This window comes from Diadema setosum, chromosome 13, assembly GCF_964275005.1.
Source record: "Diadema setosum chromosome 13, eeDiaSeto1, whole genome shotgun sequence".
Classification (NCBI taxonomy): domain Eukaryota; kingdom Metazoa; phylum Echinodermata; class Echinoidea; order Diadematoida; family Diadematidae; genus Diadema; species Diadema setosum.
The window spans coordinates 25,097,521-25,169,609 of NC_092697.1; the positions used below are offsets into that span (position 1 = coordinate 25,097,521).

At 38.1% G+C, this 72,089-nt stretch overlaps 2 protein-coding genes and 1 long non-coding RNA gene across 3 annotated transcripts; 2 read left to right on the forward strand and 1 right to left on the reverse strand.

The window, feature by feature from the left end:
• Nucleotides 1-702: 702 nt before the first annotated feature.
• LOC140236413 (uncharacterized) lies at nt 703-15,077 on the forward strand. Its single transcript, XR_011901774.1, has 3 exons — nt 703-1,245; nt 7,777-7,846; nt 15,039-15,077. It is a non-coding gene; the product is annotated as an uncharacterized lncRNA (long non-coding RNA).
• A 583-nt stretch (nt 15,078-15,660) lies between these two features.
• LOC140236510 (ATP-dependent RNA helicase DDX4-like) lies at nt 15,661-39,532 on the forward strand. The gene is made up of 16 exons (XM_072316432.1): nt 15,661-15,669; nt 16,092-16,395; nt 17,692-17,739; nt 20,518-20,613; nt 21,084-21,173; nt 22,148-22,204; nt 24,367-24,459; nt 26,694-26,708; nt 27,585-27,707; nt 28,624-28,802; nt 29,272-29,556; nt 31,861-32,173; nt 34,353-34,452; nt 35,157-35,427; nt 36,922-37,026; nt 37,782-39,532. Exons 1-16 carry the CDS (start codon nt 15,661-15,663, stop codon nt 37,950-37,952), a joined length of 2,259 nt encoding a protein of 752 aa, XP_072172533.1. The 3' UTR covers nt 37,953-39,532.
• Nucleotides 39,533-54,905: 15,373 nt separating this feature from the next.
• LOC140236741 (dynein light chain LC6, flagellar outer arm-like) lies at nt 54,906-55,181 on the reverse strand. Its single transcript, XM_072316668.1, has one exon. It carries the CDS (start codon nt 55,179-55,181, stop codon nt 54,906-54,908), a length of 276 nt encoding a protein of 91 aa, XP_072172769.1.
• Nucleotides 55,182-72,089: the final 16,908 nt, after the last annotated feature.

Here is a 72,089-nt window from a genome sequence, read left to right on the forward strand (position 1 = left end):
AGTAGTACATGAGGCCTACTTGAAAGGAGAAGTAAAGTACACTTGTACATTGTTCTACAGGAGAGACGCCCCTGCCTCCTCAGGCCATCCCCCTTGTACCCTGCAGCGGAGGCTGGTGGTGCGGTGGGGTACGTGGGGTATTAGGGCACTGACCTGACAAGAGTCGAGTGGATCGATAGCGGCAGCGAACACGTGGGATACTAAATGACGTCTGCGAGCGCTGGACTGGCTGCGCGCAGAGAGGTCATGTTGAATTTTTCTTCCTTTGAGCACATGTATACATGACAACAGGCGGTCGGATCAGGGAGGTGGAAGCCTGGTCGGATCATGCGTGCATACCGCTCCTTGGCGGGTACGAGATGAGATTACAGAGCGCGGTGACAGGATTCGATCCGTGCACTGCATGCACCGACTGTACCGTATACAGTAGTACCCTCCCCCCCTACCCTGCCATCACCCTCCTCGCGGCCGTATGCGTCTACGATAGCGTACTTCTAGTAATCCATGTTCATAATCTTACAGGCCGCGCCGGGTACGGGTCCGCCGGGTGGGTGTTCCGTGTAAATTATAAACACGTGTATTGCTTTACAGATTTTCAGTGTTTGCCTTTTACTTCTTTATGCAAACGTCGTCATTTTGTGCGCACAGACACACAGTGGACATCTTCCGTGATGTACAGTGTACTAGCTAGTTGTAGTCCATAGCCAGCTTTAGACTCTTTCCTGCAGTCGTCGGAAAATTGGTGAAGTCTATCGCAGGAGACTCAATCAGGTGGTGGACGTAACGAGGCGAGGAGGCTTTCTGTAACATCCACAACGTTTTTAGGAGGAATCTACAGGGCCGTAGGCCATAGGGGAGGCACAGCAGTGCGTGCTGACTGTACTGGACGTCCGTCACCCCTCGCGACGTTTTGCGACCGCATCGCAGTTTCCAATTCTGAAGCGCAAAGCTGCTGCCACACATGCACGTGTTCAACCAAGTTTGAATGGATGCCATCAAATTGTACTGTAGACCTCAACTCTCAAATTAAGATTTTTAGCTCTCATTGACATTGACAGTGATCGAGGGCTGACTTCGTGGGTCTTTAGTAGTTACATAATATATAGATCTACTAGTACTGTAGGCCTACGTTAGGTCTTGTCGTTTGTTTTTCTTGTGTAGACAGGGTAGAGCCAGAGTTTGTCCATCACGATGTCGGAGAATTGGGACGAGGACGATGGAGGCACCACAAGAGCACCATCAACAGTGAGTGGAGAATATCTCGGCATGATTTGTGATAAGAAAACACAATCATTTTGAATAAATAGCACACATTAATTTGCATGCTTATGAAGGGACAGTATTGTCTAGCTAGTTTTGGTGGAGATGAGGGATTCAGATTTTATAAAATTTGGAAACCACCTTATTACAGAGAATAAATTTACAATTGTTGGGCCTAACGTTAAAAGGTAAACATATAGAACTATGGTAAATTTATTCGAAGTTTAATTGAAAGTTGATTTTGAAATGGCCAGGATATTATAGGCCTATCCCCAAACAAAGTGATTTGTAGAATGAGGTGGTCCTAATAAAAGATGGGGCCCACCTTTTATTTGGACCCCTTTGTTTCTGGTTATATCGGCCATTTCAATACCAATTCTCAAATCTCATCTATCCTTGAAGAATTGTATGCTGTTTCATGTATAACGTTAATAGGTAACGAACATTACAGGTTTCTCATTATTTCACAAAAAAAAAAAGTTAAAAACCTGAAACCCAATCTCAACCAAAACTATACCATCCCTCACATTGGAATATTGCCAAACAAACTTGGTCATGTTGGTTCGATCAAGTGATGGTGTTGCAGCTTTTTCAGGAAAATCGCTGAAATGAAATTAAGTGCTTTGCATCACTAAACAGTCACTCTCTGTGGACTTCGAATCATGGGATTGTAGGGAGAAACAATGAAAAGTATGGCTTCAAAACTTTTTAAATTTTTGTCATTGTTTCAAAATGCTACCCTGACTTTGATTATTCACTTGCTTGCCCCAGGCAATCGGGCAAGTGCTTATGTGGCACCTTGCCCATGACGTTATATTCAGAGTGATGGATTCTGTCGAGTTCCAATTGGCATGTAATGTTTTGATGGTCAAGAGTATCATTTAATATTTGATGATAAGGTTACAATGAGTAATACAAAGTGATAATACCTCCTTTACGTCTACAGCTGTACTTTGTTTGACCGACAAGTCTGTCTAATTCCGCGAAAAACTTCTCATTTATAATGATGACATTTGCTGGGTCAGTTTTTCGCTTCATATAGACAGCCACCATTGATACATACGCTATTGCGACGGTTTGAACCGTTTCGATTCAATGCAACTTCGACCCAGTTCCCCCCGCATAAAAATGGTTATTATTTTTTCCAGCTTGGTTTTCAAACCAATCTGAAAAAAATTATAATATACAGGATTAATCAGTAAACATTTTGACTCACTTCTTCCACTGTTTCCTCCTGTTTTCTGGTTGTTTCCTCCACTTCTTTGCAGCGCTCCCCAATTCATAGCCGCCTTCGTTTGAAAAATTACCGCACGAACGACTACGGCAATATTACGAAGTTAAATTCAGCGCTCGAACAACTTACTAGTACTTAAGTCAATAAACGTATAAGTTGTACGATAGAGTGATTGTATGGAGCATTTGGCTTGCCGTAGTCGTTCGTGTGGTAATTTTTCAAACGAAGGCGGCGATGAATTGGGGAGCGCTGCAAAGAAGTGGAGGAAACAACCAGAAAACAGGAGGAAACAGTGGAAGAAGTGAGTCAAAATGTTTACTGATTAATCCTGTATATATTTTTTCCACATTGGTTTGAAAACCAAGCTGGAAAAAATAATAATAACCATTTTTATGCGGGGGGGGGGGGGGGGGGGGGGGGAACTGGGTCGAAGTTGCGTTGAATCGAAACGATTCAAACCATCACAATAGTGTACAAATGTATGTATCAATGGTGTCTGTCTATATGAAGCGAAAAACTGACCCAGCAAATGTCACCATTATAAATGAGAAGTTTTTCGCGGAATTAGAATTAGACAGACTTGTCGGTCAACAGCTGTACTTGGATGTGACCCCGGTGCATTTGCACCCCCCCCCCCCCAAAAAAAAAAGCAAACAAACAACATTAATGAACCAAAACAAACCACCCATGATTAACAATTGGATATTGATCTCATCAGTTTACGTCACATTCCATTGCAGGGGGCAGATCCAAGAATTCAGTGTTGAGGGGGCACCTTTACAAAAGAAATTTAAAAGGGGGGGCGCAAACCCCCCATATTTTCTTTTGTTTTTACGTAAAATAATGGGGGGAGGGGCGATCCGCCACTGCATTGTGAATATCTCTAATTCTAATTCTAACTTGGGCATTTTCTTAACCTGGACAGACTGGAGCACATTATAAACATTTTTTTTTACAATGGGGGGGGGGGGGGGACCCCAGGATATCAGTAGTTGTAGGCCCTATAGTCATGAATGCAAACTAGCCATTCATGCCAGCTTGTTAACTGCATGATATTATGAAAGAAGAATGTTTTGTTTTGCTTTGCTCTGCTCTGTAGTACAAGTATTTGCATTGTCAATGAAAAGTGATAAACAGATGCTGCAGTATTGTTCAGTTACCAGTGCATGTCACTGACCTGTGCAGATTGTAACCAGAAGTTTATGACTCTTACCTTTTATAAATCCAAGGTCATGCATAAGTTCATATTAAGATGAGCCATTGGGGAGGGTGGAGTATTTGTGTACCTTGTATGGTTTTACTCAAAGCAATCGCACAAAGTTCTGCGAGTCCATTAGGCTGCGTTCACATAGAAGTATTCGGTATTCGGTATTCGGTATTCGCTCTTCGGTATTCGCTATTCGGGCCCCGAATACACCATCACCCGCACCGTCAACTCACCATCCCATGCAGTGAGGATTTCTTCCTCCTACATTATAGCAAATCTTATTAACAATTTCTAAACTGCATCAGATTGTCAGTCTACATGCTTATTTTTGCTAAAGGGCAAATCCAGACCAAAATTGTCATTATTTCATAAACGAGAGACGGTATACGCTGCAAGAAAATCGAACATGTTCGATTCCCACTTTGCTATACTTTTCGCAGCTATTCGGTACTTTCGAATAGTGCCCTCCTATGTGAACCGGTGTGAGGAAATCCTATCGTTCGATTCAAGCTATTCGCGTGCCCTGGAAAAACGAGCCCGAATACCCGAATAGTATACTTCTATGTGAAAGCAGCCTTAGAGGGACAAGCAATCGTGTGGTTATGCATTGCTCAAGCAGCACCCATTGGCTCTTTCGGGGCTCCATGTATAATGAATTACAATTCATTGCAGTTCATTTACTTCGATTCTGGTATTTGTGTAGAATGTCACATGCACCTGTTTGGGCAAGGAGGTACATTTTAATACTAGGCGAAGCTTCACCTAGTACCTCCTTGGTTTGGGGAATGCTTGCTGTGTGGAGTGTTGCATGTTATTTTTCATGTGGGGTTACATGTAGTTATTGCAAAACCTGATGACACATACGCATGACGATTAGCCAACTTGCATCTGGTCACCCCTGGATTGGGGCAGTATTGTCTCATCACGAAATCCAGGGTTACACGGACTGTACACTGCTGCCATGTATGCAGAATATGCTGTGTACAATGTTGCATGAATGAACACGCACCCCCTCCATGAATGCACAGTATGGAATGTTAAATGTCATTTTTCATGTTGTGCATCAGGTTTGTTTTTTTCAAAAGCTAGTGGCACATACACTTGATGATTAGCCAACTTGCATCTGGTCACCCCTGGATCGGGGAAGTGTTACCTCATGACAAGAAACCCAGGGACACAGTGTGTCTGTACCATGGGTTTTTTTTTTTTTTTATAAATGGGGCTACAACACAATACAATGTACATATGTTACTTGTACTCTCTCCATGAGTCCATGGTCTGTACACTGCCACACATGCAGAATGCACACTGTTTACAATACACGTCTGTCATACATGGATGTAGGTACAGTATCACTGCACCACACAGTGTACAGTGTATGGCTTGAGAGGCCTTATTCTTGCCCTCCATAGAAGAATAAAGATGGTGAAGGGCTTTACTTAGAGTGCTCCAGGAGTGCTCCTGAGCCAAAATTTGTGTATCACTCAGAGACTTTTACTTTCATTACAATTTCTGCCTGCTGATATCTATTTTTGGTCGTTATTGTAATCCTAATCTGTTTATGTTCAGACATTTTTTATTGTCTTGATTATGTGGCAGAGATTTAAAAATATAAAAATCTAACATTTCTTTCATTATCTTTATACATTGTATAAATTTCATGCTCACATACCCTGCAGAGATAGCATGGAATAGCATTGCTACTCCATGACTACCATTGTAATGGTTTATCTTAATTCAAGACAGTAGAAAACCAGAGAAGATTCATACAGGGAAAGAGTTTTAGAGCCCATTAAAGATAATCCTGAGAAAAGAGCACAAACATTCTTAAAGGCTTTTTTCCCCACCAGAATAGTGTCAAGTGTTAGAAGCTGGTTTGTGGGATGAGACTAATGGTTAACAAATCCTTAAGTAATTGGGCAAATAAACTTGCAGGCTGGAAACTAATCCATTAGGATATTATGATCAGGCAGGGAAGGGCATCCAGTAGCTACTTGGAGTTGGCTGTTTGTAGTGGTTTCTCTCTCTTTTGGTTGTTTTTATATGAGTTCTATGTACAGTGTACACCCCACCTGTGTTCTTGTAGATTGAGTAATGGTATAATGTGAAAGGCATTATCAACTTGCAAGAAAGATTTACCTGAACCACCCCAGAAAAACAATGTAGTTATCTAGATGTGTACATGTAAAATGGCAGTGTGATCTAGAGAGAGCAGTTTTGGGGCTACTGTACTATCAGTGTCACTAAATTTCATCAAAATAGAATTTCAAGCTCAACTCAATAATCTTCATCACCTTTGCAAAAAAAAAAGATAAAGGAAGAGTGATGCCTACAATACAGATTAATTTCATGAAAAAATAGCCAAGTTTGTACAAAAGCTGTGCTGCACACATTGCCCTTTTCAAATTTGTGTCATTTTGTGTTAATATGACTGTTTAGTGCAACATGGGAATCTTGGGAACTTGTCTAGGTGGTAATCAGGAGGGGAGTCTTTCATCAGATACTGTAATTTATCTATTGAATTGATCGTGATTGACTGCCCACTGTAGATCGTTCATAAGCAATTTGTTACAAGCCATAGTGAAGTTTGTAGCTGTCCAAAATTAGCAAAGGAACTTTTCCTCCCTATATGTTGTAGCAGAATGTGCTTGTAATGCAGAGCCATTAATGTTTGGTTTGTTTTTGTTGTTGATTATCATTTTCTTATATTGTTAATTTGAAGTAAATAGCATTATTTTTGTTATGCAAATGAATGAGTCATATCAAGAAAATGTGACTCATAAAGTTTAAGTTATTTTTTTTTCAGATTACTACAACAGGTCAATTCCACGGAAAGGTTGCATTTTATGAAAATCAAACTATTGAGTATAGATGATTAATGAAGCATAATTAGATGATCTGGTATTGTTTACTCAAAGCAGCCTTTCACAACGGATATTTTGATACCTCATTAGTGAACATCGGTGAACGTGGAGTGGAGTTATGTCCGAAAAACCTTCATTTTTCATGAAAATTTCCAATTTTTGCAGAATTTATGTGTCATTTCTGATACACTGTTATGACCATAATACAGCTTGTGTAATTCTCAGATGGCTTATTTTCTGAATGTTCTTTGGTCATAGATTGGTTTTATGATGTTCTAGAACTTGTTCCGGCATCAGTAAATATTATTCTCTCAATCTCAAAATGTGGTAGTTGATAGCGTCCCATAAGTCACACTGGTTTTCCCTATCCTGCTACTGTACCAATGAGTAGATATTCATACCACTTGGCTCAGGGTAAGCACCAACCCTTTGCTACATTCAGGAAAGAAAATATCTTTCCAGAGACTCTGTGTGTAAGAATATTTCAGAACTTACTTTCCCATGTGAAAAACGGTGGTCCTCAAATGTCCCATAAGTCACGACAGCAATTTTTCATTGCTGTACGTAATGCAATGATACTTTTCAAACTAAGTATGGTGTTTTCATAAACTGTGATATGATGGATCTAACCATGAACTGAGAAAAATGCATTTGATGCAACTATTTTCTCAAAATACTGGTTTTAAATTGCCGAAAATTGTCACTTTGTCCCATAAGTCACAATGGAATTGACCAACAGTGTATGTTAAGCTGAAGTTCTTGCCTGAAGAAACAAAGAACGGCAGGCTTTACTTTGTTGTTTCATCTGCTCTCCTACATGTATATTGAGCTGCTCAATATGCTGTCAGTTCCCCTACCTCTCACTGTTGGTAAAACAAAAGCAGAGTTGCATACCGGTACTGTGCTGTTAACACGCATTTGGTGATAATGTGCTGTATGATACAAGGATGAATATGTAGGCACAGGCTTCATAACTTTATTTTTGTTATGTTGCAGGCATGATCAAAAAGTGTAATGCTTCTCATGTCTCTGTAGTATGGTTCCATAGTGCTTTCAGTTAGCATTGTATAATTTTAAAGAATCCTAGCAAGTGCCTGCCTTTTTTTTCCAGAGAAATTACTGTCAAGGATATCCCAGTGAGGGTCATGAAGTCATTGATGTATTCTGCCACATGACTCTATTGTCCTTCCTCTCTTTTTCCCCCCCAACAGACTGGAGGCTTTGGATCTGGTAGAAGTGGCTTTGGAGGGTCAAGTGGCTTTGGGGAGTCCAACGGGTTTGGTAAGCACCACCATCTGCTTTTCAGTCCCATGCCGCAATACTGGTACTGGTAGTCATAACTTTATTCTTGTTACAGTATTCTTTACAGTGGAGGATCCAGGGAGGAGTGCACCGGTAGTGCGCCCCCCTTTATTTTTTGTTAAAACAAAATTTAAAAAAAAAGATATGGGGGAGGGGTGCGTGAGCCCCCCCCCCTTTAATTTTGTAAAGGTACCCCCTCTTTATGGAATTCCTGGATCTGCCCCTGCTTTATATTGTTGTATATCACCTGAATTTTATTGTGAAAAGGATGAAATGATTACTACACTCAAAATGTAACTCCTAGGTTCTTTGCTGTTCTTGCTTTAAAAAAACCCAAAAACCCAAAAACAAAAAACAGACGACAGTGGCATTTGAGCAAGTCTTCTTGACAAGTAAGGCTGTGTTTAGACTTCCCCTTTTCGGGTCAAAATCAACGTTTTGATATGTGTTTAGGTCAAAACACGTTTGCGTCCTTTCTCACTTTGATATTTAAACGTTTCAAAATGTTGTTTCAAAATGCACAAATATGTATGTTTACGATTGGCGTTTCTGACTTATCGCATTCATGGGGAAGCATAAACACCTTAGAGTCACCAAACACTGATTTTGTTTTGGTGGTCTCTACCTGACCTTCACTAATACACTGTCTTGTTTAGTAATAGTATGCCAGAAATCAAGCTGTCCAATATCTGAATGTGGGGGGGGGGGTGAAGTTACATGGAAGTAACCCCCCCCCCCCTCCAAAAAAAAAGAAAAAAAAAAGAAAAAAAGAAAGAAGAGAAAATCCTGTGCTCTATGATTTGTATGCACACTGTAGGCCCTCTGTTTGTTCACACATTCTTTGTGTTAACCACCATGCTTACAATGTAGACCTATCACTAAAATGGAAGTACTGAATGGGGAAAGGCCCTTTCCGAGAAGCAAATCTCATACTTTCAAGAATGACCTGATGACTCATTCTCTATCCAAGTCTTTACTGAAATTCCTTTGTGATGGGTTTGGAAATAAAGCAGGCGCAGAGGTCACTGACCCTGACCGTGTGTGTCTCATGTCTTAGATGCAGCATGTTCAGGGCTGTAGTTTATGCTCAAGACTCTTTGATAACTAATTTATCTCTGTCCTGTCTTGGAGACCAGTTTCATCAGTGAAACTGTTAGAATTGTATGGTGGTTGTCTTTTTTGCCCAACCGACAGCGCACCAACCTCACTGGACCCCATGGAAGACAAGCTTAGCATAGCTGAATATGGGCTATCCAGCCATCTTTCTCAGATGGAAATTGAACAAAAAAAAAAAAAAAAAAAACAATGCAAATTGTCTGAGCACTTCTAGTCCAGTCAAAATACGACAAAAAGTGGGTTAACCCACAACTAATTGCAACAGAAACGATTCCACTTGCATATGAACCGGAGGAGCTATTAAAATAACATATTAAAAGTTCCCTAAAATTTGAGTGGTGGATCAGTGTCTAATTTGCATAAATTCAAAATGGCCGCCATACAACCTATTTATGCCTATATCTCGGGATATATAACCCACAGAAAGTAAATTCCGGTGTCTAAACCTATGTTTTATAGGTCAAGGAATACAGATATGTTATCTTTATCAACTTTCAAGCATCCCTTTATATAGTTTTTGCATATATTTGCATATAATTACATACAAAATGGCCGCCATATTGCCTGTACAAGCAGGTATCTTAGTAATGTAGTACACTCAGGAATAAGTCGCTATATATCTGGACATAAAACCCGCAGAAAATAGATTCTTGTGTCTAAACCTTTGTTTTTTATGTCAAGTAATACAATTATCATATAAGCAGTAACTTTCAAGCTTCCCTTTATACATTTTTTGCATATATTTGCATTTGATTAAATTAAAAAAAAAAGCCGCCACAATGCCTCTACAGGCTTATATCTCCATTTGTAAAAGGTTCCCAGCGTTGGTGTCTGTGGTCTTAATTTTACTGCTGAGAATCACTGATGTAGAATACCTTCCACTCAGGAATAATTACCTATATTTCACTAAAAATTTCCGTATATTCATACATAAATCTATTCAAATTAAGAGTAGCTTATATCCATAAGCTACTCTACAAAAGTTTCATGAGTTTGGACATTAGATGACGATCTTGTCATAGGGGTACCATGTCACTCACTCACTCTCTGAATAAAAGACCCAGGGGTCCAGCCCTCATCCGAGCATCTCAAGTTCCCCTTCCTTGCATGTTTACAGACTATTACTTGGGAGAAAGGAAATTGGAAGACGTTAAGAAACTGTAGGCCCATATCTGGAAGCCTTTAGGGACCTCCAGGGCCCAGGGAGGCATGATGTCCATATATGCATGACACTAGCGATAAATGCACTTACAGTACTAAGTTTGTTGTAAATTTGACCATGTGTTTTCAAAAGGAGGATCAAAAATCAAAAGTGGCCTCCAATAATTTGGTCCCAGCCCAAAGGTGGTCGCACCTAGATCAGATTTGAGGTGCCTTTGGACATTCTGTGGCCGGGGGATGGTTCCCATTTTATATACCAATATTCTACCAACCAAGTTTGATAACAAATTGAAAAGTTTTTTTTTTTTTTTTAGATGAAAGAGTGAAAATTGGTACCTATTTGGCACTAGCCCCAAGGAGGTCACCCCTGCATCTGCCATAATAATCTTGAAAGTATGCTAATACACTCACTGATGTATTTACTCGATGCTCTTCTGGTTTTATAAAAGCAGCAACTCTAGATACAGATGGGGACATTAGAGCCCACACGTTTAAAAAAAAAAAAAAAATATATATATATATATATATATATATATATATATATATATATGATGACGAAGTAGACTGGTGATGCATTTCAGTCCAACAGTGCTAGTTATTCAGACCAAATTTTCGACGAATATATTTGTCTTCCTGAAGGTCGACAATGGCAATTCTGAAGAAAGACGAATGTATTCGTCGAAAATTTGGTGTGGCTAAATAGCACTGCTGGACTGAAATGCATTACCACCCTACTTCGTCATATTTTCTGTACTGGTACCATATATATATATATATATATATATATATATATATATATATATATATATGTGTACAATTTTGAAAAGAAGGAAGATAAAACTGCGAAACTATGCAGTCTCCAAGATATTCATCTTTGTACTTTTTACCTAGCTCTGTTATAACTGGTTCTACTTGTGTGTGTGTGTGTGTGTGTGTGTGTGTGTGTGTGTGAGGTTTTTTTATGATAAATTCCTTAGTTTGGGGGTTCTAGGACCTTTTGGACATGGCGTCTATTTCAACAACTTGATAGTCTGTCATCCTCGGGATGCTACTTGCCTAGTTTGTTGAAGATCTGTCATTACATGGGGTCTTAAAAGAGAATCTGAAAATGGTTTTTGAAAATGCATGCATGACTGTCGACGGACGCCAGAAGATAAATGATGGCTATTTGCAATATCAGCTTGAACCTTTTTTGCTGTCTTGAACCTTTGGCTAAGATGAATTTAAAATCTAATGAATCAAAGTCATCGGATTTCAAGAAAACTTTCCTCCGTTTCATCATTTTCATTTTCTGTCTTGCGATAATACAGATACTAAAGGTATGTAATGTGATCTCTGAAAATATAGATCAATGATAAAAGTGTAAAACATGAAAACTCGTTTACACTCAAAGTGTTCTATACCACAGACTCTGGACTAGGATAGTGTGAAATTGCAGTCGATTAATGTAAAGCAAACAGGATCCCGGCTTCATTTCATACTGACGAAAAGAAGAGTGGTAAGTCTCACATTTGTTGTAAACTGTGTTGATGTCTTTCAAGAATGTTATTCATTCCTAGTCACCAATTAGAACATCATCTGACTCCTCAGATATTTTAGAAATACAACATTACAAGTGTCTGATCTATAATGGCCCGCATCTGCCACTGATATGGGTTGTGTGCAGTCAAATCTGTTTGCCCTGCAACTATACACTACCAGTTTGCTAACAGCCTGATGTAACAGATACAACACGAAAAATGGTAAAAGTAACATTTATCAGAATTTATAAGCGTTTTATGAGCTTGAAGCCAATGAGAAGGATGCTGTTTGTATTGATTGACTGATGAATCCAGAGTACTAGGAATAGAAATGTTAAGGCATTTCCTTTTTCTTTTCTTTCTTTTTTTTTTTTTTGTATCTGGCTTTTTTTCTGTAAGTCATTGGGTGAAACCACGCAAAAATATGACAAAAATAATAATCCACTTCCATACAAATTATCACGGTCATATGTTGCTCATTGATAAACATGCCTTTGCCAAAAGTTTTGCAACAAAAGACACAAGTATCGACTAAATATGGCTGCAAATCATCGCAGGTAAGGAAAAAGATGTTAGAAAAAAATCTGCTGAATGATTTACGACCAATTTTGGTGTACCGTAAGCACACTTTGAAAGCTATATGAGATAATATGACAAGAACATCATCTAAACAAAATGTCCAAACTCATTAAACTTTTGTAGAGTAGCTTTTGGATAATCATGATCTTGATGACTTTCCCCTCCCCCCCCCCCCCCCCCCCCTCTGGCCTAAAAAAAAAAAAGTATTGCAACACAGACATAAGTATAAGCAGTAAACATGAGGGTAAAATTACACGATATAATACATTTAATATCATGCAATCATAAAAATCTTTTTAACGATTCCTACTACATAATTTGAGACTTTACTGTTGTGTACCTATTGAGCACACTTTGGAAGCTAAGTTGAGATTATAGTTAAATAAAGATATGTTCTATTTAATGCTACTTACAGTTGTTTTCTGTTCTGAGGCTTTATCTCAAGAAAATGTGAGTTTAATGTAGTACAATACTTTTAATCAATGCAAGAATATAAAACTGGGTGTAAGGATAATCGTTAAAGTCGTGAATGGAATTCTAACAATTTTGCCCTTGAAATATTGGATGCATTAATTACAGTACAATTAACGTTCTGTAGCTCGTATTCGTATATCAGAAATTATATTCACGATAAAAATTTGAATAGATTTATGCTTAAACATAGCTATGCAATTTTTTTGTGAGATGTAGGTAATTATTCCTGAGTGGAACGTATTCTACATCAGTGATTCTCAGCAGTAAAATTAAGACCACAGACACCATCACTGGGTACCTTTTACAGATAGAGATATAAGCCTGTGGAGTTATAATGGCGGCCAATTTGCATTTAATTAAATGCAAATATATGCAGAAAATGTATAAAGGGAAGCTTGAAAGTTAATGCTTGTATCATAATTGTATTTCCTGACCTAAAAACCATAGGTTTAGACACCAGAATCTATTTTCTACAGGTTTTATGTCCAGATATATAGCGACTTAATTCTGAGTGTATACTATATTAATGATATACGAAGATACGGGCTTGCACAGGCAATATGGCGGCCATTTTGTATGTAATTATATGCAAATATATGCAAAAACTATATAAAGGGATGCTTGAAAGATGATAAAGATAACATATTTGTATTCCTTGACCTAAAAAACATAGGTTTAGACACCGGAATTTAATTTCTGTGGGTTATATATCCCGAGATATAGGCATAAATAGGTTGTATGGCGGCCATTTTGAATTTATGCAAATTAGACACTGATCCACCACTCGAATTTTAGGGAACTTTTAATATGTTATTTTAATAGCTCTTCCGGGTCAAATGCAAGTGGAATCGTTTCTGTTGCAATTAGTTGTGGGTCATTTCATATTTTGACTGGACTATTCTTGGTGGATATGTTGGGACACCTACTTTGTTTTCTGATTATGCCAGTGAAGGATTCTCTTGCAATTGTTCATGTCTTTCTTCAAACTTGTTAAAGAACAGTCCATTCAGGCCTTCATTCAGGCCTACATCATCAAATTTGTGTGATGGACAGAGTCAGTCAAGTCTTGCTTGAGCTGTTGTCTGTCTTTATTTTGAATCTGTTGAACTTTGAAGCAAAGAACTGTATGATATATTACGTATTTTTATGCCTCCGCCAACGAAGTGGCCGGAGGCATTATGTTTTCGGGTCGTCCGTCCGTCCGTACGTCCGTCCGTCCCGTTTTGTTTTTGTCGATATCTCAAGAACCGTGTGGTGGTTTTGCATCAAACTTGGTATGAGGGTATATCCTTGGGGGATGATACTTTGTGTGGATTTTAGGGTCACAGGGTCAAAGGTCAAAGGTCACAGGTTATTTTGTGGAAAAAAAATTGACATTTCATGTTTTTCTCCATATCTCGCAAATGGTTCAAGGTATCTTCATGGAACTTAGTATATATGCTTGTACCGATGGGCAGTGATTATCTAGGGAAGTTGGGGGTCATGGGTCAAAGGTCAGGGGTTAAAGGTCAACGTTAACTCCTCAAAATATAACTACTTTCCTTATATTTATGCAATGCCTGAAGGATTTTTTAAAAACTTGATGTATGCATGTATAACCCAATATATATTCTGTGGGAAGTTTCTTGCCAAAAGGTCAAAGGTCAAAAGGTCAAGTGAAAGTGCTAAATTGCACTTTTTCCTCCATATCTCAAAAGTAACTCAAGGTATTGTCATGAAACTTACATATTTATGCATGTTCTACCTAACAGTGATTCTCTTTGGAACTGTGGGGTCAAAGGTCAAAGGCCAGGTTTCGATAATACTATTTTACCATTTGATACTGAAATTATACTTTTTCTCAATACCTTGAAAATTACTTAATGCATAAACTTGTAAAAGGGTCAAAAGTCAAGTGAAAATCATCAGTTCCCCCAAATACCTGCACTCTGACGTTTTAATCATTCATCCAATTGAACCTAGTTCTAGGAAAGTGAACATTCAGCACATTTGTGGCAAACCTGTCATTTTAATATTTTGCCAGTTGTGTGAAACTGTCATCACACATTGTCAATAGACTATAGACCTATTAGGAAAACCATGCATTATGGCGGAGGCATACACCAGTCGCTGTAGCGACATTTCTAGTTAATCACATGATAATTGAAACTGTAGATTAGAATGAGGCATACACTGTATTGAGATATGGAAGTTGTTTGAATTTAAATGAGATATGTGTCCCATTGTGTTTACAGTATACATGCAGTTTATTGTGAGTTTATTTTATTCTTAAAAAGTTTAATACTTTATCTCTTTTCTCTTTCTCTTAATCCTCCCTTTAGGAGTAAAAAAGGTAAGTGGTTTTGGTGAGTCATTATGTAAGTATAAATTATAATTAGGGTGTCAGTGAATGTATTTCAAGTGTTATTTACGTAGATCTGAGACTCAATAGTAAGTACCGGTAATTTTAGTGAGTGGTTTATTTGGAAGAGAAAAATCACTTTACACTTGTTTACTTGTCTCTTAGTGCAATCCTTGGATGAAACTGAATAGCAAAGATGGGGGAGGGGGGAGTTAATGAATTTGTGAAATGCTTTGTAATAAATTTATGTTGCTTCATTTTTTCCCTCTCGCTCTCATAGTGGAACCGGGACATTTTGTCAGTTTTCAGTCGGCGAAGGCATTGTCAGTGTCTTCAACAATTTGTGTACTTTCAATAATTTTGCACAGCTTTGAGCTATGACCGCTAAACCCACGCCACATGTACATACTGTAAAAGGAGGAATTTTCGCATGCATTTTAATTTTGCTAATTTCGCAAGAGCCAAGATTTACGAAATTGATATGCACATGAAAGTTCTTGTCTACATTATATGCATTGAATGTTAGAGGCAACTCGCGAAAATTTCATGCCATGAAAACATTGTGTTTTACAGTATCCTAAAAATACTGTTCAAGTTCAAATATGGGTCCAGTGCGACAAAGTTCAAGGTCAAACGGTCAATGAAATTACCTCAGCACTGTACTCAAAGTATTGTGGTGTAGTCACTATAGCTTTCCGCACTATATCAGCTATGACCACCAAACTCACACCACAGTTACATAATCTAAGGATGCTGGTTAAGTTTGAATATGGGTAAAGTCCGACAAGGTCAGAGGTCAAGAGATCAATGAACTTCCATCGAAAAGCATTATAATCACAAATTGCAATCTCATATGCAAGGGAAACATAACTTGGCATTTGCCTTGTTTTTCATTCTTTCATTTTTTTTTTTTTTTTGACTAGCGTAATCTCTTTCCTTATTATACTGAAGTGTTTTGTATGTGAAGTTGTTTTCAGTGGCCATTTTAAGGTGATTGAGCTCAATCACCATTTAGAACTTAATTTTCTTTCAGGATGGGTTTGGACTTGGAGTAGGTAAAGGCCGAGGAAGGGGGCGTGGCTTCGGAGCCTTTTCCCCAGAGTCAAATGGGGATGGAGGTTCCAAGGGAGGCTTTGGGGGCATGACCAACGGGGGAATGTCCAATGGGAATGGAACCAGTGGCTGGGATGAGAAGCCCTCCAGAGGGGGCTGGGAGGACCGGAAGAAGGGAGGTGGAGGAGGGTTCGGCGGCGGTGGAGTAGGATTCCGAAAAGGAGGAGGCGGCGGTGGATTTGGAGACGACTCGGGCGGTGGCTCAAGATCAGGATTTGGTGGAGGTGATTTGACATATTTTTTCTTGTGTTTTAGTTTTTATCTCTATACAATCTGCATGTGAAATTTAGATTTTAACCTTAGATATGATGTGAACTACCCCTGTCATTTCAGCCCTTAAAGTATCCTCCCCCCCCCCCCCAGGAAAAAAAAAAAATAAACAAACAAAAGCAAACATCAAAGCAAAATTATTTGAAGGTATTAGGTTTGTAACTCACCATATGTGTAGACCTTAAAAAGATATGTTTGGGTAGACTAACGTTAGAAAGGAATGAGAAAAAGAGGGAGATGATGAAAAGGAGAGAGAAGATGAAAGCAGTTAAAATAAACAGGAGAGAGCAGAAACGGTCACAACAGAAAAAACAAAAAAAGTTATAGGGCAGTATTCTTTTTTGGAAGTCTGTACAAGAACTGCTGGTAGAGCTTGTAATGCCTACCAGTACTTCCCTTCTCATCTCACCTATCCCCTTGTTTTTCCACTGACTAATACCTCTTAACCGGTCTACCAACAGATCTTATAAGGACTTCCAAGAAAGAGTATGCCTCTCATTTCCTCCACTTATCCATCTTACCAAATTTTCTTCTTTTCGCTTATTCACAATTCTCTTATTATTTCTTTCCTCCTTCACTTACTCCCCCCCCCCCCCCAACCTTCTTAATCCATTTTCTCTACTCAAACAGACCTTTTCAGGTCTATTTACATGATGAACCTTTAAAGCGATGGTATAGTTGTGGTTGAGAGATGGGGGATTCAAATTTTCACTTTTTGTTCGATAATTAGATTCCAAGTGGAATGTAAAGTTTATTTGATGAAAGCCTGAGATATCAAAAATCAAAGGTAAGACAAAAATGGATCTAAGAAAAGGTGGGTACCACCTTTTATTAGGACCTCTTTGTTTTTGAATATCTTCTTCATTTCAAAACAAATTTTTATCAAATAAACTTTGAATTCCTGATAGAATTGTATGTTTTTTCATGTTTGATATTAAAGAGGTTTCTCATTATCTCACAAAAAAAAAGTCGAAAACCTGAAGCCCCATCTCAACCAAAACTATACCATCCCTTAAACCCTATCCCATAATACAAACTACTGCCTTCAAGGAATTCCTCATGAAACAAGTATTTTGTAAATGATTTTGGAATGCTGACTCTATGTAGTTATCACATTTCCAAACTGACTTTCTCACACCCCCCCCCCCTCAATTTAAAATCTAGCAAATTTGTTGAGCACTGATTGGTAATACACTTCTTCTGCACACGTTCCTGCTCTCATGTCTGTGAATATCCCTTGTGTGTCGCAGGTGGAGGCGGAGGTGGAGGTCGAGGACGGGGAGGCTTCGGTGGTCGAAGTAAGACAATGATTTTGTTGTTGCTCTTGTTGTAAACCCATCTCGACTCCGCCAGCCTCATGACAGGTTTGGGCTAGAGAGGGAGCTGTTCTTATTGCATTTTAGTTTTTGTATATAGATTGTCAACCCTCTCTTTCAGCCCCACAATGATGCATGCTTCACTGGCATCGTGAACAGTGTACATGCACATCGAAATGGGTAAAAACTTTATAATGGGGACTTGTAGTAGGGGCAAGTGTCAAAGAGTCTCATTCAGGAAGTTGTGTCAATGTGCCTTCATTTTGCTTTTAGAGAATACTTGCTGCCTTTGGGATCACCAAAACAGACATAAGAAAGATTGCAGTGTTTAGTTTTTTTTTTTGTTTTTTTTAATTTCCTTGCCTGTTTCTTTCCACATGTGCTGTGTGTAGATTCTTATTCATGATTAACAAGAAGGCATTCAGCATATCACAGAATTATCAACTCACTAGCTGCTTCAAGGGAAAATTCAGTCCAAATGTAAGTTAGTCTGATAAGAAAGAGTAAAGTCTTACAAGTTCAACGGTATAATTTTGATCAAAATCAAATGAAAGATAAGGAAGTTATGACATATTGAATTTTTGCCTTTTTAGGGGGAAACAGTCTTGACAGTCAATATGAATATGCAAATGGCAGAGTGAGCACGTCATACCCTCACAACTTACCATACTGTTTGTACATAAAAGTTTTAAATTTACAGTTCCTCATTGGAACGCAATTAAGCCAGCTCAAATCCTCGTATATCTAACTGATCACTGTTCTGAAGTTATTCAACCAGGAATTTCAGACTTTAAAGGGTGTGTACAGTTCTGGTCGAGGTGAGGATTTAGCTTTTAACGTTTTGTGAGATATTCAGAAACCACTCTGAGATGTCAAAGAGCATGCAATTCTACGGGGTATCAAAAGTTTATTTGATGAAAATCGGTTTTTAAATGGCTGAGATATCTAAAATCAAGGTGAAACAAAGAGATCCTGATAAAAAGGCATGGCCTGTACAGAAACATTGATTTTTTTTTTGTCCCTTTTTTTTGTACGTGATCAATGGAAAATTGTGAGGGTATGACCTGGTAAGCTCACTCATTTGCATATTCATATCCACTGTATTAGAACTGTTACGCAGAAATTAGCAAAAGTTCAAAATGTCATATCTTCCTTATTTTTGATCTGATTTCAGTCAAATTGTTACTGTTGAACTCATAAGATATTACTCATTTTTATCAGGCTAACTTACATTTGGGCTGGATTTCATCTTAAATGTTTAACATAAATACAATTTTTGTAGGAACATTGCCATCATTTGCTGTCAAGTCTGTTTCTGTCCTTTTAATGTTTGTAAGACTATGATTGTAGGTGTATTCTATTTATTTCTCCATGGGTAGGTATGCACAAATTACAATTATCTCTAGCATCAACAAGCTCAAGTTTATGAGTTCATTTTGCATACTGGTGTGAACTAGACCAAATTTTGTGAAAATAAAGCCACCCATACCATATGTGACCGTGCACCTCAAAACGAACATAAAGTCACACACACTGATTTTGCGTGAGGACTGAAAATAAGTGAAATGGGTCAACCTAGCCGAACTTGACTTTTTCATATTTTCTGAAAGAGCGGGTCTTCTTTTACATTCTGCTAAAATTTGGTATCATAAAACGGGCAGGAAAGTGTGTTTTTTTAGCAGTTTACCTCGAACATTTTGGTAGAATAGTGTGATTAGGTGTGTCTTTAGAATCCCTTTTTCATTTCTGAAAAACCTTGTCCACACTCTTCACTTTCAACTCTAATAACTTTTGAAAGGATAGTGCTACTGCTTTTAAAGTTGGCATTAATTATGGACAGAATGTGTTAATGAAGCATGCTTAATTTCAGGTTAATCTGATAATCCCTTCATTGTTGTTACTCTGGTGGTTTACTTCCTGTTTTTTGTCCCATTCATCGCACAGCCAGCACGGTTTGGTAAAGATTAAACGCTTGAATAGACACTGTACTTCAGAGCCTCTTTTCTCAGTTCACACTTTTCCTGAGTTTGTGCTTTCTTTCCAATATTTAGATAGATTAGGAGAGTCCATTTGATTTGAGTTATACATCATTTTAAAGCTTAAAGTCTGCTCTTTCAGAATATGGTCTTAACTAAAAATTCATGTCTGGCGACTTTTTGTTTGTTTTGAGGTGCAGGGACACATATTATACAGTTTGTATTTTGCTTTATTCTCTTACTGAGATATACCCAACACTAGTTGTATTGACCTTCAGTTTTGTAGAGAATATGCATTTTGTTTTGCACATTATTATTTGGTCCATCATTTTCTTGTAGACTCTTGATACTCTATCTTCACAAAATGTCAGAATTTTTCTCAGCATCATGTGACTTTTTCCTATCATTTTGCATATTCTGCTTTAACGGTGCATGGAGATGAATGTGTTGTGCATTTTCCTTTCTTCACAGCAACCTTGACCTAAACCTCTGTCTTCAAAGCAATATGGAAAATGATTATGAAAATGTGACCTCTCGCATCATTTCTCTATTGTTTACATTTTCATATATATTCTTTATCTTTTGAGCAAACAAGAGTGAAGTTGTACTTCTTACCTGAGCATATACTTCTATTTTCATGTCACATTTATCAAAATCCTTATATCCACAGCATGCACTTGTGTTACTTTGTCCATCTTTGCTTGTCACTTATATTTATTTGCTGTGATGTATCTGTCTATCATGCCGTGGCCTCTTTCCTGCCTGATGCTGTAATCTATCATAGGTGAAGATGGCGGTGGTGGTGGTGGTGGTGGGGGATGTTTCAAATGTGGGGAGGAGGGCCACTTCGCCAGGGAGTGCCCCAATGCCGAGTCATCAGGTTTGTAAAAGGGGGAACCCCCTACTAAGGTGGCTCTTTTAGAGTAATTTAAAGGAGGGAAATGCAAATGATTATCTTTATGTGTGTGTGTGTGTGTGTGTGTGTGTGTGTGTATGTGTGTGTGTGGTGTGGGGGATATTTCGCTTCTTTTTATTTTTATGTCACTAGTGCCTTAATGCATTTGATGAAATTAATCATGCACCTTTGAAATAAAGGTGAAGTAGTAGTTCTTACCCGAGCATACACTTCTATTTTCATGTTACATCTATTGATCGAACACTTCTATTTTCAAGTTACATCTATTGAAATCCTCATGTCCACTGCATGCACTTGTGTTATTTTGTCCATCTTTGCTTGTCACATATATTTATTTGCTGTGATGTATTTATCTATCATATATTTATTTGCTGTGATGTATCTATCTATCATGCCGTGGTCTCTTTCCTGCCTTGTGCTGTAATCTATCATAGGTGGCGGTGGTGGTGGTGGTGGTGGGGCATGTTTCAAATGTGGGGAGGAGGGCCACTTCGCCAGGGAGTGCCCCAATGCCGAGTCATCAGGTTGGTAAAAGGGGGAATCCCCTGAGGTGGCTCCCTAGTAAAGGAGGGAAATTCCCAGGATAGTCTGTTTCTGTCTGTATGTGTGTGTGTCTGTGTTTGTGTAGTGTGTAGGGATATTTCGCTTATTTATATCTTTATATCGCTAGTACCTAGATGCATTTGATCAAATTAATCATGCACCTTTGAAATAGAAACAACTTTTTCCAAAAACCATGCTTGTAAATAGTGTAATTGCTGTATCTTGTGTAAAGATATTTTCGTGAATGACGAGGTCACAGACATTCTTGTGGGATGCTGTTTTCGCGATTTTGATGAGGCCATTGTAAGTGCACTGATGCCTGGCCATTCACAATATATTTGCATGTTGTTTAATTTTGCGGCCTATTCGTGTTTTGCGAAACTTATGGAAAATACACCCTCGCGAGAATAACAGATTTCACATTTTTCATTCGTTCATAGGAATGTCATAAACTAACATGTTCTATATGGTGTTACATCGACTGCATTTATGTATAACTCGAGAGAGAGAGAGAGAGAGAGCCACATTTCCAAATGCGCTTCAAATAGCATTTTCAAACATGGTTTGAAACGCGATTCTTGGGATGCAGTGTTTATTTATCTTTTTCTAAATCTTTTTCTATTTATCTTTCCTAAACATACCTTTGCTTCCCAACCCTTTTAATCCTCTTTATTCACCCAAACAGACTTTTCAAGTCTATTCACCCAATGCACTGTAAACCTTTATCATGGTAACTTTCACTCCACAATACAAACTACTGCCTACAAGGAACACTTCACAAATCAAGTATTTATAAATGATTGATAAATGTTGATTCCATGTAGTTTTTCACATTTCCTAACCAACTTTCTCACCACCCCCCCCCCCATTAAAATCTGACAAATGATTGGTGAGACACTTCCTCGGCACTTCTTCTTGCCGTAACCTTTGTCTGCGAATTTCTCTCGTGTTGCAGGTGGAGGCGGCGGAGGGGGAGTTGGAGGTCGAGGACGAGGAGGTTTCGGTGGTCAAAGTAAGACAATGTTTTCTTTTTTCTTTTTTCTTTTTTCAAACCCATGTGAGCTGCACTTGCCTCATGACCAGTTTGGACAAGAGAGGGAGCCGTGCGCATTGCATTTTGGTTTTGGGTCATTGTCGACCCTGTCCTTCACCCACAATGATGCATGCTCCTCTGATATCATGATTAGTTTACATTGAAATGGGAGAAAAACTTGGCAGGGCTTGTCGTGCAGGAGGCAAGTGCCACAGTGGCCCTTCATAATTATCTCTAGCACCAACGAGGTGAAGTTCATGATGCCGTGGTGTGCATGTGTGGTTTAAGTTTACCTTGTTACATTGTGTGGTACCACAGCTGTGTACATTTTTATTTGTTTACAATTGTAGTTAGTTTGCTGCACAGAATTCATTAGATATGAAATATCATACTTAAGATCCTAATTGAAATTACAAACAAGGGTGTCACTTTATTAGATCATATTGAAGGCAGGCTTGACCTAAACTGAGATTTGTAAAAATAAAACCACCCATAGCATGTACAGTTTATACTTTGCTTCATTCACTTGTTCTGAGATATTTACCCAACACTGGTTGAAGTGATTTGCAGTTTTGTAGAAAATTTGCATTTTGTTTTGCACATTATAATCGTGTCCATCATTGCTTCTTTGACTTTTGATATTTTATCCATTAATACAAAATGTATTAGTGGAAAAAATGAGCTAAGAAAATGGGATTCTATGGGGATGGATCTCAATGGAATCCCATTTTCTTTGCTCATATTTCCACTAATAAATTATTATATTCCTTTCAGGGGCCCTGTTTCATAAAGCTGTTCGTAAAGTTACAAACAACTTATGAGCGACTGGTGATCAGTTTTGATGGGCTATACTTATCAAAATTTCCATAATTCAGCACAAGAACTGATCACCAGTCGCTCGTAAGTTGTTCGTAACTTTACGAACAGCTTTATGAAACACCCCCATGCTTATGGTCAGCTTCCCTATGTTTGCGGTTCTCAATACAAAATATCCGAATTTTCTATAACGAAGCATCATGTGACTTTTTCATGATATTTTGCATACTGTATAAGCTGTTATTGTATCCCCCTGCATGTACAGTATGCTGGAGGATACTTTGGATTCAGCAGCGTTACTCTGCTGCCGCATTCTTTTGTGTACTCTAGCAACCACAAACCTTAGACAGATTTCTTTGAAATTTTGTATGGACTTTCATATTGGTACAATATCTTTACACCTATAACTTTGGGTGATGCTACTCCCATCGTTCCATCTTTTTATTGGGTAAAATGCCATATTTTTATGCAGAGTTTGTGTGTGCTCTGGAGGTCAAATTTGTCAACGGATTTTGTTCAAATTTGGGCATGGAGGTTTATCATGATGTAATCTACAAGCCTTTAGATTTTGGATGTGCTGCCCCCAGTTGTTCCGTCTTTTATAGGGTGAAAAGTTACGTTGTTGGGTGGTTTGTGTGCACTCTACGGGCTACATTTCTTGACGGATTTTGTTCAAGTTTAAGGTGAAGCAAAAGCTGCTGCTAGTGCCGTGGGATACAATCGCATGGCACGACAATGAACATATCCAGTTTTCATGGACAGATATTTTCGCACATAACAAGGTCACACACATTTCCGCGAGGTGTTTTGGCGAATTGACAACGACGCTATCATATATATCAGCTAGTAGCCTAGTGCATGGTGACATTTTCGTGTGTTGCGATCTGATTTCCGAAATAAGCCAGAATTAAACCCTCGTGAAAATAACAGCTTATGAAGTACTCTGCTTTCTTGGTGCATGGAGGTGAATAGGTTTTGTGGTTTTTTTTTTTTCATTTCTTCACAGCAATATGGAAAATGATCATGAAAAAGTTGCATCTTGCATTATTTCAGTATTGTGAATGTCAGTCCTCATATTCTTTATCTATTTTCTGAGCAAGCAAGAGTGAAGTGCACATGTAGTACTTCTTACCTGAGCATACACTTATATTTTCATGTCACGTCTATCAAATCCTCTGCATGCACTTGTGTTACTTTGTCCATCTTTGCTTGTCACTTATATTTATTTGCTGTGATGTATCTATCTATCATATATTTATTTGCTGTGAGGTATCTTTCTATCATGCCTTGGCCTCTTTCCTGCCTTACGCTGTAATCTATCATAGGTGAAGGTGGCGGTGGTGGTGGTGGTGGGGCATGTTTCAAATGTGGGGAGGAGGGCCACTTCGCCAGGGAGTGCCCCAATGCCGAGGCATCAGGTTGGTAAAAGGGGAATCCCCTAAGGTGGCTCTATAGTAAAGGAGGGGAATTCCCTACATTATCTGTGTGTGTGTGTGTGTGTGTGTGTGTGTGGTGGGGGGGGGGGGGATATTTTGGTAATTTTTGTTTTGAGTGACTTGATGCATTTGACCAAATTGATTATGCACTTTGGAAATAACAGGCAACTTTGCCGGAAATATGTTCGTGAATATTTTATTTTTAGGAACATGACAATAAAAACATGTTCTTTGTGGTGTTACATTGGTGTGTGAATGGAGTGAAAATGCACCCAGTCATTTCTACTTTGGACATACCATGTCTCATGCTAGGATGACATGAATATTTATTTTGTTGCATTATAATCACACTATATACTACATCCAAGCCTTCCATTTTGATCTGTTCATTCATTGGTAGAATGAAAGTTATATAGAGTTACCAATATACATAACGTTGTTTATCATATGTTAATGTCAAAACCATTTGTTAGACATTCTTTAATTCATTTATTGGCTTTTCATGGATGTATATGCATATGCCTGTGTGTCTTAGCAGAATTGCGTTCTGTTGCCATGTAGTAACATTAGAATGAGATGATACAAATGGGACTTGGGTTATTGTCCCCGCCGAACGAGTTCGAGCAGGGGACTATGAAACGGGCTCCGTACGTGTGTGTGTCCGTGTGTCCTTGTGTCCGTCCGTCCGTCCGTCCGTGTGTCCGTCCGTGTGTGCGTCCGTGTGTGATCAAAATCTTCAATTTGCTACTTCTCTGTCATTTATGAACCAATTTTGATTCTGTTTGCTTTATATGATAGCACTACATGGGAGCTTTGAAACTTCTACACAGAATTTCAGTCGTGACCTTTGACCTTGACCTTTGACCTATATTGTACATTTTGCTACAAAATGCTACTCCTTCGCCATTTCTAACCCGATTTCGATTCCGTTTGCTTTATGTGATGGCACTAGGTGCGGGCTTCAAAACTTCTACACAGAATTTTGACCTTTGACTTCTTTGACCTTTGACCTTGATTTTTGACCTGTATTGTACATTTTGCCAAAAAATGCTACTCCTTCGCCATTTCTTACCCGATTTCGATTCCGTTTGCTTTATGTGATGGCACTAGGTGAGGGCTTCAAAACTTCTACACAGAATTTTGACCTTTGACCTCTTTGACCTTTGACCTTGATTTTTGACCTGTTTTGTACATTTTGCTACAAAATGCTACTCCTTCCCCATTTCTTACCCGATTTCGATTCTGTTTGCTTTATGTGATGGCACTAGGTGAGGGCTTCAAAACTTCTACTCAGAATTTTGACCTTTGACTTCTTTGACCTTTGACCTTAATTTTTGACCTACATTTTGTGTACATTTTGCTACAAAATGCTACTCCTTCGCCATTTCTTACCCGATTTTGATTCCGTTTGCTTTATGTGATGGCACTAGGTGAGCGCTTCAAAACTGCTACACAGAATTTTGACCTTTGACTTCTTTGACCTTTGACCTTGATTTTTGACCTTTATTGTACATTTTGCTACAAAATGCTACTTCCGGCGGGGACATATATTACGCACCGCGTAATTTCTACTTTTCCTTGTTTTTAATGTTTGTTTGGGCAGTTTTGACTGTATCTCCGCAAGAAGAGTATAGATGCATGTATAAATGCTTCACAAAATTGTTGAGAACATCAACCTCGAATAAGTTAAATAATCACCCAAAGTCGAATATCTTGTCATGTCCTCTTCTCTTCATATTCTATTGATTTTATTTCCTTCATTATCACATTTTTTTCCCTTCTAAAGTCGCAGCTATTTCTTCAGTCCAAATAGATTTGATTGAGGCAAAATTGACTGTATACATATCAAAGTAGAATTCTGCACAATGTTGACATTGATTGCAATTAATGGGAGTAAAGCGAACAAATCACTTTTTAGAAAGCTTTGTCAAATGTAAGTGTAAAATCAATGGTTCTTCTTCGATATTGTGTTCCAGAGTATAAAAAAGCCTCTGTGGTGACTTTGACATGCAGGCATTGGATTGTTTAATATTATCAGTGCTTTTGATGACCATTCTCCTGAAACTGATATACAGAGGAAAGGGAAACAAGATGCCCGTGTAGATTTTAGGTGATATTAGAGTCGCATTAATATATTCCGTATCCAGTGAGAGCTGATACTTACATAGTTGCTATTATCAATTGTGTAATTTTTTTTTTTTGTCTCTCTATTTCAGGTGATGACAAAGAAGGTAAGAACAAGAAACGTTTTACTCCATTTTCCTTTGCCAGATACCCCGTCCCTCCCCCCCCCCCCCCGAAAAAAAAAAAAAGATGCCAATTCTCATGATTTATTCCTACCACAACTACCATTATTGACTTAAGAATCCATGTTGATTTTTCGCAAGGGATAAAATATGCTACTGATTGATCAATGCATAAAGTCCAAACTTGAGAACCGTTTCAAATCTCAAATTGACGGTCAATATCTGTGTAAGGAAATATGTAGGGCAGCAACAGCTTCTTGAGGCATAGATATGAGTGTGCCATTGAGACAAGCCTTTCTGCACACTGCATACCATTGGGCTTATGTTAAGTAATACTCTCTTTCTGGTCTTGCACCAAGTTGTGTATATGCCATGAATTGTGTTACTCCCACATTCTAACTTGTCATTATGACCCGTTCCCGAGAAATCCTCCCTTGTGGTGCCATGATCTCTTGCAACCTTTTCGACCACTATTCAGTAAGTGTTTATGTGTGTGTATTTTAGTCCCAATTAATGTGCATTTCATTTTATAGTTTACAAAACATCAGAGGTAATTTGCCTGACACTGGATGTACATTGATGTACTAGTTCTATGCGAGTCGTTGTAAGTCATTTAGCTCTTACTCAGCTTATGCAAGAAAAGCACTTGGATAGCAGAGACCTCTGCCAATGCATTAAATTGTTTATTTTTGTTTGTTTGTTTGTTTGGCAGTAATGATGCATTCACAACCTGCCTTTCACTTTAGTATGTAACTTGCAATTGACATGAAATGATGTCTGTCTTTTGGCTTTGTTACTCCCGAGTGGCAAATCAAAATTTGAAGGTTATTCTGAAGCTGTGATTGTACTTGACCTTTGCAGGCAAGCCTCCTGCTTCCACCTACATACCACCTGCTCCATCAGAGGAGGAAGAAGCTATCTACCAGTCCACTCAGCAGGGCATCAACTTCGACAAATATGATAATATTCCAGTCGAAGTCAGTGGTAAGGTCATGTTGATCATCTTGGTAAATTATGATTAAATTTGCACAGGTTGCTCTTCAAGGACATTAGCTCTGTTAGAGAAATTCATATGTCAATATCCTTTTTGCCTTTAGAATATCGGTTTATATATAGTTTATATATAACTTGAGAAATGGGAATGTTGCTAGATACCCTTTGCTTGACATCAGGGCCCCGTTTTATAAAACATGTTATCAGTGACAACTGCCACATTTCTGTGACAAATTTGCTCTTAGCCAATCAGATGCAAGGATTTCCGTAGCTTTTAGCAACTATGACAACTTGTCACTGATAACAAGTTTTATGAAACGGGCCCTGATCGGAGGTGTAGCTGGGGGAAAATGACAAGTTGTCCTTTGACCAAAGTGAAGAAGAGTTGTAAACATCAATTATTGTCCCCGCCGAACGAGTTCGAGCAGGGGACTATGAAACGGGCTCCGTACGTGTGTCCGTCTGTGTGCTACTTCCGGCGGGGACATATAGTACGCACCGCGTAATTTCTACTTTTCCTTGTTTTGTTTATTTTACTGCGCCATGTGAAATTTTCCTGGCTGACTTCGTTGAAAGCTACCCAGGATCTCATTTGAGAATATATTCTCACCAGCTGCCCCTCAGGGCATTAGACAAAGTCAGAATCTAACTTGGTTGATTTTAAATGACGATTTAATGCTCTCTCTGTAAGAAGACGATATACATGCAACAGCAATGACATAACATTGTTGCAACTGATTGACTAATCGCCCTACATCGACATAAATAAACATCTTGACGGAAGAATTTTATGGATTTGAGCATAACATCAGCGACTTAAAGACATGAGGTACAAAATGATGGTGTACCCAGGTGCAAGAAGTTGAATTCTGCAGCTGCTGAGTGATGATATGTTGCTCTCGTTCAGGTCGCGACCGACCAAGGCACATCTCTGCCTTTGAGGCAGCAGACCTGGATGAGACGGTCCTTGGGAACGTAATCAAAGCGCGCTACCACCGGCCAACTCCGGTCCAGAAGTACGGCATTCCCATCATCGGGGCGGGCAGAGACCTCATGGCGTGTGCTCAGACAGGATCAGGCAAGACGGTGAGTTTTCGCAGGTCCTCAATATTCTTCCTCTCCACAACAGGGCAGTGACAACTTTTGGAGGAAGTGGTGATATCAGGATGCCAGCCTCATCGTCAGAAATCTGTGGCATTAAGTGTAGGATGTGTCAATCGTTTTTGCACTAATCAGTTGTCACTTATCAAAATGCTTTGTAGATTGTCAATTGATTTATTGAAAATTTTCTCGGATATGAGAATTTTTTCGTAACATTCATTTCAGTTCAGCTGAGGTTTTGCTCTGTTGAGATATTTCTATTGCTTTTTGTTCATTGTCCATGAAATTTGACATTTTCATGCTCACTTTAGAAAACTGTCTGACTTTGACCAAATGTAGCAGAACTCATACCTCTTTCCTTCTTTCCTGTCTCAAAAGGAAATGTAAGCACTCATGCTGTTTCTTGAACCTGCTGATAATCCTGTTTCTTCTTTTTCTTCCATCCACCTACCAGGCTGCCTTCTTGCTCCCTATCATAACGGGGATGCTGACAACGGGTGGGGCAGTGAGTGCCTTCAGCGTGGTCCAGGAACCTCTCACCCTCATCGTGTCGCCCACCCGAGAGCTGGCCATGCAGATCTTCAACGAGGCGCGAAAGTTCTGCCGGGGCACCACCCTGCGCCCCGTGGTGATCTACGGTGGCACCAGCGTCAGCTACCAGATGAAGGACGTCCAGAAGGGGGCGTCCATCGTGGTGGCCACGCCCGGGAGGATGCACGACTTCATCAACAGAGGATACGTGAGTCTTCATGCATCATCTTTGCAGATACCTATTCATTCATTCATTCATTCATTCATTCATTTGATTTCATAACAGCACAATCTTTACTATCTAATCCCTCTCTTGTAGATCTGTAGAAATCTCATGGAAAACAAAACAAACAAAATCTGAAAGTTACAGGTTACCATTGGGAGCAGTGATTTAAAAAATGTTTGAAATATATCACACTTGATACATACGTATAAGTCAGTTGTATCATAAAACATCCTACTGTGATAAAAATTTGGCAATATAGCCTAAAATATGAGAATATGTAACTATTCTCCACACTAAACCATAATTGTAGACGGATTAGTCTATAAACATAAGCAACTATTGTTTACGTCTTGTATATTTATCAATACTTAACTTTGATTATACTGATTCAAATTCTTGCATTGGTTGTTTCTATCCGTAACTCGCCTTTTAGAAATATTTGAAGCATTAAAGCTGGGTTTTTGTTTCGTCTGCAAATGGTAAATAATGCCTTTAACCCTATTCTAACTGGGGGGGTCAAATTATCCCCCCCTCGACGTTTTGCACCACGATTTCGCAACGCGCAAAGATTTTGCCGCGTCGTTTCACGACTTTTTTCATTGAAGTCTCCCGCATATTTTGAGACCAAATTTGGGACGTCCGGGTACACCGTTTTGAAGTTACGTAATGTTTTGCATATGCATGTCAACCAAAAAACAGCTCAAATTCATGATATCGTGTGCAAATCCAATGCAAATTGTGTTTTTTGGTTAAATTGATATAAATTGGATTATTTCAACTTTTAACCATTGAAATTAATCAATTCTAGTGTAGATAAGCCTGAAAAAGTGCCTGCAACAAATTTTGGCAAAAAAACAATAGAAAACAAAAGGTCGAAAAAACAATAAAATACATAAGAAATTAACAAAACAATAAAAAACAAAAGAAATTGATTTCGATTGTGCTAATTTTTTACAAGAAAATTGTTTGATGTGTCTTGGGGAATTCTGACACAAAAATTTAGCAATCCTCCAGTCTTTTTAATGGAGTTATAGGTGAAAATATGATTTCATGCACAAATTTGCATAATTAATTTATTAAAAATAGAAAGGCAATATTTTTTTTATTGTATGACCATGTTATCTTGTAGTTGACATCCAGCTCTATCTTCAGGCAAAATTTCGCGGCAATCGCACTATCAGCGGCCGAGATCTGAAGGGGGGGAGTCAAATTGACCCCCCCTCAGTAAAAACTTGGTCTCAAATAGCCCAGTTAGAATAGGGTTAATATCTCACTTAAAAATTGCAAATTTTAAAGGTGGTGTATGATATGGCATCAAATGCAGTGTGAAAACCCTACTTCAGCCAGGCCATTCACACCCATATTTTGCTCTTGTACCGCGTTTAAAGGTAGGGGATACCTTTTACAGAACTCCCAAAATGGAGCAAAACATTAAATATGAACCTCAGGGGACTTGTTTAGGCCACTGCTTAGAAATTTGGAAGTCAACAGTTATCTACAATTTGAATAATGCACAAAACTCAACTACTCAGTAGTTCTGTGTGTCAGCCACACTTAGGCCGTTTTGTTGCAGTCTTCTGTATTTTTTATCTATAAACGCAAATCTAAAAGTATAAGAGCTGATGTAATAACATATAGAGTGTGTGGCAACAATGTATATAGCAATGTTTGTAAGTTTTGATGAACTTTATTCACAAAATATACATGATGGACACACATGCAGTGCATGGGTCTGCAATGGTAGCCTGGTAATGTACTGGAATTTACGGTGAGCCCCGAAAAAAATTCAATTCAAAATCTAACGGTCAATAAAAATGTACTAAATGTAACCTTCCACTTTCAATACTTTATGAGAGTTTCTAAAATGATACTCTCTTCAACATACCTCTGTGTTTACACAACTCTTCATTTAAGGCATGCAAATGGGATTCCCTGCATGTAAGGAGGCTTTTCAGCTTTTTGTTGGCCAGTAACAGGGATTACCGGGTTTACAATTTATTTCTAGAGCTTGACTGTTCATATAAACTATCCAACTAATGGGCTGGGTTTTAGTCGGTGGAAAAGTGGTAGAAAATTATTTAGGAGAGCAATTTGTTAACAGATGCGTGTAGTCAATATGCTGCATCAGAGAATTAATTTAGATGAGGATATGGTGTTGTTACGTGATAGCTGTTTGCATCGTACCACCCTGACATGTCCTTTGGATATCCAGATGTAAACTCTTGAGATTGAATATTGAGCGTAAGAAATATAAATGTTTGACCACCTCCCCCCCAAACCAACCAGATTGGTCTTGGCAAGTTGAAGTACCTTGTCCTGGATGAGGCTGACCGGATGCTGGACATGGGCTTTGGCCCCGAGATCCAGAAACTGGTGGACCATCCCCACATGCCGAAGAAGACTGACCGGCAGACCCTGATGTTCAGCGCCACGTTCCCCCCTGAGGTCCAGGAGAAGGCGAGGGAGTACCTCAATGATTACCTCTTCCTCACTGTGGGCCTAGTGGGTGGGGCCGCCTCGGACATCGAGCAGAAGGTCTTCGAGGTCAGCCAGTACCAGAAGAGGGATAAGCTGATGGAGATTCTAGAGGATCGGAAAGGTACAATCTCTCACCCGTCCTCCCTCTCTTTTCCCTTCTCACAGTCTTGGATCATCACAACTTTCTTTTTGTCTTTCACGTCTAGACTGGTACTGTAAAAGTGGAAATTTTGGCGGTGTTTAAATTTTTCGCACATTTCGCGCAACCAGACACTGCCGCGAAAATAAAAGCACGCGAATAATTTTGCTAGCCATATGTTCCTGTGCGTGATGTCTTGATTCCACGGAATTAAAAACACGCGAAACTCTCCTTATCCGGTCAAGCGTGAAAAATAAGTTGCGCGAAAAGAAGTCGCGCGAAAATATCCACTTTTACAGTATGTATCATTTTTCATGATATTCTTTGAAAAGATCCCTCCCCCCCCCCCCAAAAAAAAAGAAAAGAAAATCAGTATTGCGGTTCTTAACCCATATCGGGCCAACTACGGGATATTCCGTAGTTCATTCGAATGCCGCAGGGGCCACATACGGAATATCCCGTAGTGAATGAAATGACATATAAACGATGTCATTCCAAAGTTCTTTCACCTTCTAACCTTTGACAACATATTCCAGAATGCTTTGCTACACTGTCTGCGATAATTCAAGAAGGTTTTGTCAGTGGAACGCCAACAATATCGTAAAAATCATCGAAAAAATGTGTGTTTACATGGAATACCGCGAATAACCATTAAGCATCAGTGGGTGCTGTGTACAGCTGTACGGAGTGCTCGATTTTGGATTTTCTGCAGCAGTTTTTGAGGAGGTTTGGACACTTGCAGTTCGATTATTCGGAAGTGATAATAGTCCCACATGTACATCCACATGTATGTACAATAATAGTATTGTATAATTCAGTCGAAACTGAAAAGCTGTATAGCTGTAGCTGTATCTATCGTGACGAGTTTCGCTTCAACAAACTATAGGATGCACACATTTTACTATCGATTTCCCATGCACTCGCAATAGCTTCATAGTCATAAAAATAAACATAAACCTGCAATTATTGTATCAATGGTCATGATATTCGTATGTCCAAAAAGCTAACACTCTGATCATTTCATTTCCGGTACTGGATGTGTAAAATTACAACATTTGCTATTTTTAATCCATGAATGAAAGCAAAGAAACAAATTGATTTCGTAACTTTTGGATTACTGTACTTCACTTCTGCTGAGTATTATGACTGCACTGTGCATTGAATGGCGGCATGTCAAACACCATTTTAAAGGGAATTTTATCCTCTTTCAAATAATATATAACTTGTCTATGTTTTGTTCATTGTTTGCTAATGAAGAGCGATTGTTTGGAGAGTTGCCTGCCTGTCGGCGTGTGTGTGCAAACGGTGCTGGGCCATTGCGGTGTTTGTTTACACAAGTGCGTTGGCCCGAGGGTTAATGGCTTTCCTTTCTTCTCTGATGGTGCTATTCATTTCCGTTATTATGCAGCAGTGTCTTTCATGTGAAAGACATCAGCCAGTTTAGCTCTACACTTTTTTTTTCTGTAGTGATGCCTCACAGATGAGCTGCATAACTACTGTAAAATGAGGAATGTTCATGTGCATTTTGGTTTCGCGAATTTTTGGAGAGCCAAGATTCGCAAAATTAAAATGCACGTGAAAGTTCTTGTCTACACTATACGCATTGAATGTAAGAGGCAACTCACGAAAGTTTCATGCAGCAAACAAGGCCATTGGCTGGAATTCGCGCAAATTTCATGCCGCAGAAATATTGTGTTTTACAGTACTTGTTTCAGAGTAAGTCTCTGGGGTGACGAAATCTCATTTCATAAAATTCGGGTGACAATCACTTTTTTGAATCATTATCGGATGATCAGTGAAGTGATGTCTGGTCCAAATGCTAGCTGTCTTACCCGAAACTGAAGCTATTGCTGCATACTAGTGGAAAGGTCATCCAATTTGTTACAATGATCTGGCTGCCATGTTTTTTGGTTCTCCTGAACATTGATATTTTTGAGATGCAAGGTTTTCTCACCCAGACAGCAAATAGCAAAGTGTGTTATAAGCAGCTAAAATGTAAACGAAGTGTGATTTTTGCAAGGAAGAACAGTAGATGTTGCTATTCATGTTCATACTTCAGTGCAGTTGAATATGCTCTGTGATTATAGAATGGTACAAACCCTTTGACTCCTTGGGAGGAAAAGATCCTGACTGAGAAAATATCTTTTTGATTTGGTTTCAGACGATGACAGAATCTTGGTGTTTGTGGAAACCAAGAGAAACGCAGACTTTCTGGCCTCTTTCCTCAGCCAGTCTGAACTCCCCACCACCAGCATTCATGGGTAAGAAACATCTTGTCCCTTTGTCAGTGGTCAACATAAGCAGTGGCCCGGGGCCACTAAAAATTGCTGCCTGGCCACCATATTTCTGAAAAGGCTACCTTTTGGTGGCCTGATCAGGCAACAGAAAATCAAATTATATCGTAATGTTTCCTCTTCTCCAGGCCAATACATTTCAATTTTTATTTTATTATTATTATTTTTTTTTTTTGTGAACGGGCCACCAAGATTTCAAATTTAAAGCGTTTTTTGGGCCACCAGGAAAAAAAAAATAGTTTTGAGTTCTGCTTTTGTGTATCCAAATCAAATCAAACGTTTTCAATATCACAAAGTCTCTCAGATACAACAATTCTACCAGACTGATCTGATACAAAAAACACGAATTTGAAAGTGGAACAGAAAATGAGTAAGTGCATGATTCATATCAATATCACAAATTCTCTCAGATACAATTCTAACAGATTAATCTGATACAGAAACATATAAACCCTCATTGGAAAGTGGAACAGAAAATGAGCAAGTGCATAATCCATGTAAAACTATTTGTTCAAAACCATTGTGTCATTGGAAATGAGAGGCCCACGTAACAGACAAGCTTGTAGAGATGTAGATCACTAAATAGATTGAACTTACAAAGAAACTCTGTGACAGTGGTCGTTCATTGCAACATTTGCCCCCCCCCCCCAAAAAAAAAAAAAAAATTCCAGAGACCGCATGCAGCAGGAGAGAGAGGAAGCCCTCCGTGATTTCAAGAAAGGCAAAGCTCCAATCCTGGTGGCCACTTCGGTCGCTGCTCGCGGTCTGGACATCCCAGGCGTCAAGCATGTAGTGAACTATGACCTGCCCGACGGTATCGACGAGTACGTGCACCGCATCGGCAGGACGGGTCGCGTCGGCAACCTCGGTAGATCCACCAGTTTCTACGACGTCGCGAAGGATTCCAGTATAGCGAGGGCACTGATCAAGATCCTAGCTGATGTGAGTTTTTCTTTCTTCGCAATGAATGCAGTTGTGTCAGCTGAAAATGCCTCACTTTCTCAGTCTAACATTGCCCCCGAGAGCAAAATGTGGTGGCATTGACATGAAAGCCATTTGCATTCATCCGACCTTTTCACTTTTGTAACATTGGTTGTCTGTTATCTGTTTTTCATTGATAATGATATCAGTGAGCTGCACTGTATTGCTTTGTATAGTACTGTCTCTGTCTGGACCAGTGGAAACTGAATCTGAAATATAAACAATGATTTGCACGATTTCATTGTTCCCCTGTCAGTCAATAGAAACGAGGAGGTCTATTCAATGAAAATTCAGCAGAAAATCCTTGCATGTGAAGACTCTGTTAATTGACACCATTTTTTGGTGAGCTGCAGTCAGTTGGTTGGCCTATCCCTTTCCCTGGTAGCCATTCCCTTGACAATGGAGTTGCAATCATATAAACAGAGCTGCCAAGTCTCCCTGATTCTGCAGGAATCTCCCTGAAAATGTCAAAATCTGTTCATGTCTGAATAAGAGAATATTAGAATCTCCCTGATTTGGGAATTATTTTCACCCATTGAAATGCTTGTAACACACAGATATCTCCCTGATTGCTGTGTGGGAATGTTGGCAGACCTGTATAAATAGTACATACAGTCAACCTTGCTTAAGTTGACCTCACATAAGTCGTGTAATGAAATCGCCCAAGTGGAAGGTCTTTTCAAGTTCTTTTCTCTTTATATTCTTTTGATTTTAATCCATAAGTCAAATTTTCTTATTTCTTCAGCGCAAATAGATTCCACTTAGGCAAGGTTTACTGTACATAAATCTATAACAGTGTTAGATATAGACTAAATGTCACAGATATCAGTTTACGGGCAAAAGCGTGAGTTCAGGCAATAACAGTTTTAAATTTCAGACCCTCTCTTGTACAAACCAGATTTTTAGAGATGATTTTCAGGTCCTCTCTTTTACTCTAACTTGCATCTCTGGGATTTGAATGCCAAATGAAGTTGCATACAGGAGGCCTCACGTGTACATCTTTAAATCGACATGCATAGGACCAGAGCAAATTTATTGACTTATACCAGGAAGTCGACAAAGTAAAGAAAAAGGACTTGAGAGAAGTTGGACTTGTTTTTTAGTCAACTTCTTTGATTTGTTGATTGATCGGATATCGACTTACGTGAGGTTTACTGAATAGAGGTGAGATAAGATTTCCACTGTTTCGAGGATTTAATTGGTCTGTCAGTCTTAGTGTACTATGCACATTTCATTGTTGATTTCTGTGGTATTTGGTTGTTGATATCTGCAATCTTTATCTCACCGAATTCAGATATAAAAGTTTCTCTGAAGTTAGACCTTGGATGTTTTTTTGATAGCTATGAGGAATAACAAAGATAGCAAATAAAAACCTTGTTACACTCTTGCCATCAAAGCTCAGTGTTCATGGCCTGACCTGTCCATTGTTTCCTGACTAATGACCCCATTCTCCAGGCTCAGCAGGACATCCCCGAGTTCCTGGAAGCCGCTGCAGACTCGGCAGTTGGAACTTACCATGGCAACGCAGGAGGAAGTTTTGGAGGACGAGACACCAGGAAGGTAAGGGACGGAGTGGTGTGAAAAGCCTATGGGGGAAAGTCTTTTGTTTGGGACCTAGGGATAGGGCAAGTAGTCAGTGTGTGACACACCCTTCTCTTGAGCCTTCAGCCACCAATCCACATGTGGCCACCCCTCCCCCCAAATCACTGATCTGCCTTTGATCATCTTTGTCCATATGTGTGTAATTGTCTTCGTGTGTGTGTGTGTGTGTGTGTGTGCGTGCATCTGTCGGGGGGGGGTAAGCTGAGTGACGATTGTACGCATACTTCTTTGCCTGATTCATTTTATCTGTTTTCACTCTACTCTGTAATAATCCCGTAAATACATGATCAGTCTGTCTAAGCCCTTGCAAAATTGTATGAAATTAACTTCTTTCTTACAGTGTATGTAGGTCAATATTGCAAGAAGACTTTTGATGGTGAAGTCAGGAAATCATTCACCCCAAACTTCAAATATTGATGTTAAGCATTGATGCTGACATGATTTTGAGTTTTTATTGTTTGTTTGTTTGTTGTTTTTTTCTAGCCTGGTCAAAAGTGATCCAAGATTTGAGATTAATGATATTCACTTGCTTAAATAGATTGATAATTCAAGTGTATAATTGTATGATTTGCCACACTCGCCCCCCCCCCCCCTTGTTTTAAATGTTTTTCAATATGCATAGCTGCTGTCTCAGAGAGATGGAATACCTGTAAAGCATGAGATGAGTACCATCTCCTCATTAACTGTTCACTTCCTTTATTTTTTCTTGCCAGTTTGGTGGTCGCGGAGGAGGTCGAGGCGGTAGAGGAGGAGGAGGAGGAGGGTATCAACAAAGCTCTGGAGACGGGGACTGGGCATCAGGGGGAGGAGGAGGTGGTGGAGGAGGGGGTTTCGGTGGCTTTGGAGGAGGCAACGATGCAGCGAACGAGGAATCCTGGGATTAAGTCTTCATGACAACGGCCTCCGCCGAGAACTCGTCCAAGAACGAGAGACGTAACTATGAACACCACATGACTAACCGCACGGAAGGTGTTGTTTGTCAGGATTAACTAGTGAGCCATTATCAGCCATGAAGTTAACCATGGGTATTATATTTCTTACTTGCAGGGTAAGTTAAGCCCCGAAGGATGCAAAATTCCAGCAATGTTGTTACAGTTCAGTGTTGGTTACAAGGACAGTGAAGTTTATTGATTCCTTGCTATTTTGTTTTGTTTGTTAAAAGAATCCATGTTGGATTCAGATGAAAGTATTTCTTCACATGACTTAGTATTAGGATTTTTTTTTTTTTTTAGAGTGCTGTCAATCTGACACCTGACATCCAAAGGTCTTGTTCTCATTCGTGCTTTAGCGATACAATGAAAAAAAAAAAAAGATTTTGAAGGTGATGTCTTTGCATATTCGCATTTATTTACGAATGTTATTTTTGATATGTAGATGTGAGCACTAATCAGCTTCATTTGGTGAAGATAGACAGCAAATCAAATGTTGAAAAGGAAAGCATTTTTGTTTTAAAAAAAAGAAAAAAGTTATTGATAAATAAACCTTGATCAGTCCCTCTAGGGATTATTTCTTTCATACTTGTGTTTGTATCATATATTCTACTGTCTATGTTATACTCACTAGTATCGTTATCAAAAGTAGATTTAGATCACCAACGTGTATTCATATTCTACATGTCTGTTTTGTTATAAGCTAAGTAAAATTGTTGTATTGTTGGTTTCACTTGTTACTGTAAGTTACAAGGATGGGAAAAAAAAAAAAATCTGTATGAATACAATTTGATAGTTGCAGCTATGCTGTTGAAGGCTGGGTTAGTACGATCCCAGGGAAACAAAACAGTGTGTGACCTGGATGTGATTTGGATGTTTTTCAGAGTTGTAGACATGCACGACACTGGTGCGAGTATGGTCTTGTGTTTCATGACCACAGATACCGGTAGGCATGAGTATTTTGGAGAAGACTGGGAAAACACAAGAAAGAGATTGGTGTAGGGTCTAACGCTGCTAAGTATGCCTGCCAATGTCCTGCAATGGTTACATGAAGATAGCCTTTGCATTTGAGCTCATTACACCCATTGTGATGTCAGAACTACAGTGCTGTGTAGCAGGGATAGAAAAGAGCATTCTTTGGTGTATCTTATTCGTTGTTCATGTAATGCCAATGAAGTGTATCTCCCAGTTGTCCCGAGGTAAAACCTGTCTAGTTTGTGTCTGAGAGAGAAGTCATGTCTCAACTGTAAATGTGACAGATACTTCACAAGATTCATGTCCAGATACAGGTAGCTCTTTAATCTCTTTAAAATTAACAATATTGAGGAAATATGATATGTTAGTCACGTAGGTTTACTAGGTTTGATTTCTTTGTCATATTCTACTGCCTCTGCCTGGATCACCTGCAGAGTGCAAGATTTCACTGTGCCTAAACTTGTTTGTCTTTTCATGCGTATGTATCATGATATATTTCAAGACCTCATCTTAGCATTCTAGACAGCCATTTCCTCTTTGGTTGCAAGTACATTGACTTTTTTCTTTTTTTAAAAATCCAAATTCTTTTGAATGCACATTCCAGCATGTGCTTTTGGGTTGTCATGGTAACTGGTAACTCGATGTCATTGTGGGGATATCTGTATGTGTGGATGCATGTTTGTCTTGCGCAAATATTCATTCACTAATGCCCTGAAGGGTTTTGAGAGCTCCTTAGATTTTGAATGTTAAGGCTAACATGAAAGGGACATCACACAACTGCAATGGCATCTACCCAATGAATATTGTTGTTTATTCATTAAATTCGGGTTTTTTTAAATCTTTAAGTACTTAATTTCTGATCTTTAAAACATGTAAATTACACAAACTTTCATGTTTGTATTGTTGCACCCTTCCTAAGAGTGACGTGGCAATAATTTTCATCTTTCATTGTTATTGTTAGCTTTAGTGTCTTTTCTTATTTGGATTATGCCAATCGTATTTATGTCAAAACACTCAAGTTTTTGATATCTTTAGTTTTTTTTTTTCAATGTTTGTATGCAATAGTTGGCCCTTTTGTTAAAGACACCAACAAAATCAAAACAAAAAGCAAACAAAGTTGAATGTCATCTTGCCTATAGACCATCAGTATTACTAAATGATAATCACCACACTGTTGTGTAAATCCGTCCGGACTAGACCGAGACCAGGAGCTCTATTGTCCGTCCAGAGCTGGTTATCTGTGGTCAGTCCCTCCGTCCATCCAGCATAGCCCTGGATGGACGGTGAAAAGTGCCTTGTCTTCCTCTAGCGGATTGGATGGTCGTCTTTCAGTGTCGTTTCAGGTGCTACTCCGTGTTCTACCTCTCGTTGGAGATGAGACGTGGCCGGAAGTTTGGTCAGCAACTGCTTGTGGTGCTGTCAATCCAAGTGTGTGCTCTGCGCTTTGCGTTCAATTTCAGTTATCTGATGAAACCGACTGCAGTCTCGCGTTCAGAATCTTGCCAGAATTTGTTTACCGTGCTGAATAGTTTATGCTGTGTTGGTTTAGGGTACTGTAGCCCACCTAGAGGCTTGGATCAATATGTGTTTTATACTGTCCCTACTTTTGTTTTGGGGTTGAAGCTTTAGACTAGATAGTGATAGGACACCTCTGTACGCATCTCGTGTAGACCAAATACTAGACAATTCATTGGGCCATGTATACAATATTCTAAGGAGTCTAGTTTTCCAGAATATTTGACTGCAATTTCGTTTTTGGATGCACTGCCTGGTACAATCTGTGTTTTGTGTAGACTAGAAGAAAAGTCATTAGTTTTTGTTTTACATTGTTTTTGTTTCTTTGTAATTCTTTGTATATGATACCAATATATATTTTTTTAAAGTTGTAGACATCTTTCTGTAGGAGATGACTAGCGTTTAGAAGATTCAGTACTTGCCTTTCTTGGACATTCCATATTCTATTTGTGCCAAAGAGGGATTTTATTTGACATTAACTTCTCTGATATAGATAATTCAAATCATACTTTTGGGGGGAATGTTCTTGTGGTCTGTCATGCTGTAATTGGTGGCTTCAGAAATGGCATTTGGCAAACACTCTTGCAGGATATTCATGGAGTATGTCTTTGGAGTGGCTGTTGCATGGAAGGGTTGTTAGTGGCAGAGCACCTCAAAACCGGGAGCAAATAACCAGCAGAAGTATTCGTCTTTGCAGATGGCTGGGACATGTTGTTGCACACCCATTTCCTGTTATCATTAAAAGGATGGGGTTGTCTTCTTGTGGTTTAAAGTAAGTGGTTGCAAATCCACTTTTGAGATTGAAAACAGGTAATTGTACTTTCATTGTTTGTGGTCAGTAACAGGTAGTTGCGGACCAAATGCTTGTGGTTCAAAGGAGATTGTTGTAAAACCAGTGCAAGTGGTAAAATGTAAGTGATTGTGGACTCGTACCATGAGTGAACAGATGGTTGTCGACTGATTGTTGTGGACATATCAGTGGTGGTCCACTGGAAATGATTGTAGTCACATTTCTGATGGTCAAGAGATGATGACTGTGGACCCATTAAAGAGGTGGTTGTGTGGTTTGTGCTGGCTAGGGATCCGATGGACACTAGTTTCATGCTTTGCTTTGGCTTCGGCTAATTAGAGTTTACGATTTGTGGTCGCTGACTTGGAGAGATTTCAAGACCATCCCCAGAACCCAACACCTTCTGTGTGGTGGAGGCTGAGATTTCAAGACCATCCCAGAGTCAAACACCTTCTATGTGACAGAGGCTGCTATGATTGTGAGGGGTCTTCATCTGGGATCTTCATCTGGGATCTGCAACGGAAGAAGGCATCGCAACTTGGTGAGTTTGTCTACATCCATGTCAGAGGTATACCAGTGGAAGCAGCGGAAGGGCTGTTGGTGTTGACATTCGGTTGTCACTTGGTTGCACGCAGACCCGTTGAAGACCACGGGTCTGCCAGGAAAGGAGGAAGAAAAACAGATCAATCAGGCAACACGAGGACGGTTCGTCCCTTAACCCACTAGTACTCATCAAGGATTGCCCAGGCTACTGGCAAGACACAGAAAAATGGCATCCTTGATGAGTAAAGGGTTAAGGTGACATGTGGTGCACCCATTCTAAGTCCATTCTAACTTCTTCTAAACCTGTGGTAAAGACGGGATGGGAATGTCTCCCCTTGACGTGGCAAGACCTGTGATAAAGCTTTAAAAAAATAGTTTACTACATAACGAGGACCAAAAAATCTGACAAGGGAGATGATTCTGGAGTGTTGGCTCTAAAATGCACAAGAGTTTTACACTGTTACCATAATAATAGGATGCTGAGTGGTACCTTTACTGGCTTCTAGCTTCTCAAGACCATAGTTATTGATGCATTGTCATGTCCGAGAAGTTACAAAGAGTTCCCGTCATTGAATCAACACCAGATTTAGAAGAGTATTAAGTCTTTGCAAGACTGAAGGATTTTCTGCTTGATTTGTTCTCTACTTTTGACAGTCAATGTGCTAACATTCTCACTAATGTTCCTACTAAGTACAATGTAGATAAAGCATGCTCAGTGTGTAAGATACTAGGTATGCACTCATTGTTTGAATATGGTATGATGCTGTAAACTGTGCATATACATGTATGCTCATGGCCTGAAAAGTTTGAAATGAAAAGGCTTAGTATAGTATGGTGTGCAAGATTAACCCCCTGTGAATGACAAGGTGGTCACAGATTTACGGCATCTCGTAGGTTTCTAGAATCTCATAAGAAATGAGGTAGCGTTTCATCACAAATTTATTCATCACCTTTGCATGGCTCTTTTTGCAGCAAGTTGCTGCTATTTTCAAGCCATCCAGTTCGAAATTGAATGTGGTCCTAATGTTATGGATCATGGTCGTTTTATGTTTCAGTGATATTTCATTATGTCAATGATCATCAGAGAAACTTAGATACATGGAGCTAGTAGCTGTAGGTATATACATGTGCGGTTCTGTCTAGGCAAAATGTTTCGCACCAGTTAATGTAGCAAGGACTGAAGTAGCTCTGTGTATGGCATAAAGTACTTAATTACTCTGAAGGGAACAGCATACTGTAATGCTGAGAAAACCACATGATGTGGAACTTGTGAACACACTGCTGTACATATACCGAAAATATTGAAGTAGCATTATTAGTTTCCATGCTGCTAAAACGTGCAACAGCATTAAATGCCAAGGTACTGCCACACTGGAACGAAAGGTGTTTTGAGGTAAGACTATAAGAATTTGTTGTGAGCAGCTGATGGAGACTTTGACAAGTGTGATAGAGATGAACGTGCTAAGAAAAGTACGATAAGGAATCACTGGTATTCATTCCAAATAATACGCAGATGGAAAACACAAAGAAGTGCCATTTCTTTGCTCTGTTGTGAGAGGGCGCTCTAACTATCTGTGCCATGTTGCCAGTGCTGTGTAGTAGCTGTGTAAGACACACTGAATGTTGCACACAAACACCACAGCAATTTACATGTAGAATAATGTTTGTAAAATGATAAAGTTTGAATAAAAAACTTCTCTTTTTTTTTTTTTTTTTGCTTTCATGAAAAAAAACAACTTTGTCTTGTGAACTCTGTCTTCTTATCTTACCAGTCTTTAAATGAGTGGGTAATGTGTATGGGGAGATGGTTGATTAGTTTACCTTTTTCTTGTAGGAATCAGAGGGGCATTTCATGAAGCGTTTTGGTCGGATATTTTTCTGACAGACTGTTACGAGCTACTGAAATCCTTGCATCTGATTGGCCGAGAGCGAATTTGTCCGACAACTTTGTCGGACAAAATGCTTCCTGAAATGCCTCCCAGATGTGCTGTGCTGTGTTTTTAACCCTAAAAGGTCCGGGGGGCGGAATCCCTCGACGTTTCGTGCTACAATTCTGTAACGCGAGAAGGCCTCGTCACGAGGCTTCTTGACTTTCTTCGTTCAAGTCTCGCGCAACTTTTGAGACCAAATTTGCAACGTCCGCGCATACTTTTGCGAAGCCACGCCCATTTTTGTAACGGAATGTCGCCCCAAAACGGGCACAATTTTGTGATTTTGTGTACATTTCCTATGGAAAACAGTGCTCTGTCATGAAAGTCATAAAAACCTAATTATTTTTACAATCAATCACTTTCCTTGATTAATTTTGTGCTAATTATGGTAGAAAAGTGGTCAGTGACAATTTCCAATGAAAAAAACAAAGAAAAAACAAAAGTTGAAAAACAAGGAAATACATAAGTTCTAAAAACAATAAAATACATAAGAATTGAAATGAGTTTTGGAAGTTTTTGTGATGTACAATTGTTGAATATGCTAAAACAGATTTACATGTCAAAAATTAGACTCAATGCTATTAGGCTAAAATATCATCTTAAGCTTAATTTGCATAATTAATTAATTAAAATTAGAAATTGATTGTTTCAAAAAATCTTATGACAAAATCTTGTAGATTATGACGCGCGTCTCACGCATGCAAAATTTCATCGCGATCGCGCCACCGATGGCCGAGATCTCGGGGGGCGGAATCCATCCCCCCCCCCCCGGTCTGAGCATAGCCAAAAAAGCCTGGCCCCTTTAGGGTTAAGCCTATTTGGGAAATGAAATGTCTTGATGATGATGACAGACAACCTGTTATGCTTTGTACGAGAGAAGGATGAGATTCAACAGACATGACAATTCTGTAGATTCTCAAGCTGATTTGAAATGTATGAAGGAGACTATGTACTGATTTGTAATGCCGTGATCATCACTGGTGTAGCCAAAAGAATATCTGAAGACAGTATTTGCTACGTATTTTATAATCATATTACTACTATTTTTCTTCAGATTACTGGGATCCTCCCACAAGAAAATTTCCAAACCAAGATTCTGTCAATGACATCATCTCTTTCATCATCTCTTTCATCAGCTCTTTCATCATCATTCAAGGAATTCCGTAAAGGGTAGGCGCCTTTACAGAATTTAAGGGAGGTGCATGTGCCCCCCCCCCCCCATTTTTTCTTTTTATTTCTTTTGTTTTAACAAAAAAATAAAGAGGGAGCACGTGCCCGGTGCGCTCCCCTCTGGATTCGCCACCGCTGGTAATGTGCCACAATATAATTAACATAAGACATTGGAATGCACCTTGCCCTAGACTTCCATGTTGCATTTTACAACTTGCATGGTTCCCTTCAAAGTCTTTTGTTCATCATAAATGTGCACGTTATGCTCAGTCTGGGAAAAGGTGCATTCCATTGCCTTTTGCTACTTGTATTAGTACTTCAGGAATATTGACAGATGACACTGATCATTGACAGATGACACTGATCACAGACAGAATTTTGGTTTGGAAGTCTTAACGTGTGGGTGTATCCAAGCAATCTGAAGAAAAGTGAATGTAGTACAATGTAAAATGATTAGTATGGGATATATGGCACATTTTTATGTAGGTATTCATTTGGCCACAGAAATGTTGAGGGTATCATGTATCAATGTAAGTCAACATGCATTTGCAAATTGCATTGCACAGTTCCTTTAAGTCAAACTGAAAGTGATAGATTTATCAAAATTAGTCCCCCTCCCCCCTAAAAAAAAAGAAAGGGTTTATGGAAGTGAAAAAGTGACATGCTGTCTGAAAACAGTGGCATTTGTCACAATTGCATGATTTACACAGAAAACAGTGTATTGCAAAGTATGGATTGTAGCCTATTCTAACTTGGCTTTCCCATTGAATAGTGCATTTGCATACAAAATTAGAACGAAAAGATTGAATGTCATTGTTTCAATTTTATATCAGACATTCTCCCCTCTTTAAGGCCATCCCATCTTAATCATGATGACTGAAGAATTATTGCACTTGTGCAGTCTCATTTTAAAGAAGATTTGAGCACATGTAATTCAGAGGAGGATCAAAAATTGGGTGAGAAAACTCTGAACGAACTAGCTTAAAGAAGAGAGAAACCTCAATATACAAGTGCATGGATCGAGGGAATGGAGCTATTAGTAGTAGAACGCATCAATGAAGTTTGAGGAAAATCGGACAGTTAAAAAGTTCTGCATTTTTGGTTTTGGTGTCGCCATTCCTGGATGAGAAGACTACGACATTTTGTGACGTCATGTATGGACAATGATTTGCAGAATGAACAAAGCGATGGTGACATATATATATATATGTTTTCTCAATGAATTGTCTGTTTTCCTCGAACTTTCACTGATGTGTTCTATACTAATATTGCTGAATTTGTTCAATGCACATGTATATTTGGATTTCATTCCCCTTCCATTCGAGAGAGAGAGAGAGAGAGTGAGAGAGAATAGATATTACAAACATTATACTCCATCCTGCTCACCAGTATCATAGTTAAACACGACATGATAATTATGATCATATGAACGTTTGTGTTCACTTTCACTTTTTCAATTTTTATTAACTGGACACAAGACAAAACGAATATAATCATGATATAAGGGTCAGCGAAGGGTGTCAAAAATAATAAAATTAAAAAGTTGCTATCACATATGGAACAAAATTTTCCATTCATCAGAAACATATGGTGGGGCATGAAGTATGTTCAGGATATATTCTGATTTGTTCAGATTCGGCACATGTACATGCATACGGTCTTCGTTACTCTACAAACTTGAAAACTTTCGAAGCATTGATTGTACACTGTGCGCACTGGAAAGTAGGGCCTACAACTGAGATTATCAAATCTGATATTAGTTTTGTTTTACTTGATTATCCTTGCAGAAGAGATTGTATGTCTTTTTTTTTTTTTTTTTTTTTTGTACACCACGGTTTACAGCTTTTACATTTGCATGTCCATAGTCACTATCACAGATATTACAGAGATGTATTGTAGACGTATGATAGTGGACACAGTCTGCCCAAAAAGCTCACAAACTGGCACCGATAATTTCAACTTCCTGGGATCAACCCGTACATACCTACCGCATAATAATCTAGACGAAAATTACACAGTGGGAGATACGATTGCATTCACACACATTGGCTACATAGCTCATTGCGATCGTAAACTTTGTGTTCAGATGAGGGGTAAGAATGAGTAGGTCTCATAAATGTTTAATTATTGAATGATGGTAAAGAATAGGTTAATGGGGCTTTCTGTAATAGCAATAGAAAATAGAAATATATTGAACATAGTAATATTGGTGACAATGATACCATGATAATAATGATAATAATGATAATAATAATAATAATGATAATAATGATAATAACAATAATAACAATAAGAAGAAGAAAATTATTGTGATGACTAAAACTGAAGCAATAATTATAATTATCATAATAATAAGTAGAGAAAATATATACTCTGCTTTATTTAGAATTCTGATCATTAGTATAGAGGCTGGCATTAGCGTGACAGTAGGCCTACACTGAAGACTATCTCAGTATATACACTCAATATAATATCTACATCTGTATTATTATAATAATAAAACTCAAGAAAATTCATTTTTCTCATGCCCATTTCTTCCCAATGTACTTATACTCTCCCACTTCGACCCAATCATATTTTTTGAAACCACATACCTTTGGCTAAATTCACATGATCCAGATACAGTCGCAATTGTAGGCTTATCACTTCTATCTCGTTGAAAGAGATGGATATGAGCATGATGAGGGCGTTTTTTTTATGATAATGACATTGCAAAATGTATTTGAAAAGGTATCTCATGATGCACCTATTAGCCGTTGTACTAATTAAAGACGGTTAACCCCCCCCCCCCCCCCTTCCACCCAGAGGGGAAAAATGAAAACACTTAGGAATAAAGATTCTGGATAGAAATTTACAATCTGCTAGATCTGTTCTTTTCAGTTTGCCCTATGTAACAAAGTGCTCTAGAGGGAATTTACGAAAACTGTGTGGAAAATGTAAAGGAACATTTCTACGACATTGATACATTCTAAAGGACTAGAATAAACATTGACATAGTGACTGTTGAGAGTGCTTGAACAGATAAGGCAATGCATGTAGTGCAAGATTTTTTTTCCCCTAAGTCAGCTATGTTTATTTTCTTTCTTTCTTTCTTTCTTTCTTTCTTTTGGAGGGGGATGGGGGCACTCAAGCAGCCCTGCCAAAATAAAAAGTATAACATCTTATAATGTGTTACCCTCCATAATATGTTCAGATCTTCCACATATTCATAAAGAGAAAGAACTGCAGTCCTTATTCTACAAAGGAGTGACGTGTTGTGAGATTTTCTGACAATTGATCCAACTCTTGTTTCATTGACAAAATTGATGTAAAAGAGGCACATTTGTATGGAGACAAACACATGAAAATAAAACCCCCAAACTACTAAAGATGAAATTCGAAGGAAGATTTAACCAGATTTCCAGATGAGAAAAGCCATTTGACCATGGTAGAGATAGATGAAGTGTTTGGACTCGTGCGTCACGTAGCTGCCGAAATGCCTGCCGCAGATTACGTGCCACGTGGGCCCGAAAAGCTTGTCGGCCTCGCGTTTGACGAAGGCGGCGCGGTCCTTCTCCACTTTGTGTTCTTCCATGGCTCTTTCGGTGAGGTCGATGATTTCGTCCCTCATGTCGTCTTCCATGTCGATATTCTTGATGACGGGTTGCTTAGGGTCAGATGGGTTTATCTGTGGAACAAAGGGGAAAGTAATTCTGTATAATGAAGTCATTCTGGATGTGACAGGGGCTATACAGGACAGACAGGGCAGAAAAAAATACAGAACAAATGCAAAATCACAGCAATGATCAATTTAACAAATAATTGTATATTGATTGATTGATCGATTGATTGATCGATTGATTGATTGATTGATTGATTGATTGATTGATTGATTGATTGATTGATTGACTGACTGACTGACTGACTGATTGATTGATTGATTGATTGATTGATTGATTGATTGATTGATTGATTGATTGATTGATTGATTGATTGATTGATTTTTTTTATTTTTTGATTGATCGATCGATCGACTGATCGATTAACCTATTCATATAGTGTGTATTTATCTGTCAGAGTTTTTTCATCTCATTTCATGTCATTTTATATATTGTTACTCCCAGTGAAATGTCAGATTGATTAGCATCGTTCTTGACATGTTTTAAGCACCGACATTTGAAACTCAAATTTTACACAGAGTATGACAGCCATATATTATATAAATGCAATAAAATGGTTAGAATTGGAGATCTGCCAAAGATTTCCTTACATTAAAAGCATGGTCTGCACAAGACTGCATTACATCAATCTATTGTGGAAAAAAAAAATAAACTGACAACATCAAACTGGATATTTTATTAGTGAGCTATATATTACACGTCAAGTACTGACATAGCGATAGTGAATAAACTAACGACCACTTCTACTGACAGTATAGCGAAGTAAAAGTAGAAGTAGAATAACTAATACTGACAATGATAAGAATAGCAATGCTAACAATGATAATGACAATGAATGATGATAATAAAAATATCATAAACAGCGGTCAAGACTTACAGATTTTCCTCCCGTTCGAGAACTTCCGCTAAAACTGTACGAAGATTGTCCAGATCGAGACATCTGATTTGGGAAGAGAGAGAGAAAAAAAATCTCTCGTTTTAATGTCTGGACATTCAAAACCATCGATTTCTTTAATAACACCATCTCATAAAACTAGCATGTGATGAGAGTGACGTCTGGACGAATCGTGTTACTACGGTTACAAAGTAAACAAACAGGACTGAGCAATACATGAGACACAGTGTACGAACTCGCAAAGACAGAAATATACCCATATACAAAATAGAATTTGCGTTTAAATGCATTTTATCCACTTGTTATAACAAGTTAACAGAACAATGGGTAAATTGCAGTTTCCAACTTATTTCATACATATAGATAATGATTTGCGCTAAGAAAGCAGACAATCCTTACCACACGTGGATTTACACAATCTTCACAATTCTTACAAAAGTCTTGACAATAGATTTTCTAATTCCATGCAGATAATTCTCGTCTTCCAGTCGATTATAAGTGAAACAATCATTTAACTTAAACTGAATATTCCAATATGACGCTCGACCACCCACTCCATGCAAACACTGGAGAAAACGCCGGAGAATATAAGATACCTTTTTTGCTTCTCACAAATTCAGATATACTGGAATATACGATTCAGCATATTTTTTTTCACCAAGTTTTTGGAACATAGTTACCAGATATTTATTAGAAAATTGCATGGGAGGTTGAAAATTGTGTTATCTTTTCTTCTACCAGGTGCACATTCTGAAGTTGTATAACCAACCAATGATGTCAAGTGCTGTTAATACAAAATATCTCTACACTTTCCTAAATGTGTATTCATTCTTCACCACTCATAAGCTTTCTGCCTTTGACATAACTAGTATCGTATAGTAAAAACTGTTTTACGTAATGTATAATACATTGAAATAAAAATAATGATTATTATGTAAGAACTCAAAATTATTACCTTTGCTGCTGGGTTTTGATACTTCAGGGACTAGAATGACGAACCAAGCGTTGTCGCTTCCAAGTCGACTTCCTTCGACGCTGAATTTGACACTCTCGGGGGGAAATAAAGAGTCTTGTTGACTCTTCATGAACCTTTTATATAGTGACGTGTTCTCCGTTAGACGGTTCTACTTTGACTTCAGGTCGAGCCGCCACTATTTCTCATCCAGTTCCCACGGGCGAGCTTGGGACACCTCATGCAAGGTCGACGCGGCGACAATAGGCCCGCTCTTGTCAGCGTTGATGGCTGTGTATAAACTTATTCATTCGTAAAATTTTTCTTTCTTCTTTCTATCGGCATTTAATTTTTTCCCGTCTTGAAACCACATCACAAGAATAACACGTGTCACACCTTTCCCACCCGTGGGGAGTATGAAATAATTCCACTGTAACATAAACACGGTGATCAAAACCATCTTATTTCTCGACAGAAGAATTGGACATTACTTCTACAAGGAAGTTCGATTTTATACATGTTTGAGATCAATACATTATGTGGTTACCAAACTCACTATTAGGCCTAATAACTTTGTTTGTTTGTTTGAACAGATGATGATGCAATGCAAATGATCTGAAGGAATTCTATGTTTTGATTACATCCGTTCCTTCATTTCAGTGTTGTCATGGGAACTATTATCATGTTTTCGTTGTTTGTTTGTTTGTTTTTTGTGCTGTGTTTGTGATGTAATGTATTTTTGTAAGGCAGCTCACCACAAGCTTTGCTTTTTTGAGGTTCTGCCTTCCTGTACAATAATTTCATGCATGTGATTTCCTACATGAAAAAAAGATGGAAAATAAATGTTATACAAACTTGAAACTTGAACTTTAGATTTAGATTGTCTCATTTCTCTTCCTTCTTCTCCCCTCCTCTCTCTCTCTTTCTCCGTCCATCATTCCATCCACCTATGTAATATTATCATATATAATGCATTCAAGTGTCTGACCATATACCTCTACGGAGAGGTTTATGTTACTTCAATTATGTAGATAATATCAGACTAGTTATACGAAACGCTTCTGTATATTGCCACTTGTTAGTATATCGTTTGAAAGCTTGTGAAAACTGATATGAATGCATATTCGGAAGGAGTTATGTCAAGGCCTCTTTCATCATACTTGAATGTTTTTAATTTTCATATTTTCATCATATCGTTGTGTTGTTATGACATCACGAACTGATAAAACTGCATAAGGCTTGAGAAAGTCCTCAGGAGTAGGACGAAAGCTTGCCCACTGCAATTAAAGGTTGGTAGAAGCTAAAACTTTTAAATTTTAAAGTTTTTAGTGCTGCTTTCTCATCTAGCGATGAGAGTACAACAATGTAGCAAAAGGAAAAAGTGAAAATTCCTAACTGTTGAACGGATCGTCGGTTTTTCTCAAACTTCACTGACGTGCTCTATAAACATTTCTTCATTTTGTCAATCCAAACATAATGTTCGGAGAAACTGCCTTTCCACAGCGATATCCTATTCATAATTCCCCCTTTCCAAAGAATTACGTGTAAGCTTTTGTTTATGTAGATATTTATTGTTTCTGTAAATAAGCAAACATTTCGTTTCTCTTTTCTTTTCCAATGTTATGATTCGGCTAGTCTAAGTCAAGCTCTTGTTTATGGCAGTGGTCCCCTGGATTTATTGTTTTTGTTTTTGTTTTTATTCCCTGCTTCATATCTTAATTATTTGTTATGGGGGGGGGGCCTTGTCTGTTTGATTTTTTTTTTTAAACAAATGGCGTTGATCACTCTGATCTGAAATGATTATTCTCAAATTGTTTTATATCTCTTGTTTTGCTCTCGCACTTTATATTTCATTTGCTATCTAATGATGATAATGATTCACAGCATTTGCATGGCGCCAGAATCATTTCTGTTAAAAGCAAACAAAGAAATAAAAACCTTCAAAGGCGCAGACTCTTTCAGGAGACTTGTTATTGAATGTCTGGCAAAAAAAAAAGGAAAAAAAAAAGGTGAGTCTTGAGTGAAGCTTTTAATTGCTCCAGATTGTCAATTTCACGGATAGATAATGGGAGGCCGGGAGTTCCATAGGAGAGGAGCAATAGAAGAAAATGCCCGGTATCTATTTGCCTTGAGATGTACTTATCTATGATAATTTTATCTGTTTGTTGTTTGTTTGTGTGTGTGTGTGTGTGTGTGTGTGTGTGTGTTGTTTTCTTTTCTTTTCATTTGCTTTGTTTCTCGTAATTCTATGTTGTATATTCTATACTCTCATGTACATGTATACATGTTTCGTAGAATATGATATTTCATCTCATGATGCACGAACCTGAGGAAGAACAGGCGTGTTGGCTGAATCATGTATCATGCTGAAATGATAGTTATTTTAGGTGGGAAAAAAAAGTGAAATTGATGAATCGATCCAAACTATGCTAAATCACCACCACCAAGACCAGCACCGACAGCATCACCACCACATGCCATCATATTCCTCCTCCTCCTCCTCCTCCTTCCCCTCATCATCAAGTTGCTCATCATCGTCATCATCATCATCATCACCATTATCATCGTCACCATCTCCGTCGTCATCATCATCTTCCCTTGCCACATCGTCTTAACTAGTGTCAATATCTCAATTTCACGAGCAACACATCAAATTTCACACATGCACGCACATTTTACCATATTCGTAATTCTTGAGCCATATATAAGCCCCATTCATCGTCGCAACGTGCATTACCTGTCCTATTCTTTCGTCATCCACACCACATCATTGTACTATTGCCGTGATTACCACTGCATCCTCATTCCCATTACCACTTCCATCATCCATACCGCAACCACCACGAGTGTCGCCATTTTGTTGCCATTATCATCATCGTTGCGCCATGATGATGATTGCGTCACAATCATAATCATAAAAGACACCCCTTCCATCATCAATACCATACAGTATCGGTAATGTTATAAGTATTGTTACTTGTTATTGTTGAAACTTGGCATAATATGTGCATGTACACGTTCTTGATTTTATGTTTTTTATGAGTATGCTGTACAATGTATAATGTTATAATACATTTTAGCTTAGCCTGTGGGCTACTATTTCGCATGGTTTTTTTTTTTCACTAAACCATTCGTCAATCAATCAACCAATCAATCAACCAATCAATCAATCAATCAATCAATTAATTTATCAATCAATCAATCAATTTATCAATCAATCAATCAATCAATCAATCAATCAATCAATCAACCAATCAATCAATCAATCAATCAGTCAATTAATCAATCAATCAATCATGTATCCTTGGCACCACCGTTGTCAATACAACTGTTGTCACTGTTTTCTCCCCCATTACTCTCACCATCTTCTGTTTCTTTTCTGTTTCAAAATAACTCCTTAGATATTAAGACATTGCAAAGAATGATTATGCCCTTTAATCAACTTTACGATTTATTGTGCATTATGCATTTTTCACTTCACTGTTATCCGATTTATGAATCACACGATGATAATCATTTTGATTTATAAAGTCTTGATTGCATTACTTGTGAGTATCTTATTCATTGGACACACGGTCATTGTATAATCTCCTGGGACATATACAACGCTGTGTCCTTGATTACATTACTGTCTATAGCCACAAAGCTTGATTTTAAGTCACATTGCATAGTACATACGTACACAAATTAAAGCAAGTGTTGGACGCGACAATGCGCCACCATATTTGTCGTTACCTCTTAACAAACAAACTACATTCGGAAGCTACCGTGCTATTTGACTACAGATAAATGCGACTTTAATGACTTGAACATGAGCAATTAAGCTGTGGTCACACGATTATTTCATTTCAAATTTCATCACAATGTGACTCCAAAAACATGCCAGGTAATGTTATGAAGCATTCAGTGGCCAAAATTTGGCACATGCCCTCTGGAACAGAAGGTACAATGTTTAACCAACATGTATAGCTCATAACTATTCACTCATAGAGCCTACACTGTGTCAACTTGTGAAGTAGTCACTTAGACCGAGACTGAATTATTCATAAACCTTTGACATTTAGCCTCGCCAGAGCACCTAAAAAAACAAAACAAGGCAAAGAAAAAACAAAACAAGGCAAAGCGTTCATGATTCCGGTTCAGCCGAGCCTGTGTGCGCTGCGATGTCAGAAGCGCTCTCGAACGAGTTATTAAGACGCAGAAGGATAGGATGCTCCAATCTATGGAAAGTCGAGAAAATCTGAGATTCACAATCTGCGTCTGATGGTGTTTTGGCTGCAGAAAGTCACTGTTTAACTCCAACGTCTTGCGTTTGACGAAGACATCTAGATTCAGTCAACTAGCTTGTCCCTCCACTAGATCCTGATGGTAGAACTGGCGCTCGTATCAGGGTAAACTCCTGTCTATAATGGTCTATCTATAAGAATCGAGTCTCTAGATCAATATGCGGGTGTCCGCGGGTCTGACAGCTGGATCAACTAGCCCGATTTGAAGAGCAAGACGGCCATTGAGCCCACGTAGAAGTAGATGAAATGTTTCGTCTCGTGCGTGACGAAGCTGCCGAAGTTCTTACCCACAATGCAATGCCATGTCGGGCTGTACTTCTCGTCGAAGTCTTTCTTGATGAAGGAGGCGACGTCCTTCTCGACGTTGAACTTTTCGAAGGCCTCCATGGCCAGATCGGTGGCATCGTTCTGCATGTCCTCGGTCATGTCCACATTCTTGATGACAAGCTTCTTCTCCTTCTGATTCATCTGAGAGTAGGAAAGAAGATGTAAGGAGCACAATGTTGAATTCCATAGAAAAAGTTGTATAGACTTTATTTCTTTGTTTCATCGATTGCTTTTATGGTAAAATAGTTAAGTACACAGACGCGTTGCATTGTCCAGGATACTTGAGCTTGTAGTTGTTTTAACGACCAGTGTTGCCTTATATAGCGGCTGCCTATATCGAGATGTCATAATCAATGAGCTGATTTAAGAGTCTCATACAAACGCCAAGAAACGTTCGACCCCAAAGGAGTGAAGTAAGTGTAAAAATGTTTCCCCAGCCACCAAAATCGTGCGCTCATTGTTGATTCTTCAGATTCAATCATTTGAAATGTAATGAAACAGATCAGATGGACTTTAAATAATAGACCTATACTCTCCCTCTCCGTCTCTATCTATCTATCTATCTATCTATCTATCTATCTATCTATCTATCTATCTATCTATCTATCTATCTATCTAATTCTATCTATCTATCTATCTATCTATCTATCTATCTAATTCTATCTATCTATTATCTATCTATCTATCTATCTAATTCTATCTATCTATCTATCTCTATGTATGGCTATCTGTTTATTCATTTATCTATCTATTTGTCTATATCTATCCATATGTAATTGACCTCTATATACAGGCCCTATATATACACGTATGCAGCTATATATATATAATCGTCAAACACAACGCACATACATGACACAAATCTTTGAATAATATCAAAGCTATAATTATTTATACTAGGGCAAAAAAAAGCTTGGATGAAGAAAAGTTGGAGTCATCACCCGTCTTGAGAATTTTCAAGAGGTGAAATATAGTTCTGAGAAATTACTGATTAAGTTTTGCTTTGCTTATAGGGGTTGCTGCCAAGTTTCGAAAATTTACCTGAATTATTCCACAGGTCTATTAATTTTCATTATCTTTAAAAAAAAAATTGCAACATGTGGATGTAGGTAACTGACTTTCCTGTTTAACGATAATCTCTTTTTTTTTCACTTTTTTTTCGGATCGAATAATGAAATGCACTCAAAATCAATATTGCCAGTGGTATGTGTCCTTGTATTTCAACGTTGGTTGTTTTTCGTCGCTCCATTAGAAAAAAGAAGAATGACAGAAGATTGAGAAGAATACCATCCAGATCAAGATATTGGATGAATTTTTTCTTCAGGTGATATTTTATTTTACAAAATAAAAGAGTTTTATAAATTGCTCCAATGGATTTTAGGCAGTTAGGTGAGATTTATAAACAACCTTGATCATCGAACATTTAGTAAATTATTTAGAATATGTCCTGGTTACAAAGTACAAAATGCATTGTGTGCTAATCACAAACAAACAAACAAAACAAAAACACATAATTATTTGAATAAGGACGAAGTAAACTTACGGTGAATTCTGAATGCTGACAACACTGTACGGCAGAAGAATAAATTCGTTGAAATGAAGACAGCGTAACTTTTCGAACCAACCTCGCCCCTCGCCAGCTGGTGTTGATATGACGACACGCGTTTCTCCCTCGTGTTTTATCATGACCTCGGCTATTGTGGGAAGAGAAAACCCTGCGACGAGTACAATAGATTCAATCTGTCGTCTCACGTCACCGACCTCTTGCGACTACCATTTACATGTACAAGCATTTACAGTGCACTCCACTGTCTGGGACACACTTTGAGACATGAAGTTCACTGTCATCAACACTCCGGTTTTCTATACACAATCAATACCGATCAATTCATTCTTTCTTTTATTCTTTCTCTTTGTCTCCGTCTGCATGTATCTTTCTTGTTATGCGCATGCATACATTTACCCAGTACATATGTAATACGCGTTTATGTATGATAACAACAACAACAACAACAATAATAATAATAATAATAATAATAATAATAATAATAATAATAGTAATAGTAATAATAATAATAATAATAATAATAATGATACTAATATTAATAATAATAATAATAATGATGATAATAATAATAATAATAATAATAATAATAATAATAATAATGATAATAACAATGAAGAGTTTGAGTGTTAAAACAGATTAACGCCATTTTCAAAGTTTTAAAAGTGAGGCCATCATCAAACAAAGAAAAAAAAAACCCCAAAATCAGCGATACTGCACACGGTACATAACGACGATATTTGAAGATATTGTTAAAATAATCACACATCAGACGTTTTCTTTCTCTCTTAGCAGCTCTCATCTCAATATTTCAATGGATGTATTTATTTTTGCACTTAAATTCTTCATTGTTACCATAGGCCCTAATTTTAGGTCTACTATGATCTATATCATATTATATTATCATTACTTGTTCATTAATTTATTTAAGGGGGCATATAAGGATGAAAATAGAAGGATATCAGTTTTTATTAATAACTTCTATCGTCGCCAACAGAAATCTTGTGATCCATTTTCATTTTTTTCTCATTGTATTTTTCGCGTAGTGCTTCATCAGTGCCATATATTTGAAAACATGGACGTATTATAAGTATTAATATCATGCTCTACTGTTATACATTACGCTTTATTCCATTTGTCTTATCTCAGTCTCATGATGTTTGCTGTAATAAGGAGAATTTCGATTTGTTTATTCGTGTTACACAGCAGTAGCATTGTTTAAGGAAAGGTTTCCAGTGCTTGCTTTATGTTTCTGCTTCCGCGCCCGGGTCCAAAGAAGGGGGCGACAGACACGCTCAACAAACTTGGAAATTCGACGCTCTTTACTATCAGTTTATCGCCGTAGCTTTTAACGTGGTGAGGACTTTTCTGACCAATCGGGAGCCAAATTGATATCCCTAGCTTGTAACAGACCAAACAAAATATTTTCACTGGTCGAGGCAGAAGGTTAAATTCCCACAGCTGTTGAGGTCAAGGTTTTTAAACTTAAGGCCCATTATGTTACTAGGTTTATTCTTCTCACCTATCCATTCTGCAGGACAAGTATGAGTGACACTTTCTGCATACCTTCGATTTGCGGTAGCTTTTAACAGGGAGGTGAGACCATCCTTTACACTATAGCTTGTAACTGAATAGTATCGACTGAGTGTGAGTGAAACGAAAATAGATGTCCTCAGAGACAAACGATACACAGGGGCGGATCCAGGAATTCCGTAAAGAGGGGGCGTGTTTGCAAAAATAAAGGGGGGCGCACGCACCCCTCCCCCATTTTTTTCTTTTTATTTCTTTTGTTTCAACAAAAAATAAAGGGGGGGCGTGCGCCGGTTGCTGTCCTCCCTGGATCCGCCCCTGATACAAATCTTGCGGCTATTTTTGACAGTCTCATTCGGTTGGAGGTGAATAGAGTATATATATATATATATATAAAGGTAATCCAACTTTGGAGGGCTACTATTTCATAATTGGAAGAAAAGAGTTGAAATGAAAAGAGGAAGAGTTCCCCTTTCCTTACAACCAACATTATGCTCTCCATTGCTGACTATTATGAAATAGCAGCCCTCCAAAGTTGGGTTACCTTTCTTTATACGCACTGTAGAACACTTTATAACGCATTTCTTATATCCGTAGGCATGGTAATATGTACATCATTATGCTCCACAACTGAAAAAGTAGTGCAAGCTCTTGTAATTAACAACACGCAACTGATACGGGTATACAGATTCATGTACTACCTCATGTTGTTACCTCCGCCAAGGAAGGTTATGTTTTCATTAGCGTTGGTTTGTCTGTGTGCAAAATAACATTATTTTGGTAGCGATCCAAGAATTTTTATGGACTTTTAAAGAACATTTTTGATCTTTTGGCAGATAGGGTCAATGAATTTGGGAGTTTAAGCTGCGCGAATCGGAGGTTTGGAAGCTGATGACGTAAACAAAAGACTTCGATCTGTATTGGGAAATGGGCGACTTTCAGCACAATCATGGTTACTATGGGTGGCTCCAAATGACCTACTTAGCAGAGGTCTGCGCTCTCCGAGTGCTTTTCTAGTTCAGTTTTTTCGAGTTGTTTAGTTTGTCGTTTTTGTTGATTTGTTGTTGTTTATTGTTGTTGCTTTGGAAGTTGATTGATAATGCATTCCCGTTCTTGTGCGGACTTATGCCAATTAATACAGGAAATGCACTACCGAGCTACATTTACTTGCAAGTTGAAATAAATAATCCCGGATGAAAGATATTTACAAAGGGAGAGAAAGAGAGAGGGGAAACAAAAGAGTACAGGCTTAGTACAATCTATAGCATTATGTGCGTAATACATGTGCGTGTATCTGCGTGCGCTTGTGTGTGTATGTGTGTGTGTGTGTGTGTGTGTGTGTGTGTGTGTGTGTGTGCGTACGTGTACCAAGAGACTTCGACTCTATGAAAGAATTTAAGAGAAAGGTATGGAGGTAAAGAAATGTTAAACTCAGCATTTCTCTATCGCTCCAGATTATAAATGTTTAATCAATGAAAATGACAAATATCAAATTTGTAGTAAGATAACAGAACAAAAAGAAGAATTATTTTGTTTATCACTTGTAAGCCTACATGGTTAGATTCTCATTTAAGGAAAGAAGTTCAAGAACATTGTAGCAGGTTTTTTTTAATGTGCCATAATAATGTGCCATCATCTCTTGCCACCTAACATTACTATTTGGCTTTATTACGACGTATAGGAGTATATATAGGTCATGTCTCTCACGTTTGTGTTGTCCCCCAGAACTCATATCTGTATTTTCACTGTCCAGCAAGAAATGACAACATCCCACGCAGTTTCTGCGTTTTCCATGGCTTATATCAGCTGCCGTAGCTTGTAACACACGCCATTGACATGGGGAGATGTGTATCTTGACGCCCGATCGTGAGAAAGCTAACGGCGAACCCGTTTGTTGCTTCTCTTCACGTGTATGTCCTTGTATGTACGTCCATTCATTTCTTACCCCTCTGTTCTCGAACTTGAACCAATAATGACAAAAGTGGAATAAAGTAGGACCTACTTCATTTCACCAAAACTCAGTTATGGTGTCTGTCTGTCTGTTTGTTTGTCTGTTTTACTGATTGTCTCTTTGCCTGTGACAGATGAATATAATGCTTTGAAGTAATTTAGTTCTCTAGTTTAATATTTTAAATATTTCTTGGTGACTAAAACCTATTAAGTGTATATCTCTATACTGTAGTTTCTGCAACGTGAGACGCGGAGCATGCCATGAGAAAGAAAATGCAATAATCTTTTGCATTTCGTATCTGAACGATTTATTGATTTGTTTGTAAACTATTATCTTCCTCAGAAATTCCTATTATACTCAATTTTCTGTAGCATCATCGTATTTCCGTTTGTATATTGTGTCTTTCTAATGTTGCAGAAGTAAAATGAAATTGAAATTGAAATATAGGTGATTGACCAGATGAGCCCGTCATTAGCATTATACCTTTCCAATGTCAGGAAGCCATAAACGCGACTCTGGGTTAAGATTGACAGAGAAGGTAAGGTACAACACTGATATTCAAAAACCAATACTCCAGGCATCACTCGAACATAATTATAATTTCCTGTCCTGAGTCCAAAATCTTATATCCACTGCACTAAAATGCGTCCGTTACCTTCAGTGTAAGAATGAAATGCAGTTGCGAAAGCAGCCCTCTGTGTCTGAAGTAGTTATTTCAAATTGTAAGAACATTCTGCCATGGCAACTACAGTCTTCTTTTTTTTCAAATTGCAGTCATTTTAAACTCTGCTTGACGCACGACACAGTTGGAGCATGTGAAAAGCAAATAGAAACCATTTCTGATTTCCTTCCATCGTTACAATTCATCACTATTTGAGTATGAACGGCGGAAGAGGCCTGTTATTGGTCTTTCTCACGGGTTATTACACATGTGTGCTGGCATTCGAACGTCATTTCTCGTATTAACATTCTCACTCAGATATACACACCACACACACACACACACACACACACACACACATACACCATTTTAAATTGTATCTATACAGTTCTTTTCAAATAATACTATACAAAGTAACAGAATATAAATTTTGCATAATTTAATTCCTTTCCTGTTCACTTTTCTTTTTTCACTTTGTACAATTGCTGTACTCTTAAAAAAGAAGAAGAGTGAAAATGTTCACTGTTGAAAGAGTGAATATCAGAAAAGAATGAGTTTCGAGTGAAATTCGAGTGAATTTTGAGCTAAAATGTTTATTTTCACTAATTTTGGAGTGACCTCAGGGATCACTCGAAGATTTTGGAGTGATCCCTGAGGTCACTCCAAAATTAGTATAAATGAACATTTTCAAAATTCACTAGAATATCACTCGAAACTCATTCTTTTCTGTTATTCCCTCTTTAAAGAGTGAACATTTTCACTCTTCTTTTTTTAGAGAGTAGGTTTACAAAAATTAAAATATGTTAAAAAGTACATAGCATTTCATTTGTCTAATATTGATAACAGTTAAAGTGAAAATACAATATTGTACAACACAATCGAATGGAATCATGCTACACCTTATGCCACACACATTCACACACACGCACGCACACACACACACACACACACACACACACACTACATAGCAATTATAATGATATTTCAAGATGCATTAAAACATTACACAGCGCAAGTTAACTTTTTTGTCATTATTACAGAAACAGTTTCAAGGCTTTTTCCCATTTGTTGGAATTAAAGTTACACCATCATTGTATATGATTTTTTCTGTTTATTTGATGGACATTTTGTAACACATGCATGTATCTGTTCATTCATATGTTAGTTAATCAATCAATTATTCAGAGTAATCAAAGTAAGGGCAAAGCACTGTATGAGAATAATCAAAAGATGTTCACACGAACACCAATGCCACAATAACACCTTGATGGCGAACAATATTGTAAGGACACCACAAACATTTTATTTAATTAACTGTATTTCATTTATTTATTATATTCGTTCATTCATTCGTTCATTCATTCATTCATTCATTTTTTTCTTTCTTTATCATTCATCACTCAACTATTTGTCTATTCATGTATTTGTTCATTCAGATATTCATGTGTAATGTCTACGGAGATCACTCGTCCATCCCACCCGACTATAATCTGATCTCAAACTAAAACCACGTACCGTAGGCCTGTAACAATCTTCACATCAAACTGGATTGCAACTACGCCATCTTGTGTTCAGACCAACTGGTTCAGACTCAATGAAGTTCCATTAGTCACAGAGGACTGTGAGACGCATTGCGCTATGTACGATGCCAATGCGGACAGGCTGTGGAGTTTCAATTCCCTATGGGCTTTTGATTACAACCCTTTTGATTTCTAGACAAAATACCGACTCCCCCACAACTTTGCTTACCAGCAAAATGATAGAATGATTTGAAATATGGAAGATATTAAGTAAAACCCTGACACAAAGTTTGTGTAAATCAGGGGAACTGAATAATCAGGACACAGTTCTTTTCACGCCGTGAGAAAAGATCTTCCCTAATTCAGCGGATCTTCCTCCATTCGTGAGAAATAAGTCGGGAGATAATGTTACTGATAACTGCATAGTCAGACTACCCCGTGACGCTCAACATTCAGTATGCATTAATAGTGACTCATTAGGAACCGCAGCTTCTTATTGGTATGAGGCGCGAAAAGTGAGTCTCTACATTTCAACTCGATTGACTGCGAGGGTTGACAAGTACACTCAAGTTGTTAAGGCCTCGAATTACATTGAAGGATGGAATATATTCATATGCAGAGAAAGAGAAAATAGAAGGAGGTCGACTTTGTAATTCATATCTAATCAACGAACTAATATTAGTGAAATGAGTGCAATCGTCTAATTCTTTTCGGCAGACGTAAAGACGAAATGCACAATAATTTCAATATGATTTTGTTATCCATGATCCAAAAATAATCAATTAAGACATAATCCAATTGGAGTTTGACGAGAGAACTATACGAATTATACCCAGGACACATTCTAAACTCTTTTGGGTTCTTTTTGAGTAACGAAATTCAGTCCATTTGTATTTCGTAACTTTTTCTAACCCTCTCCGGAACACCGCCTGAAGGCGCCAGTGAAACCGATCACAAGTAAATTGCCAGCAGTAATATGAGACCAACACATGAGAATTCGTACACGAAATTTTCTCGCAGGACTCGCGCTGTCTTTCCGTCTTGTGATGATATATATTTCCTGCATTCATAACGTGTATCGTGTGTCTGTCCGTGTCTGCTCGTCTGTTCACGTCTGCTGTTGTCTTTAACCTGCATCTGCATGCCACATTATGTGACCTGCCTGTAGGTTTGTGTGTGAGAGACTTGTGCACATTTATTGGCACAGAAAGAGTTAAGCGCGTATGGCTGTTCACGCATTATTCACTCATTAGAGAATGTTGTGCAGCACACGCGGCGCTCCATAATCCCGTCTCAGCCAAATGAGACTAAAGCCGTCTGGTTCGTGATGGCACGAATCCAGAAAGCCTGGAAAACCTCTGACAGGCAGTTGTGTCGTCACCGTGACGTCACTTCCTTTCAATGTTTCCTATGTGCTGATGAGATTATTCATAAAATGGGTCTGGACGCTGAAAGATTTCGTTCCTTGGGAGAAGAGATCGGGCTCAACATCCATCCGTTAAGTTTAGTGAAGAAGTCCTCAACTTGAACCTCCACACAAAGGACATAGTTTAAAAGGAGACCTCCGAATGATTTTCAGATTTTTACATTTGAACAACTATAAATTACTTGTACTGAGTACAGAGTTTCAGAATTTATAATGATTGGGATAAGGAATAATAATGATTTCCAAATTTGTAACGAATTGCAATGAACAAGGGTGATGACATGGCACACTCACCATAAGAATACATGAGTCGGGGCTCAAAGGAGGTGAACAAAGGAAGAAGGCATGCATGGATTCTACACAGGTAAACTCTTTAAGAAACCTGCATTGTAATGGAATTACACTGCTACATTTCTGAAAAATGTGACGCTCCTTTGTCATCAACACTGTTCAGTGTAATTTGTTTAGGATTTTCAGAGTATTGGTTTCTCTGATCAAGGACCGCAATAAATTCAACAAATTTAAACATGCAGCTGTCGATTTATTTACTTCATGATGTGAAATTGCGAAAATCGTCTGGACTGCCCCTTTAAAGTGAAGATTGCATGGTTGCGTGATAGAGAGAGAGAAAAAAAAGAGTGACGTTCACAACCCTATGTAAGATGTGAGGCAAACCTAACTGAAGACTTTGATATTGCTCTACAGGGAGCCATTGTTTTATTGAGTTTCAGATGTTATGGCAACTCAAATATGAACTGGTTCAACATGCTGACTGTTCAGACACTCGTCACAAGTCGTGTAATACATTCCAAACCTTCTTCCCCTCCAGAAAGAAATCGAAGGGAATATTTTCATATTGTTGTTACCTATTTTAACTTGCACACCCATGAAATCTATACATACCCGTAACAGTAGATTTGAGCAAGAACTTGCCAGTTGTTGTTTACGTACCATAATTAGGGAGTTAAAAAAAAAGCGGGGCGGGGGCAGGGTAAACACACTTTTAGGGAAATTATGAAAGCTATAGTATCTCATGGCTTTATATAGAGAAAATGTAAAAATGAAATGCTAGTCAAGGGTCACGTGACATCAGCCTGGCATAAAGAGAAAGGGAAATGATTGAATGAAGAAAAAATAGAAGAAGAGAAAACAATGAAGGGGAAAAAGAAGTAGAAATAGAGAAGATGGAGAAGGAGAAGGAGAAAAAATAATGACAAAACAAGTGACAAATTAAGAAACAGCGGACAGTTTGGCGCGTGTTTCATCAATAGAGAAAAAGACATTAAAACACCCCCTTTTTTCATGAAGTAAAAGAACGCTGTCATTGAACAGAATACAAGTTCAACAGTATCATTAGAATCATGATTTTAGTTTTACTGGTGCATTGTTTGCTTATGATGACATTGTATGTAACATTGCAACATAATATTGATAGGAGAGAAGATGCACATAGAAGAAGAAAATGAACAGACAGGAAGAAGAATGAAGGATGAAAGATGACTATACACGTATCACTATGGAAACGAAGCAAACGCATTAATCCTGCTTACACGTAGATCTATCTATACATGGCTGAGAGCATTTCTTTTCATACTCGTGTGTACCCCGCTGCTGCACACAGACTGCAAGAGAAATGTGAATTCTACACATCAAGCAGGCCAGATAATGAATATGTCGCAGACTCACAATGAATCAACTTTGTTGCTTTGACAATACCAAGCATATTTGACACTTTACACATTGTAGACTATATAGGAATAATTAGCAAAGACAAAATTGAATGTTTTAGATTGCTTCAAGTAATTGATTTGTCCGTGTCTAAAGAAATAACAGTCGAAGTCAGTCGAGTGTTTTACTGTGTCAAAAAACAAATCAAAACGAAGAAAAAGAAAAAGAACACACTGGTCCAAACTGATATCAAACGACCGCAAGACACCTGAGAGACACAGGAGGAGGAAAGGAATATATTACTTTTGAACAATCTTTCATGCTATTTTCAAAATTATTTGTAATGAAAAAATAAACAAACATGAAACAAGCAGACAAATAGCATAAATTATTATAGTCACATTAGGACACATAGGACATGTGGATACATGGGACTTACAAATCCATCTAATCCAAATGCTCTAGGAGCAACCGTGTGCAAAATATAAATTACATACAGGTACATAGAAAGAAAACGACAAAGTGGAACAGAACAAGACATAAAATATATGAAATAATGATAATCAATTATTGTAAACCAAATTAAACAAGTACTTCTTGAGATTATTCTTAAATACTTCAATAGAATTACTATTCTTATTCTTAATGAATTGAGGGAGTGAGTTCCATAAAGAAGACCCAGCGTAAGCAAAAGTTCGTTCAAAATATTCTCAGAAAAGGTCCCTTATTTTCTGTCTTTGCACCACTACTTGGAAAACAAGATTCTCGTCAACTAAGCCTTTTACTTGGATCAGTGCTGATCTCGAAGACAAGATGCACTCTACAGAGAAAACTGCCTTAATTAATGGATTTGCTCAGGCGGGTGTTTCGCCGTCATGGCGCAGTAGTCTCCTGCATCAATGGAAGTTGGTAAATTTCGCTCGCGTCCTAAAAACCCCGATCCCCCTTTTCTCTCGTAATGAAACTCATTTCTATTAACTCTTAAAGGAACGAATATTTTCCCTCCATTTGTGTCATTATTTGGTAATAGACTCCCCTTTGACGGCACGGAGTAACGGGAGAAAAAGAGCGATTATAGCAGCTTAACGTGAGACATTCAAACTATCTTTGTCGCGCGTAGGTGCTAGAATTCTAGCGAACAAAGGCGAACACCCAGGGGTTTTGTTCCCAATGCGCCTACACTGGTTTCCGCTCTTTTTTCGGCAACAAACCTAAGTGCTAATCGAGTGCTCAAAGAGTACGTTGTCAGTGATGTATCCCATGCGTAGATACTTTACCACTAAACAGCGCTATCCTTTTCTAGCCTCCGTCTGTAATTTTAATCAAACAAACTTCAGCATTATTAAGGGCATGATCTGAGCTCCTCTATGTGACTGAAGACAGTAATTACAGCCTATCATCACAGCGATATGCGCTACCGTCGAAAGTTTAGCACCATTTTGGCTTCTCTAAGTGACCCTATTAAATTGCCACAGTCATTACAGCCTCAGACAAATAGAACGTTCAATTCACTAACTTTGTATGCAGAGTCGAGATATCAGCATGGTTACATGTATTGTAGCTCCATGATATCAGGTAGTCCTTTCTAGTGTGGCAGTTGAAATTAGTGGTCATTTTCTATGTTGGTCTCCGTTGAAATATATTCAAAAGGTCTATCTATATAGGGTCAAATCATATCGACAAAAAAAAAAAAAAAAAAAAAAAAAAAACACAGAGTTTCATCTTCCTCTCTTTTTTTTTCTCCTCTTGTATTTATGATGCTTCAATTAATCTTTCCATTGATGTTATTATTCCAGAAGGGCCCACATTCTACAAGCTCTGTCTTTTTAGTGGGTCTCTCCATTTTTCGCACTTTAAGCAAAGTTATACAGGTACTTTATTTCGGTCACTTCTGTTTTTGTTTTTGTTTTTTAAACTACAATGTATAATTACTATAAGGTCCTCCTCAATTGTTTTACATTCTCTTCGATACATAATGTTCTGTTTACCTTATTCTCTGTTGTGTAAAAAAGAAGTGTAACTTATATGTTTTGTCGAAAAATGAAATAACTTTTAATTGAATTGAATTGTGTGTATCGTGAACTCTCCAACAGCAGAAACTATTGATAATTATTGTTTTCGAATTCAGGTCTCGTTTCATTTTTGTTAGTTAATAATTTGTCTACTTACTGGTGTTTACTTCTCTCTAAAAAGAATCGAGTGAAAATATTCACTCTTCGAGGAGTGAATACAAAAAAAGTGAATTTAGAGTGAAATTGGAGTGAAATTGGAGAAAATTTTTAAAACGAGTGAAAATGAACATTTTCACTCGTTTTAGATTGACCTCAGGGATCACTCCAAAATCTTTGAGTGATCCTTGAGGTCACTCCAAAATGAGTGAACATTTTCACTCAAAATTCACTCCAATTTCACTCTAACTTCACTCTTTTTTGATATTCACTCCTTCAAGAATGAATATTTTCACTCGATTTTTTAGAGAGTTTGTTTGCTTGTTTAGGGTTTGAATGGCTGATGAAAGATTGGCATTTTAGATACGTGTGGATAAAAACAAATAACAAAGTTTGCTCTTTTTTTTTAAGATAATATCTGTTCGATGGATACGTCCGTGAAAATTAACACTAAGTTTCTTCACTCTGACAGTCAATTTCAAGGCTCGATTTGATGTTCATGTGTTAACTTAAGTTTTTCCGTTTGAAATGGTCTCGTTATTCGCGCTCTGACTAAAATTTCAGCTGCATGGGGCTGGGTGCCTTATGGCCACAATCTCTCCTCGCTCGTCATTTTTTGTTTTGTTTTTATTAGGGAAGCCTGTCCAACATAGCAACAACACACTGTAGTCCCATGTATTAAGAACAAAGCCTTCATGAAAACATTTTTGCAACACAAAACGTGAGTTGAGTTCTAAGCGTGTCCGGAACCCCGGATGTACTGTGTAAAGGCAGACACGAAATCATTGGTGTGGCGTCCTCTGTGCTTCTCTCAATCTTTCAACTCTACTGTGAATTATATTGTCTACCAATTCAGACACAAAATCAGAACAGATTAATGAACTCGTAAGGAGAATTTGCAGAGTTTCAGTACAGCTGTATCATCTTATCCACTTGTAAAACAACAAACCAAACCAAACCAAAACAAAACAAAGACTTAATGGATCGACGGCAATTTAACTATGATATGACAAAATTAATGATTACCACATACTCATAACATGCATAGACATACAGGTCCCAAGTACCAAAAAGAAATGCTATATATCAAACGTGTGCATGTTTACAGTTCGACCTCTTCTATACCTCCGGACTTGTGACCGGAGCTCATCCTGATAAGGTTGGTCGCATATGGGAGACTCAATATTTGATACACACAGCTGCCTATAAACTCAATGGTTATATGATTGTACATAACAAAATATATCAATTTTTCGTGAACAAGTCACGTCCTCGTCAGCTGGTCTGCGTTCAGAATTTTCTGCTAATTTGCTCAATGATCTATCGCCTGTACCGCTCCCTGATTTTATGAAAAGTTTTCTGTTCATGTTCTTGCTGTGATTTGGTGGTAGTGAAAGTCTGAATGCATTTCATTTAGATGAACATTTGATGTTAATGTATGCTAATTATGTTGGAAATAATATGAAATTCATGTGAGATTGTGCAAGAATTTTGTCTGAGTTTGGAATCCCTCTTTTCATCGTATAAAAAAAGATCACGACGCGATCAATCCCGGGTAATAGAGAGATTTGGATAAAAGAAGACCGGATAGGAGAGGTCGGACTGTGTGTATTTCGAGGTACATTGGAGAAGACCGTCATCAATAAACCATGTGCTTGACTGGGATGATTGCCTCAGAGTAATTATAGTGTGTAGGAAAGAAATTTATTCTATTTTAGAAGCATAACAGATATCATTTTACATTCCAAGTGTTTTGAACGCTGGAGCGAAAGAATTTGTACCTAGATTGTCAGGTGTAAAACTTGCTTGTTAAACATAATACACAACAGACATGACAGAAAAACATTCATTCATATATCCAACACGTACCTGCGATAACGTTCACTTGAATAACCCCAAAACCCTATTGGCTCAAAGGTTATCGAAGACACCATGGACCTGATGTTTGTAAATGAAATGTCTTCCCTTGCCATCTGAAGCAATTTACATCTACTGTACTCTTAAAAAAAAGAAGTATCATTTCATCAGGGGAGATTCATCTTGTAAGTCCCAGCATCTTTAGGAGCTGATGACAGTCACTAAATACATACGTTGGTGAAATAAAACAACAACAACAACGACGACGACAACAACAACAACTACAACGACTCTGATAAGTGATGGTAATGATATTGCCAAGTATTGCAGTAGAGTATTGCAGTCGAAATGTGACACCCGGAATGATGTTGGGTTTTGTTGTTGTTGTCATTGTTGTTGTTGTTGTCGTCGTCATCGTTGTTGTTGTTGTCCTTGTCGTCGTCGTTGTCGTTGTTGTTCATTTAAGTTCGGTTCAAATCTATTTCATATTTCCACTTTCTCAATGATGAAATTACAAAATGATTGGCAGTAAAACAAGTAAAGAATAAAAAAATATATACAACCAAGTCTTTTGATTAAAAAAAAAACATACTGAACGCAAATGTATTTGGTCATTGTATCATTTGAGGATGTCACATGGAAATATCAGAAATATGACGGGGCCTACATAAAAGCTATAACGCTTGTAAAACTGTATAGGTTCCCGAATTCATAGGCGTCAAATTATACGGAGAACGGATATGTTTATCTTGACCAACTAAAATTATACCAGTAAAAAAAAAAATCAATATAAAGAATGAACTAATAAACCACATGAATATTGCTCAAACAAGACTGTACCGATCTCGCCGTGTTTGAAAAAGAATGCTATATGTTTAATATATCGGTACCATTAAATAACTTGGTGCTGCGAACAAAGACAAAAGACTGGGAGTATAATATATATATAATATATATATATATATATACAAAGTTGCTTAAAGCCTGGTAGAGTATATCTTCTGTAAGTAATAGTTGTTTTTGATTTGCGTTTGAATGTGAATAGGGATAAGGAAGAAGTAATATCTCTAGGGAGATCATTCTAATATCTGGGTCCAGTAAACGTATATTTGCAAAAATAGTGCAAGTACGGGGGAGGTGATAGGCGTCACTCTGGCGAGTGGGATAACAATGAATAGAGCGATTTCTTCTGAACATGTGAATTAAAACAGATGGTAATTCATTAGTTGTTAGTTTATACATGCAAATTCCGAGATTCTAATAAAATAGGTCTGGAATTTTTAGAATTCTCTTTTGGTGAAAAAAAGCAGTAAGTATGAGCAAAATATCCGGCGTGGTTTATGATTCTTCTCTCTTTTTTTGCCAGCGTTAACAAGGATGTCAGATGTCAGTTCTTTCGACAATTCCGCATGGAGTCAAAACTTGTTTGTAAGCCTGTTCAGTGTTCTGTTTCCCACATACTATTTTCGTTTTCTCTTTCTGGGATGTTAGCCTATTTTCTATTTACTGGCGAACAGACAGCATTTCGTTAGAATGTGACGGGCGATTGATTTCAAAGTGGGGAGCGTAGTTTTGTTAGGTCTCGTCTTGTTGATCCCATGCCTCCTATTCGAGAACAATTAGTTTTATCCGTCTCCAGACTCGCTCCTATGGGACTTCACTGCTCAGGTTGAACACCCATCTCCATTGGTAGACCCATAGCCATAGTCAGTCTGTTTTCTTAACGTTTATAACCCTGGGCACTGATAGATACTCAGTGAAAGAAAGCAATTATATCAGAACCGTGCAATCACTTTGATATCAGTTAATGATCCTGAAATAGCCCTTAAAAATGTGGAGTGTGTATTCAGCAATAGTTTGTATCCAGCATTTTAGTTCTTTTACATAATGTGAAATTGTTCATTAATCTATTCATTCAGTATGAAGAAATATTTAAATGTTTATGATAGAAAACCGGTGATTTCATGATCTATTTGTAATTCGTAATCATACAGATCGAGTGAGACTTGGTTGATTACTTCAGCAATATCCGTACAAGAGATTTGCTTTTTTTTTTAAAGTAGATATCATATCACATAATCAGGATATCTTGAAAATAACGACTAAATTTTCTGACAACTGGCAAAGCCTCAAGCTACTAGCTCATCGCCACACAAGTGGATTTACACTTTTCCTGTCAAATCATGTTGAAACCTCAAATTGAAAATTATGATATTTGTTCCTTTTTCACCTTCAGATGGTTCTTTGATTGACAGGGTGCTTGAAATATCTATTTCTGTCTCTATTGTTTTCATTATTCTCTCACTCTCTGGTCCATTTGGAAAACTATATTGCTGGACGGTGTTTACCAGAGGTCTTCTTCAAATAGAAACACACCCCTGCTGGAAAGTGTCCCATAGTGTGTTCACAGTGTGTTCACATAGTCGACTATGTGAAAACGCTCGAATTTAACAGTGTGTATGAAGATTATTTTACACTGTGGTGTGTTTTTTTTTTCACAGGGTATACACGTATTAATGTTCTGTTTCACAATGTGAATTAATGATTCACACTGTGAAGTGATAATTCACAATGGTTTACACTGTTAAAATGCTCGAATTTTAGCAGTGTAAAGAGATTGTGGGACACTGTGTTCTTTCCAGCAGGGACGATATGGCGCTTGAGCGATATTTTTAATTATCATTTTGTATTTCCTCCAAGTGAC

Bases quoted from the DNA above. Each gene is read 5' to 3' on its own strand.
- LOC140236510 (XM_072316432.1), top strand. The intron at 16,396-17,691 runs GTGATTTGACAT...TGTGTGTCGCAG, and splicing joins AAGATCAGGATTTGGTGGAG to GTGGAGGCGGAGGTGGAGGT. The intron at 32,174-34,352 runs GTACAATCTCTC...ATTTGGTTTCAG, and splicing joins GATTCTAGAGGATCGGAAAG to ACGATGACAGAATCTTGGTG.
- LOC140236741 (XM_072316668.1), bottom strand. From the start codon at position 55,181: ATGAATCAGAAGGAGAAGAAGCTTGTCATCAAGAATGTGGACATGACC.